This window comes from Lepidochelys kempii, chromosome 19 (assembly GCF_965140285.1).
Source record: "Lepidochelys kempii isolate rLepKem1 chromosome 19, rLepKem1.hap1, whole genome shotgun sequence".
NCBI lineage: Eukaryota > Metazoa > Chordata > Testudines > Cheloniidae > Lepidochelys > Lepidochelys kempii.
In genome coordinates this window covers 18647439-18704921 of record NC_136398.1, presented here as the reverse complement: position 1 = coordinate 18704921, position 57483 = coordinate 18647439, and the positions used below count along the sequence as shown (strand labels likewise).

At 45.9% G+C, this 57483-nt stretch overlaps 1 protein-coding gene across 2 annotated transcripts; it reads right to left on the bottom strand.

Annotated features, from left to right (window-relative positions):
* Positions 1-1535: 1535 nt before the first annotated feature.
* On the bottom strand, positions 1536-31720 carry STX12 (syntaxin 12). 2 transcript variants are annotated; one of them, XM_073317928.2, is made up of 9 exons: positions 31496-31720; positions 24024-24093; positions 14621-14720; positions 8393-8530; positions 7308-7351; positions 6054-6159; positions 5420-5492; positions 5096-5178; positions 1536-2768 (listed from the first exon to the last, which is right to left on the bottom strand). In XM_073317928.2, exons 1-9 carry the CDS (start codon positions 31614-31616, stop codon positions 2571-2573), a joined length of 933 nt encoding a protein of 310 aa, XP_073174029.1. In that variant the 5' UTR covers positions 31617-31720; the 3' UTR covers positions 1536-2570. The 2 variants fall into 2 exon arrangements, with proteins under 2 accessions (XP_073174029.1, XP_073174030.1); XM_073317929.2 differs by having other exon boundaries at positions 2675-3142; positions 31496-31719.
* Between the last annotated feature and the right edge of the window lie 25763 nt (positions 31721-57483).

The window sequence follows — 57483 nt, the reverse complement described above, 5'->3', positions numbered from 1 at the left end:
GGAGCCATCCCTGGGCCCAGCTCAGAATGGAAACCACGCCAGGGACAGGAAGAGGCACAGCACGGCCGCTGGGACTGCTACGCTCACCTGCAGCATGAGCAGGAGTTGCCTATTTGCTCTGGTGGGAGCTGAACTTCAGAACCTCCCCCCTACTAGTGGAAGGAAGAGGTCATACAGGAAAGTGAATAGGGTGGAATGGTACAGAGAAGGGTGAGAGCGCCTGTTCTAGGAAACAGTTATTGGGGGGGGGGGGCAGCTGAGCTCCTGCTTTGAGTGCTATCCCTTCACTTCAGAAAGAGAGGCCTGTATTCCAACTGCCCCCTTGGTTAAAAAGCCAGTCTGGAGTCAAAGGTGCATGGGAAGTAACCCTCTGCCACAGTCCCACGGGAGAGAGCTTAGCAAGCAGCAGTCTCTGGGAAGATGGGTTGATAATTGCTCTCCCAAAGAACAAAAACAGTGAGTTAGTACCAATAGGCAGAAGGCTGCCAAGCACCAGACTCTGGTTACATCATCTGCAACCAACCACAGAAAAAGGAAGCTTGGATACTAAACACTTAAGTAGTAGCAAAGGCTACAGCTTTCTAGACTGTTCTGAAACTGCAGCAACCATGGCATATCCCCCAGTGTGGAAACATACAGAGGCCACTTTGAAAAGCAGCAGTTTGTTTTCATACATGGGCCCACCACACTGAAGAGTCACTTCCCAATCATCAATACTGCATAGATAACACACTGTCCATGGAGGAGGCAAAGTCTTGGATTGTTTAGTAGCAATACCTGATGATGTAAGGAGCAGCATGCACTGATGTCTCTTGCCTCTTAAGTCAGAAAGGGTGGGATGAGCTCTCCCAAGAGTATTTAGAAGACAGTGATGCTCTGCGGATCTTTCAATGTACATGATACAATCACAGAACTGGAAGGGACCTCGAGAGGTCATCTAGTCCAGACCCCTGCACTCATGGCAGGACTATTATCTAAACTGTTCAGTGACAGGCCAAGTTCAGTTTACTTTTAACTGAAGTGTAACTAACAGTTTCAGCATGGAAATCTTGTACACCACATAAATGTGAGTTATTGCTCACTTTAGATTACCTTTAACTACATTAAAGATCTAGCACTACAGAAATGAACAGTGGAAGTGCCATGAGTAAGAGTGGTTGGAATAAGAAAAGGAGGACTTGTGGCACCTTAGAGACTAACCCATTTATTTGAGCATGAGCTTTTGTGAGCTACAGCTCACTTCATCGGATGCACATCGGATGCATCCGATGAAGTGAGCTGTAGCTCACAAAAGCTCATGCTCAAATAAATGGGTTAGTCTCTAAGGTGCCACAAGTCCTCCTTTTCTTTTTGCGAAGACAGACTAACACGGCTGTTACTCTGAAACCAGTGGTTGGAATGAAGACAACCTTCTACCCTACCTAGAAAGGTCAGCTTCAAGAAACATGTTTTGAAGCTTTAGTGAATAAGTATCATTTTCTCCAGCATAAGGAGTTTGTCTACTTCAAACTGTATGAGAAAGACGATTGATCAAAGACTTTTTAAAATGTTTATTGACAGTTATTGGATGGAAGGATGGTGCAATAGTGCAAAAAATTGTGCAATTATGACAACACATTCCCTCTGCAGTTTTCACATTTAGTTTAGTATTTTAACTAAGACAGACATGGAATAAAGATTAAATACAAAATGGGCCAGTATGTTGCAGTTAACCACACAATGATGAGCTTTAGCTACAATCTTATTTTTCCATCAGTGCATTTCAGTTCAGAGCCACGTTGAGGAATGGGGGTAGCAGGTAAGCGCTATCCAGCCCTGTTACAGAACACTAAGTAGAACCAGAGATCTCTTCCACAGAAAGACTTAGTCAAGCAATACCCTTTGCCAACCTAAAACTACTGCTGAGCTACTAAACCAAATTTTTTATCCCTTATGAACAGAAGGTCGAGTGTTAGATGTACAGGACTGGGAGTTGTTCACAAAACGCATACCACCTGCTCTAGTACCAGTTCCACACTGCTAACTAGCAACAGCTTTTCAAGGGTCATTTCTAAACAATTCAGTTCGGCCTAATGCAAACTAGAAAGAAAGTTCAATAAACCCTTGGGCTCAGTTTCCAACCTTGAACGGCTCTCTCCACCACCATTAAAAATGTGAAGTTGTCACACTGACTAGTTAAAAACTAAATGGGTAGTTACAGATTTTAGGGTTGCCTATGCCACAGGGCATTTCAATAGCAATTTTTTAATTCTACACGAGTGGTGGGGGTGCCGAGTGGGAAGATTTAAGTGTTTGAAAACAGTGAGCCACCAGCTATAGTCTCACTGGGGAAGAATATATTGTTAGAGAATGTTATGTTAAATGCTGCATTGTCACCACAAACACGGATGTGAAAAAACCCACCACCAAACATTAATAAAAACAGTTACAATTCTCTATAGACTAAACTGATCGGTCACTGAGCCCACTAGCGGTTCCAACTTCAGCACTCATGCATTTTAATCCTTACCATTCAAAGATGTAATGGTAAAGTTTCTTTAGAAGAATTAAGAGCTATGGCCACCTGGAGACTAATCAAACCATGGGGCAAATATTAGAGATTTTAGGAATTGGTGAGTCAAGGTAAAGTGAGAATCAGCATTGTGCACTCTTTGGAAGTAATTCCTATTTGCATCACTCCTATGAAGTCTAACTATACAGATAAACATGTTAGAAGAATTGTAGTGCCACTTGTCCAAAACAAGACATCTCCAATTACTGATCACATTCTTCGAGGTACAGTTGGGACGGAGTAATCACAATACAGAAAGCAAAAAAATACAAAATAGTTTAGTTACATAAAGCAATAGATTTGTACATAAACTGATAAATACTGTCTCCATTGTGCACTAATTCCAAGTACTAGTTATCTGCATGTTAGTTTCTAAATCTATTACTAGAGGACATTCTGGTTTGTGCTCTCTCAAGGTGGTCAATTCATTTCCAAGACTAGTCAGCCTGTTTTCCCAGGGGAAAACTCTGCAATGAAATTAGACTCCTTATGAGGACTTCATTTTGTTGCCTGCCAGGTAATGAGTCCTAAGATTACAGAAGCCACAGCAAGGCCAAGAATCAGGATGCAGATCTTCTTACGAGATTTCTTCTAATGAAAGAAATAGAACAAAAAATATTGACACTAAAACAGCAGATGACAGAAGACTCAATGAGTTTGGCTAATTACAGAGTTCTGGACAGGAGACAGCACGGAAAGTTGAAGCACAGCACGTGTAACCTGACTCAGGAGGAGAAGGGAAAAAAATTCCCAGAGAACAGATTACACTTTGTTTAAATCAGAGTAGGATAATGTGCTCAAACCAAAAATGCTCAGTACTAACAGCATAAAGAACTAGGAGGTAATGCAGTCAGAGCATGGTTGGACTCAACTCCTGCTGCTGGCAAACAAGAGTGAGCCGTACTTGAAGCTGGCTGAAACAATAGCGGAGAGTGAGCGAGCTTGTGTTTTAAAATGATAGAACACACCAGCACGATTTCTACAGAAGTCATACCCTTCCCAGCTGTTAGGATTCTTTGAGGGCATCAATAAGGCATGATCAAAGACTAACCAATTTACCTGTGTATTGCGCCTCCCCTTGTGTGCCTGAAATGGCTGTTACAAGAAGCTTCTTGGAACTATGCAAATGAATTGTGGGTGAATTCATCACCCACAATTTCTGCTCTTTGAAGTAATGGCCTCTGCTCTCTGCGTTATACTCTATCCCCATCCTGACCAGGAGGCTTGTAATATACCCAGTCATGACCACAGACATGCAGCTGTTTTACAGTTTACCCACAGCAGCGTTGTAGAGTCTCATTTGCCTTGGGAAACTCCCTACTGTGTCTAGGTAAGCATGACCAACGCCTACAACGCATGCAGACTCTAAACTCTTACGTTGGAGAGTCCAGCCCTGGTGTTGGTGAAATTGTGAAGAAGTCCCAAGGCACAATGATATCGCAAGCTGCTGGATGGCGAGAGCAGCTGCTGTTCTGTTGGAGTGGAAGCTCCAATGCCTTAGTTCAGGCCGAGAACGAACAGAGGAACAGCTACCACCACTAGTACTGGCCCTTTTCCTTCCTCACAGCTGAAGCCAGGACCAGACCATTGCTGCTCCACTGCACCGTAGCCTCCTCTTACCCATCTCCATACGTCTCCTCCCCTGGCCCAAGCATGCCCAGTTCCTTAGCCATAGTCTTCTCTACACAAGGGAGCAGCTGAAGCAAAACCGGAGTCCTGCCACAGGCTCTTGAACTGCAAGCGCGGCAGGCTGGAGGAGAGGTGCATGGCATCAAGCCAACCCTAGAGATCTAATCAAAGTGGCCAAAAAGCTGCTGAGAGAGATCTGGTGGGTCAGGAAAAAGAACTGATGACTATTCGGGTGCAAGAGGAAGAATGGACGAGTGGGTGGTGACCAAGTAGGCTGGGGGGGAACTGAGGAGAAAATGGCAAGATGATGCAAGTCAAGGCATGTGGCGGGACACTATGTCAAGGGGTAGGTGGGAGAGAGATCATCTGTTAAGTTTTTTGTGAATGGGGTTGTGTGTGTTCATATATATGTTAAGTATTGGGTAGTAAATTTTTGCCCAGGCTGGTAAACTCTCAGATTTACTGTATCAGTCTGAAGATCAGACTTGTGATGTTTCCACTGTAACACAATAACCTGCCTTTGCTAAGGAATGGTCTCCATTATCTTTTAATATGTGTTTTTGTTTAAAAATGCAGTATTGAAGACAAAACCCAGCAGCTACCTTCAGCTATTCTCCAGGTCTATGCACCCCACCTTACATCCCCTGCATGATGGAGCAGGCTGAGTAGAAGGGTCCCAAAGAGAACCCAACAGTTAATTTCTAGTATCTTATTAAACAAGCCAAATAGTACATGTGGCTGCATCTGTTCCTGGAGATGGAGTTCATTAGAAGAGTCAGTCCCACCTCAGCCCCTGCTAGCTGTGTGAGAACTTGCCTTACTGGTTGCAGGAGTGGGTATGTTTGCCTTGTTCCGTGCAATATGGTGATAGCACCGGTCAATATGTATGCTAGTGCCAAGCACACAAGAGTTTACCTGATAATAAGCAGCTCTCTGTAACTGTTCACTGGCTCTTTCCACGTGCACTTCTGAACTTTCCACATTTGCTTCTATGCTATCTACACAAGTGTAAAGGGAGAGAACTCAAGTTATATTAAAAAACAATTCAGAACTGCAGAATTAAAGATTAACAGATTATGCTACCATATGGCATTTATATAGAATAGCTGCAATGGTTTAAATCAGCCACTCTCAGTTTTTCCATATACATTGAATTTAAAATGTGGAATAAGTGTAGAATAAAGCCAGATAAAAGAGAGGAGTTCTATTTCAGGGCATCTGTTGGCCAAGTGTACTTACCAATCATGTCTCCTTGATCGTGAATCATCATAGCTAAATCCTTAAATATCTGATTGACATCCAAAATGTCTGCCTGAAGACAACAGTTCAGTCAATAACAGTTTGACAAGTTACAACAGGTATAGATTATATTTTTCCAAAGCTAGTTTCTTCTTTGCTTAAAGGTCCATCTCAGGAATACTGCCCAAGGCTTAACAGACTAAACACCCTCTATAAAAAAATTCTCATCTTTGGAGCATGATGGGTGCTGGAGGGACCTCCATACAGCCCTCTTCAGCTAGAAGGAGGGTCATAGAATATCAGGGTGGGAAGGGACCTCAGGAGGTCACCTAGTCCAACCCCCTGCTCAAAGCAGGACCAATCCCCAATTTTTGGTCCAGATCCCTAAATAGCCCCCTCAAGGATTGAACTCACAATCCTCGGTTTAGCAGGCCAATACTCAAACCACTGAGCTATCCCCCCGCCCAGGTCACTCACCTAAGCATCAGCATCTCTAGAAGGAGCTCTGAGCCCACTGAACTCCCAGCTCTCTTGATCCCTCCCCACAAACAGATGAGCCTAGAGCACATTACCTGGCCCTTTTATTTAGGTTCCTTTGCTAACAGGGCTGCAAATGATAGGCTCTAGAGCTCACCTCCAACTGCCTGATTGCCGTTTCCCTCTCTTTAATGAGTTCAAGGTCCTGTTCAGTTATTGCTACATCTTCTTCTTGAGACTGCATTTGATTCCAGTCTTCATTACTGCAGAAACAACACAGACTAAGAGCCTGTTCCTCCCGAGCAGCAGATACTTCCACTCCCCATTCAGGTCACAATGCCAATGAGTTATAGAAAGCTTCCTCCAGGGACAAAAACCAAATCAGGAGTGGATTTAAACCTTTAGTACAGGTAGATAGATTCTGGTATTATAGTTGTACTTAGAGACAAACTGGACTAGTGATGACAGGTTACGGAAAGGATGAAGATTGGGTTTTGCATGAGGATACTTCAAAATCTCAGTAAAGAAACTAAAAGTTGGTCTGTGTAGGAAGCTTTGTTCTAAAATGTAAGTATTCCTTACAGCTATATACTGGGAAACTTTGAATTTCCTATTGTGCTTGGGGCTGTGTATTGTTTATAAGGCACCCAAAGAACAAAAGGCACAGATGGAAGTCTTTATGGAAGGCAACCTGCAAGCATGTTGTTTTGAGTACTAGGCAGAGAATGCTGTGCCTGGGTCTGAGCTGAAGGATACCTACTGGATGCATGGCATTGGAGGTTAAAATAAAGCCCTTGGTATTTTAGTCCACTACCCTATCAAGAACAACTGCAAACAAAAAACAAACACCAACAGAGATATTAAAGCAAGTCAGTTGTCCCCACCCCCAAAATTACCTGCACCCTGGAGAGACAGCATTAGTAATATCATTGTGCAGGCTAGGCACTACTATGGACAAACCAGCAAGTGCAACAACACAACACCCTATTTTCACACATTTAGGATGAGAAGGTGTCCTCCTGCTTCTCCACTCAAGGGTAAATACTTTGGAAAGCTGTACCAAGATTCCATGTCCGAGTTAGTGCACAACCCTCCGGCAGTTTTCACTAGCTAATAAGTTTCAAGACTTCAGAGTGCCAAAATACATTAAGAGATGCTAATTATCTATGGGAGGGCCAACAGCCAACATGTGAAGTAGCCTAGTTTTGAAATAGTTAAATGTTTGGAAGCTGTGTACCACCACAATAAAACTACATACGGAAATGTTTTATATGGTGTAGGAATTGGGTTTCCTGGACTCTATGCACTGAGTTCAGTGATAATGCTGCATTAATGCAGTTTCTTGTATTGTTAATTACACATAGACAGAAGTGATAAAATGCACCCCAGGCGTGCAAAGGGTAGTTGTTACCTATCAAATGAGACCAGCTGCTCCTCTTTGAATCTCTCATCAGTCTGGAAGAGAGGAATGGCTCATTACTGTCACAAACTGCAGGCATCATGGACACAGGCAACCACAGCAAGGTAGGACTCTTACTATGTGGAGCTGAAGAGTTGTAACATACTAGTGTGAGTACCTTTAAGATACTTGCATTACTTTGGTTTTTAGACATAAGCTACAGGGGCACTGCAAGTCAGATGCAACTGAAAGAGCCCCCCTAAAAAGTCTGCTTAAGTCCTTTGTAATTGTTTGTCAATTCCTTTATCCACATACAAGAAGCGTATTGGTGCATTTACTTCTAGAGCCATCAGCCCATAAATAAGGGATTATGACAAACTTCAGCAAGGGGCCAGAATTACGAATCAATATTCCAAGAGGATTAGACAAAGCAGGGGAGGAAGTGGGCAAGAGGGATTGAAAAAAATGATTTGGTTGTCCATTTTATTAGGAATGCTTTTTAGTAATCACAGGGACTTACAAGAGACAGAGACAATATCACCAGAACAGGATTTAACCAACCATGGAGAGGAAGAAAATTGGAAACTGCACTGAGGAAGCAGTTGGACAAAGGGGGCTCAAGGGAAGGGGAAAAGAGATATGGAGAGTGTGTCTGCCAAGAGGCAGCTCAAGGACGGACAAAATTTAAGAGGTCTTTTTGGAGAGCTATAGGCCAGTGCTGACAGTCTTATTGCAGGCCTACCAGCTGTGCTTTGGTTCCCCTCTCCACATATCTGCACATACCTGACTTTCCTCCTCCTCCACTATTGTGAGCAGGCAAGGCACTGAGAGACTTTTGGCCTTCTGTGCTACAGAATACAAAGAGCTAGTACACAGACACTGCTCAGTGACAGTGCAGACTGACAGTTATGAAGTCTGCAGCCACGCATACATACAAGCTGATAGATCTCAGTAGTTTGGTGCCCACCTCCCTCAAAATACAAACATACACATTTTCGTTTGTCACAGAAGTCCAAAAATTTGAGTGAAAGGTGCCTTTGTAATAAAGACTTCAGAGCTCGCTGAGCTCACTATACAACTCCTCTTAAAATACTTACCGAGAGACGAGAGCCAGCCCGTGCCCTGGCTACAGTCTCCTTCTCCTTCTCAGACACTCTTCTCTGCACTGCCTGGAAGTTATTTAAGGCTGCAGAGAAGTCATTCATTAAACGCTCCTTCTGCAATTTCTGTTGGCGCTAAAGAATTGAAATAAGATAACTAGTTATTCAAATATCTACTGACGAGACAATCCACAAAGCACGGAACTTCAGGAGGCCCCTATCTCCAGTGTTCAGACAGATTACCCAGTCCAGCCCTTGCCAATGACAGATCATTCCCTACCGTGGAGTTCTCTAGTTTGCTCTAGTCTAGTTTTAAATTTAGAGAGCGAGGAGACTTTTCTGCAGACAATTCCAGAATCTAGTACATTGCAACCCATTATTCCTAGTCATACCACATATACTTCACTAAATCAGCCAGTCTCCTTAGGTTAACAAGCTTCAGACACCTGAAGGCTTAAGTCCCCTGCAGATCCCTCAGTAACTCATTTAGTCAAATTAGAAGAATTTAACCCCATCTTTTCCTGGTAAGGGAATCCTACAAAAGCTGGGGGATGATCAGCAACTTTCTTCACGTTCCCTCTACTTTGTCAATATTTCTTTTAATATGGAATAGTGTGTTCCCTATGTGGTTACAACAGAGCTGTACATGGGGACTGACCTTCCTGTTCCATAAACTGCCTCTATGCAGCCCTGGGCCTGGTTTACTTAAAATTTAGGTCAACATAGCTACTTCATACATCACTCAGAAGTGTGAAAATGTCACATCATTAAGAGCCATAGCTACACCGACTTAACCCTTGCTGTAGACGTGGCTAGGCTGATGGAAGAATGCTTCCGTTGATTTAGCTATCACTGTTCGGGGAGGTGGATTTAATACAGTGATGGAAAACCCCCTCCGTCGCTGTAGGAAGCGTCCACACTTCAGCACCGTAGCTGTGCTGCTGTTGCATCCATAATGTCGACAAGCCCCTAGCGTGCTGCATCATCCACAATACAAGATTGCATCTAGTTTGCAGCCTGTTATCCCTTCATCTCGTGGGATCACTGCTTTCCTTGTCTGTGTTTCAGCTTGTTTTTCTCCAGATTTATTAGCTACATTTCCCTCCAAGGCCAGTCTCATTTTACTTTTTCCATATTTCTCGTATTTGTTTAGTTTGGTTGATTTCTGTCCTCATTAGGGTTGAGCTCTTCCCTTTTTGGTATCATGCACTAGTTTCATTGAACGTGCCACGCATGCCCCTCTTCCAGCTCATTAAGGATGTTAACTAAGATCAGGGCAGATGTGTGTGGTACCCACTGAACAGGTTTCCTATAACTTGAAACAGTACTGTTTATCACCCAATTTATGATCCTTCAGTCAGCTCTTATCCACATTTCAACATTCCCATTAAGCAAATACGAATAATTTTTCAAACAGGTTCATGAGAAGGCATTTGATTCAGTAGCATAATCCAATAATGCCTGTTCAGACAGTTAAAAATTGCAGCCCTTTCTTCTGGGAAGAATCTTGCCATACTCATTCAGGCTTTCATGAACTCTTGGCTGGGTTGCTGCAAAGTAATTATTGGCACTTCCAGCAAGAGACATTCATACATTGCAACTATTACTCCATATGTAGGGCCCTACCAAATTCACAGTCCATTTTGGTCAATTTCATGGCCACAGGATTTTAAGAATCGTAAATTTCATGATTTCAGCTATTTAAATCTGAAATTTCACAGTGTTGTAATTTTAAGGATCCTGACCCATAAAAAAGTTGTGGGGAGGGGGTCACAAGGTTATGGGGGGCGGGGGTTGCAGTACTGCTACCCTTACTTCTGTGCCGTTGCTGGCAGGGTGCTGCCTTCAGAGCTGGGTGCCCGGCCAGCATCTGCCGCTCTCCAGCCACCCAGCTCCCAAGGCGCAGAAATAAGGGAGGCAATGCTGAATCCCTCTAAAATAACTCGCAATCCCCTCGCAAATCCCTTTTAGATTTGGACCCCCAATTTGAGAAACGCTGGTATCCTCCGTGAAGTCCGTATAGTATAGGGTAAAAGCACACAAGAGACCAGATTTCACAGGCAGTTACGCGTTTTTCATGGCCGTGAATTTGGTAGGGCCCTATTCATATGGCAGCATAACTTGTCAAGGACTTCTTGTCCACTAGACGGAAACTGAATTGCACATGTTGAATGACTATACAAAGCATGGATTTTCAGTCTTACTTACAATGGTATTTAAGCCTTTAAATAAAGGATCAGGTTGAGGCAACATCTGCTGCCCCATATCCACAGCAGATTATCCTGTAACGGCATTTTGAAGACAAGATTTTCCTTCACTGAGCACTCTTCCCATGGATATGCCTCAGCACATGAGCATCACCCCTGCAGTCAAGGCTCAAAACAGCATCCTTTATCACTGAATTTAGCAGGAGAGAGCTTGGGGCTTACCTATTTAAGGTTTATATTTTGTTTATTCCAGGCCTGTCTTCTTAGTTTCTAAGGAGATGTGTCACCTTTTGTTGTGTGTTAGAGACGCGAAACCTTTGGGCAGGGAATCTCATAAGATGACAGCTTCCCACTACCTTTCCCCGGAAAGGCAAGGGGATTCAAATGCACATTAGAATTATAAAGAGACTTGATGTTGGCCAACAAATGGTCTACTATGCAGCATTTTGGTACAATTTTGCATTGCCTATAATTTAGCTTCTTCACCACAGTCAGCTATCCCTTACAGCAAACAGTATCTGAAAAGCCATTTAGAAGCTAAGTAACAGTTCTGAATACACAGCCCAATTGTATTTTGATGCTATAGCACTGCCATAAGGCCAGGGGAGAGTGGGCGAAGGGCAGAGCCACCATATAGCAATACTGAGCCCCTTCTCCAAGCAGCTCTGCAACATGAGTGTAAGAATGGCTATATTGGGTCAGACCAAAGGTCCATCCAGCCCAGTATCCTGTCTACCGACAGTGGCCAATGCCAGGTGCCCCAAAGGAAGTGAACCTAACAGGTAATGATCAAGTGATCTCTCTCCTGCCATCCATCTCCACCCTCTGACAAACAGAGCCTAGGGACACCATTCCTTACGCATCCTGGCTAATGGCCATTAATGGACTTAACCTTCATGAATTTATCCAGTTCTTTTTTTAAACCCTGTTATAGTCCTAGCCTTCACAACCTCCTCAGGCAAGGAGTTCCACAGGTTGGCTGTGTGTTGTGTGAAGAAACACTTCCTTTTCTTTGTTTTAAACCTGCTGCCCATTAATTTCATTTGGTGGCCCCTAGTTCTTATATTATGGGAACAAGTAAATAACTTTCCCTTATTCACTTTCTCCACACCACTCATAATTTTATATACCTCTATCATATTCCCCCTTAGTCTCCTCTTTTCCAAGCTGAAAAGTCCTAGCCTCTTTAATCTCTCCTCATATGGGTCCTGTTCCAAACCCCTAACCATTTTAGTTGACCCTTTCTGAATGTTTTCTAATGCCAGTATATCTTTTTTAAGATGAGGGGACCACATCTGTACGCAGTATTCAAGATGTGGGTGTACTATGGATTTATATAAGGGCAATAAGATCTTCTCCATCTTATTCTCTATCCCTTTTTTAATGATTCCTAATATCCTATTTGCTTTTTAAACTGCCGCTGCACACTGCATGGACGTATTCAGAGAACTATCCAGGATGACTTCAAGATTTTTCTCCTGATCAATTGTAGCTAAATGAGCCCCCATCATATTGTATGTATAGTTGGGGTTATTTTTTCCAATGTGCATTACTTTACATTTATCCACATTAAATTTCATTTGCCATTTTGTTGCCCAATCACTTAGTTTTGTGTGATCTTTTTGAAGTTCTTCACAGTCTGCTTTGGTCTTAACTATCTTGAGCAGTTTAGTATCATCTGCAAACTTTGCCACCTCACTGTTTACCCCTTTCTCCAGATCATTTATGAATAAGTTGAATAGGATTGGTCCTAGGACTGATCCTTGGGGAACACCATTAGTTACCCCTCTCCATTCTGAAAATTTACCATTTATTCCTACCTTTGTTCCCTGTCTTAACTAGTTCTCAATCCATGAAAGGCTCTTCCCTCTTATCCCATGACAACTTAATTTACATAAGAGCCTTTGGTGAGGGACCTTGTCAAAGGCTTTCTGGAAATCTAAGTACACTATGTCCACTGGATCCCCCTTGTGCACATGTTTGTTGACCCCTATCAAAGAACTCTAATACATTAGTAAGACATGATCTCCCTTTACAGAAACCATGCTGACTTTTGGGCAACAATTTATGTTCTTCTATGTGTCTGACAATTTTATTCTTTACTATTGTTCCAAGTAATTTGCCTGGTACTGACGTTAGACTCACCGGTCTGTAATTGCCAGGATCACCTCTAAAGTCCTTCTTAAATATTGGCGTTACATTAGCTATCTTCCAGTCACTGGGTACATTAGCTGATTTAAAGGACAGGTTACAAACCATAGATAATAGTTCCACAATTTCACATTTGAGTTCTTTCAGAACTCTTGGGTGAATGCCATCTGGTCCCAGTGACTTGTTACTGTTAAGTTTCTTAATTAATTCCAAAACCTCCTCTAGTGACACTTCAATCTGTGACAATTCCTCAGATTTGTTACCTACAAAAGCCGGCTCAGGTTTGGGAATCTCCCTAACATCCTCAGCCCTGAAGACTGAAGCAAAGAATTCATTTAGTTTCTCTGTGATGACTTTATCGTCTTTAAGTGCTCCTTTTGTATCTTGATCGTACAGGGGCCTCCCTGGTTGTTTAGCAGGCTTCCTGCTTCTGATGTACTTAAACATTTTGTTATTACCTTTTGAGTTTTTCACTAGCTGTTCTTCAAACTCCTTTTTGGCTTTTCTTATTACATTTTTACATTTAATTTGGTGGTTTTTTCATTTAATTTTTAATTTAATTTACATTTAATTTGGCATTTAATTTGCAAGTTTCTGGTAAGAAGCTGGAGAAATCTGGAGCTGGAACAGGCCTTCTGTTTCCTCTGGGTATGTCAGCCTGCTACAAAACCAGCACCCATGGCTTTCTACGGCTTGCAGGATCCAGATAGCTAGGGAAAGTTTCCATGCAGGGTTTACCAAACCAGCAGTCTGCAGAGCACTTCCTGATGGCCTGCAGAGAGTTGGCTGGTCACACAGTACTGGTTTCTCTTCCATTTTTCCATCTACTAAACTACAGCGGGACAGCAAAAGATGCATTACATGGAAAGTGTGAGGAAAACCATGTACACAATTGCTGTATTTACCACTGGGATGTTAGCTTGCTCAATGGGAGGGAGAAGTGGTCTGTACTGTGGTATGCAAGGGAAGGGAGTCTCTTAAGATATGTTCCACATGACAGACTTTGAAAAATCCCAGTTCTAATAATACCTCCTGTATGGGAGAGGGAGAAATGTGGGGTCAGCAGACATTCCCTAGGGAGAGGCACAATCTGGAAATTCATTTTTGTATTTTAAACACATAGCCAAGGGCTGCCTGCTCATTTCTCTAACTGGGTCATTTACACTTCGGAATCATTACACACAGAGTGTTACAGCCCGCAGCTATGGATGCCCTCTGACATACTGCTCTTTCAAGTGGTGGTTCACTATGAGTTCTGCACTGTGGAACTCCTACTGCCCTGCAGCAGTGTCCACACAGGATATAAGTGTGCAGCAAGCTGGTGCACTGTAGAGTCACACCCTGGCTTGCTGTGCATTAACGTCCATTGTGGGCAAGGTCTAATTCAATGGCAGAGCCAGAATTAGAACTCAGAGGTTCCAGGATCATTCACCCATGGTAAACACATGAGACAGCTGCTGATCAGGATGCCAATGGATTAAAAACCCTCTTCTTTACACAAAGACTTCTTAGTTTACACTACACCAAGAAGCCTGTCACCATCACTGTGACAGAATGGTCACAGATCCAGGCTGTGTTCCAATCTCTTGGGATAAAGTCTCAGCACAGAAATCCATGCATGTTGAAAGTCAAACTTTGTGTTCTCGTTTGTGTCTGTAGATGGTGAGTGGAGACAGGGAGTGCTCAGTGCCCCGTTTTAAAGCATCCCTACAGTTCTGCTCTCTTTAGACAGAAGCCACCCTATCAGGTAACCTAGATTTGCTAGTTCATACTTATCCTGTAATGACACAAGTTAGTGTGTTTCTTTCTTAAGAAAGTATTAGGATTTTTTTTTCTTCCTTTCCACTAAAGCTTCACCCCCACAAACCTGTTCAGAAGCAGATAAGGGAAGTGGCAGAGATCCCAGCTCCTTTAGGTACTCATTTGTCTCCTTGGCGAGCCGGTTTGCAGAATGCTGTAACTGTTGTCTAAAATAAAAATACAAGCTTATGTAGTTTCCTCTGAATTAAGTTGCTAGTATAGTCACCAAACAATTAACAGTTGTCACCGTACCACATAAGGGTTCCAAAACCCTGCACATGTAAGCGGCACACTACGACAATTCAAATGATCGCAGCTCTATGTTTACAACTGTCGGGTTATCCCATGAAGTTCCACCTGCACTTATGACCCTAAATAATATTAGGAGTTCCATGCCAAGAGGGAAGAGAATTCTTAAGAGTCTGCAGAAGCTTATTAGTATCAGAATCAAATAACTAGAATAGTCTTTACCTGACAAGTCCCAAGGACCATTGCCTGGGTAAGGAGTTGCAGGCATTATAAACACTGCATAGCAGACAGCACCTTCCTGTGTTCAAGGGGACAGGAGGAATGGACTTCTAGCTTTTGTATTAGGGTGCATTTGTAGCTTCAGTTTGCACATATTTTGTTGACATGTTACTTAAAGGGGACACAGTCTAGCTATATTAAAAATAGTATTTAAGGTCATTTCAGGTCTCCATCTGCTCTAGACCCCTACCAAACCTTGTGGTTCAGCAGTCACTTTAAGATGTTTCTTTCCTCCTTATTGCTGTAAGGCAGTGGTTCTCAACCAGGGGTCTGAGACCCCCTGGGAGCTGCGAGCAGATTTCAGGGGGGCCGCCAAGCAGGGCCAGCATTAGCCTCACTGGGGCCCAGGACAGAAAGCCAAAGAGCCCTGCTGCATGGGGTTGAAGCCCGGGCCCTGTGCCCTTCCACCTGAGGCTGAAGCCGAAGCCTGAGCAATGTAGCTTTGTGGGGGCTCCTGTGACATGAGGACCCCCAGGCAAGTGGCCTGCTTGCTACCCCATAATGCTGGCCCTGGGTTTTATATGCAGAAACCCCATTATTGAGGCACAAGTGGGCCGTGGAGTTTTTATAGCATGTTGGGGGGAGGCCCTCAGAAAGAAAAAGCTTTTCGGGGGGAGGGATAGCTCAGTGGTTTGAGCATTGGCCTGCTCAACCCAGGGTTGAGAGTTCAATCCTTGAGGGGGCCATTTACGGATCTGGGGCAAAAATTGGGGATTGGTCCTGCTTTGAGCAGGGGGTTGGACTGGATGACCTCCTGAGGTCCCTTCCAATCCTGATATTCTATGATTCTATGAACCCTGCTGTAAGGGGCACAAAAAACCTGGGAAAATGGCATACATCATGAAACAGCAAGAATGAGAATATCAAGTGCATAGAACAGCTGCTTATTCAAATCTTTCCACTAACCAGCCAGGGAAAACATTTTTAGACAGAAGTGTAATTCTTTAAATGCTGACTGGGTCCCATTTGCTTTGGTTTCGCTTTCATTTTGGTGACCATGAACAATGATTACTCTGCCCATGGTAACGTGACACACAAGCCCTGGCAGTTGCAGGGTGGGGGAGAAAAGAAAATTGGCTCTTCAGTTAGTGGTTACATTGGGTGTACCATAGATTTACAAGACAGGTTTCTGGAACCTATGAATACTATTGTCCCAGTAAGTTAGGATGGTCCCAGAATGCTTTGCTATAAGAAGTCATGATCCTCTATAATAGACAGCCAACCATAACCTATGGAAAGTCCTCAGTTGCACAAACACTGTTCTGCTTTAGCATACACAGACAGTTCACCACTGGAAACGCTACACATCATTAGTATGCCTACCGTAAGATCTACATTAAACTCATGTTACAAAGTTTCCAGACACATTGCTGTAATTTGTTGTGTCTTCTGTCCTAGGAAGGAGGATCTGGAAGGAATTCATTCATTAACCACCAGCCACATATACATAGAACATAGTGGTGGGTCAGAGCATAAGATGGGAAAAGGAAGGAAAGGGATACAAAAAAAAGCACAAGGCAATAAGTTCATTGCATGCCTATAAGACACCAAGAGGAAAGCTATCAACCATATAGTCCAATTGATGTACATGACAAAGCAGTCAGGTTTAGCAGAGTTTGTGTTGCCTCATTGCATATTCTAGCCCACAGTAGGTAAACTATAGTGGTGCTTGAGAAGTTAACTTGATGGTTGCGTTGACTATGATTTCCCTGCATTTTTGTACCAATACACTTGAAGTGTCACCCTAGGAAGCACTATTTGTTAAGCACCAATAATCCCTTCAAGTGAAAGCTGAGGGTTTTTCTATAACAGAACAACATTAACTGGAAACTAGATTAATTAGACTGCCACCAATGATTAGTTCTTTAATCCAGCCATTAAATCCAGATCAAATCAACTATGATCTAGTTGAAGCACTCAAGCATTAGCAGCTGTGTCCTGTTTATATTCTGAAAAAGTTTAGAATGTTCTGCACTTCATATGGAATATTACAAACATGTTCCATATCTAACCAGGCCTCTCTTATACATGGCAGCCTTCAGATTTGTACTGCGCAGCTCGGAATGACAACGCAGAGAGGGCAGGAAGAGAGGGGACTCCCTTTTATAAATAGTAACCTTGTTACTAGCAGAGTTGGCTGGAAAATGGAAATCCCATCCTGTGACAGATTTCATCTGACAAATTTTTCATCCCCAAAAGAGAAAAGTCAAAACTATCAGATTTTTCATGGGAAGGGATTTCCAGAAAACTCTGTTTGGGAACAGCCAAACCAGAAGCTTTTGCCTTTCTGTCTGGCCACCTGGAAGGCTCTTTGCCTACAGGCAGAAACTGAAACTGACTAAAGCCTTCCAGGCAGGCAGGCAGTCAGCCAGCCAGGGAGCCTTCATTTAGATTTTCCTGATGCAGAGCTGAAATTACCCAAGAAAACTGAAGTTTCCCCCTGGGTAATTTGGGAGAAAAAGAGGGAACATATTCCATTGGAAAATCGTTCTAATGTAAGACTCCTGATCAACTCTAGTTACTAGGCAGTTTTGAAATTATTAGCCCAAGATAAACATGCCCGTGAGGGGATTACTTCTGACATTCCTTACCCAGGTCAGAATTGAAAACCTGCTACTTCTATGACTATAAGTGGTACAACCTGTACTGGTCAACGCTGAGTGCTGGGCACTGGTTAATTACCCCAGAAACCTCAGGAAGCGCCAACAGCTTCGGGCAGATGAGCGCCTGGGGAGGGTAGTGGAACCCTTGATGGAGAAAATGCCATCAAAAGGCAGATGAGCAAATTAACTCAATGTTTTTGCCAATGACATCCTCACAGGACAGATTGGGCCCTTCAGCTGTAGCGGATAACCTATAGAATCATAGAATATCAGGGTTGGAAGGGACCTCAGGAGGTCATTTAGTCCAACCCCCTGCTCAAAGTAGGACCAATCCCCAATTAAATCATCCCAGCCAGGGCTTTGTCAAGCCTGACCTTAAAAACTTCTAAGGAAGGAGATTCCACCACCTCCCTAGGTAAGATTCTACCACCTCCCTATCTAGGAGTGGCGCCCTGAAGGGCAGGCAGATGGAAGATCTCCTCTGCACTGGCAACTCCTGCAGCACAGCTGGTTCCAAACGTATCAACTCCCGTCCTTCCTTTGGTCCAAACCAGTGAAGTCAAGAGGGGGGATGCTGACACATGGGCAAAGCAGGGCCTCCACATCAACTGCCTAGACCATTGCAGCCACATCACATGGAAAGGACACTCCATCCTTGCTGGCAACATGGTCACAACATGGAAGGTGGGGTTATATGCTCTCACTTGATTGGCGTAGAGGAGGGTGCCACAGGTCACCTTCGATGGTGGGAGGAATCACTGTGTTCCATTGGTCAACCACCGCCCGCCACAAAGCCAGGCAGCCCCTGGACAGTCAGGTGCTGACCCGCCATGGTCTGTCTGCCTCATGGGGTGCATAGGGCTAGACCAAAAGTTGAAAGGCAGACTGAAACCTTGGTTTCTTATTTTTGCCAAATACAAGAATTTTCCAGCTTGGAAGCTGGAATGTTCGGACCATGTGTCCGGGATTTACAAATGATGACCTACAATACACAAGCAGCATACAGAAGTCAGCTTTGATAGACCATAATCTGTACAAACTCAGTGTTGACATTGCAGCACTTCAGGAAACCAGACTTGCAGATGCTGGTTCTGTCCAACAGACCAATTACACCTTCTTTTGGCAAGGTAAAACCAGTGAAGAAAATTGTTTGCACGGTGTCGGTTTCGCTGTGAGAAACAAGTGGGTAAAGCTCCTAGAAACACCCATTGGGAAGTCGGAGCGTATCATCTCACTTAAACTTCAGACGACCATCAGCTCTGTGAACATTATTAATGCCTATGCACCAACACTCAAATCTAACCTGAGGAGGATATATTATATGACTCTTTGCATCAAGTCATCAAAAGAATACCATCAAATGAGCAATTTTTCCTCCTTGGTGACTTTAATGTAAGAGTCGGTACAGACAACAACTCATGGCCAGATTGCCTAGACATTTTGGCATTGGCAAAATGAATGAGAATGGGCAAAGACGTCTTGAATGCTGCCCCCAAACCAAATGTGCATTACCAATTCGTATTTTACAGGAAAAGAGTGCACAAAGTGTCATGGCGACATCCACGATCAAGCCACTGGCACCAGTTAGCCCTCGTTATCATCAGGAGGAAAGATCTACCCTTCGTGCAGAACACTCATGCATTCCACAGTATTGACTGTGACATTGACCACTCCTTGAGTATTAGCAAGGTGAAGATTACAGCCAAGAAGCTAGACAGAGCAAAACCTAGGCCCAAGCCCCAAATCAATGCTGTTAACACTGCAAACCAGAGAAAATGTCAGAAGTCTGTGAAGACTTTTGAACTTAGCATGCATGCGAAATCATTACCCGAGGAGGTAGAGGAATCTGGGGAAGATTTAAGAACAATCCATGAAGTACATAAAGGGTGGTTACAAGGAGAAGGGAGAAAAATTGTTCTTCTTAACCCCTGAGGATAGGACAAGAAGCAATGGGCTTAAAGGCTGGTTTAGGTTGGACATTAGAAAAAACTTCCTAACTGTCAAGTGGTTAAACACTGGACTAACTTGCCTGGGGATGTTGTAAAATCTCCATCATTGGGAAATTTTTATGAACAGGTTGGACACACACCAGTCAGGGATGGTCTAGAGAATACTTAGTCCTGCCTTGAGTGCAGGGGATTGGACTAGATGACCTCTCGAGGTCCCTTCAAGTTCTATGAGTCTATGGAACAGCTTTAGCTACATTGGGAACACAGCCTATCTGGAACACAAGAAACCAACAAAGTACCAAAGTGAGACTTCAACATGCAAAAATTGAGGTACAGCAAGCAAGCAGATGTTTTGCAAATCATTACTGATCAAGGTCTGTGAAGAGATACAGACAGCCTCAGACACAGGAAACCTCAAAGTCATGTATGATGGCCTGGAGAAAGCTCTAGATCCCACACTGTCAACAAGGTTGCCACTCTCAAATTGCACAGCAGTGAAATCATTATAGATTAAAGCAAGCAGTTGTCCCGTTGGGTTGAACACTATTTAGAGCTATACGCACAAGAAAGGAACACCACCAGCAAATCACTAGACCAAATGCCAACTCTACAGGTCATGCCAGAGCTAGAAGTGGGCAAGTGGCAAGTCTCCTGGACAAGATGGCATCCCAGCAGAAATCCTCAAGTGCGGGAAAGACAGCCTATTACCATATCTTCTTCAGCTGCTACTTAAATGCTGGAAAAAAGGTGAGGTACCACAAGAGATGCATAACGCAAACATCATCACGTTGTATAAAAATAAAGGCGAAAAGGTGATTGCAACAACTACATGGGTATCTTGCTACTAAGCGCAGCAGGAAAAGCTGTTGCAAAAGTCATCTTAGTGCGCTTACAACAGCTGGCGAATCGTGTCTACCCTTAATCACAGTGCAGATTCAGGGTTGGAAGATCAACTATAGACATGATGATATTTTCTCTGCATCAACTCCAGGAAAAGTGCAGAGAGCAAAACCGACCATTGTACATTGCCTTTGTGGACCTAACCACACAGTAAGCAGAGCAGGTCTATTTGCAATACTAGAAAAGATAAGATGCCCACCAACCTTGTTAAGTCTTATACATTCATTCCACAACAACATGAGAGCACCCATCCAGTTTGACGGTCCACTTCAGACAGCTTTGAGATGAAAAGTGGAATAAAGCAAGAATGTGTTCTTGCCCCTACGCTCTTTTGAATCTTTTTGGTACTCTTCAACTGTGTGTGGACATGTTTAAGGACATGAAAGATGGAGCGTATAAAAGATCAGATTGGCTGGAATAGTTTGAAGAGTTTCCTAAGTCAAAAAGGTGCTAATCAGAGAACTTGTATTTGCTGATGATGCTGCCCTCATAGCCCACAATGAGGATCTACTACAAGAACTCATGGACCACCTTTCAAGTGCCTGTCAGGCATTTGCTCTCACCATCAGCATCAAGAAAATGGTTGTATTAGGAAAGGGGGTTCCACAAGATCCTTCGATTACCTTAAACGCAAACCAGCTAGTAGTCGTCCAAAAGTTCAGCTGTTTAGGTTCTACAGTGACCACCAACCTCTCACTTGAGGAAGAACTAAATGCTCGCATTGCAAAGGCTGCCAACACCTTTAGCAGACTAACTAAAATAGCATGGAACAACTCAGAGCTTGCCATCAAGACCAAAATTCTAGTGTACCAAGCTTGTGTCCTCAGCGCTCTCATGTATAATGGGGAAACATGGACAACTTATGCTCATCAGGAGAAAAGGTTAAACAGTTTCCATCTACGTTGTTTACACCGTATACTCAACACCAAATGGCAGGATAAAGTCACCAATGCAGAAATTCTTCAAAGGACAAATTGACCAAGTGTGACAGCCCTGCTCAAGCAAAGATGACTGCACTGGCTGGACCCTCTGAGTAGGTTGAAAGACGGATGCATACCCAAGGACATGCTATACAGGGAGCTATCAGAGGGAACAAGAACAATAGGATGTCCCAAGCTCTGCTATAAAGACACATGCAAGCAAGATATGAAGGAATTTGGAATTGATCCTGACCATTGTGAAATCTTGGCAAGTGATTGTAACAAGTGTCATTGTGTCCATCAGGGAATAGAAGCTGGCTCCTACAGCTTGAAGAATAAAGAACCCAGAGGAAGCAAGCAGCTCCCAACCAAGATACATACATTTGCAATAATTGCCAAAGATCATGCAAATCTTGGATTGGCCTATTCAGTCACATGAGACATTGTAAACCATCTACATCATAGCCTGCAATTCCGACAGTCTCTCATAGATGAAAGGATGCCAACAAGCCTTATCCAAGAGATTTCTTCGCACTGGAGTAAACCCAATGCAAATAAAATTGGTTATTTCTTTCATAGAATCTCTAATATGACATTCTATGGCCATTTAGTTCACCTCTGGGTGTCAATGCAGGATTCTTCACTGCACATTTTCTAGTATTTGATCAATTCTAACTTTAATGTCCAGAGCAACTGAGCTTCTTCCATTTCTTTTGGGAGATCATTCCATTATCAGGCGACCTCACAGTTGAGAAGGTTTTCCAGGTTTTCATTTGATTTTTCCTTTTAATAATTTCCTCTTATTACTCCTAAGTTATTTTTCTACCACTCTGCTGCTTACACCCTTCAATTATTTGTATGCTTCTGTACACCTGTAGTCATTGCTTAGGACATGTCTACACTACAGAGTTTTGTCAACTAAAGTTATGCTGCTTTAATTAAACCATTGTTGCATGTCCACACTGTGCTCCTTGTGTCGGCAGAGCACATGCACACTAGCAGCTCTTGCATCGACACAGAGCAGTGCACTGTGGGTAGCTATCCCACTGTGCAATTGGCTATCCCATCGTGCAATCCCACAGTGCAATTGGTGCTTTGGGAAGGTTTTGCAATGCCTCATGGGGCAGGCACAGAGTCACATGATGCAGGTTTCTTAATCCCATCATTCCATGGGCATCCTACTAGATTGCCAACTGCTTTTCATCTGAAGTGTGTGTGGGGGAGAGGTTGGGCGTGTGTGTGTGTAGAGACAGAGACAAACTGTATATTGGGAGAGTGTAAGAGAAAGTGGGGGAGGAGTGTGTATGTGAAAGAGACAGTGTGTGTTGGGGAAGTGTGCGTGCTGGGGGAAGAGTGAGTCTGTCAGCATGCTGTCTCTAAATTCAGACAGCAACCAGAAGCAGTCAGTCCTGAGGCAGGGAGAGGGAGATGCCACCAACATCAGCCCCCACCTCCATCCCCAGCTCAGCACAGCAGTCTCCCTCCCGCCTCCTACAGCAGCAGCCTGCTTGCTGCGGTGTTCCCAGTGCAGGGGAGAGCAGGATTCCACATTAACGATTTGCTCTTTGCTGCCAGAATGGAGCAGCACACTCAGCTGTCAGAACTTCCTGGAGCTCTGAAAGGGGAGGGGTGTATGCCTTTGTAGCTGGAATCCAGGGCAGCCAAGTTCATAACAATGAGCAGAGCGGTCACAGTGGGTATTGTGGGATACTGGGGGAAGCCAGTTATGGCAACAGAACGAACAGCTGCGTCTACACTGGTGCTTTGTCATTTTAAAATTGCTGAAAAAAGCTTTATGCCTCTCGTTGAGGTGGTTTTATTTTGTTGCAAAATAGGAGAGTTTTGCTGACAAAACTAGCTTTGCAATGCCTACACCTCCACTGTTTTGTGTGGTGTAGACAAGGCCTCAGACAATCTATGTGTAATTGCCTTAGGTCAGACCCTCCATCCCCTCTGAGAACGTTGGTTGTTCTATCTGAACTCCCTGTGGTTTGTCATCCAGTGGCGTATTCTTCTCTACAGTGTTTAAAGTTATATTAGGCATTTTGATTGCCATATCTTATTGCTGCTGATCATTCTCTTGCCTAGTCTTTTGATATTACAGGTGTCTCTCCCCCTTCAGAATATTATATTCTCATTACTTCTCCTAATTTAGGATCCAAGAATTTTGTTAGCGTGATATTTACTCTCTCTTCTAAATCATAAATGAAGCTTAAAATAGTTTCAGCTCCATCACAGATCCTGCTCTAATCTGCAGAAGCCTGAACACAGCTTGATACATGGCTGTTAATTCCCCTTGTTTATGACCCTTCAACCAGTTTTTGGTCCATAGCAAGCAGATATGAATGGCTTTTGACCCCAGTACAACTACCAAATTCCCTTCATCCACCAAGTTAGCCTTTTTGGGAGAACTAGAGTCAGTTTACGCCCTGCCACACCACACCCCGCCTCTACTGCCACCCTCCCACCATGCAGAGTTTTGCTCAGGATACTGCTCACTAACCAAAACAGACCCAGTCCATTTCCATCATCCACATGCACACTTACATGTTTGTTCAGCTAATACTTACAGGTTTTCCTGCAATTTGCTGGAGTCCTGTTTGGTTCCAAGCTGGCTCATCAAATTCTTTATCTGAGAAGCTGAGGAAAAGAGTTTACAATGGCTTGGTGATTTGTAAGGCAAGGCAAGACCATTTTAAAACAACACATTAGACTCCTTCTGGTTATTTTTCTTGAAGTTCCCCTTCTAGCTGCATTACCATCTCTCCCATAGAAATGTTGCTATCAAAGTTTTGTTGAAGTAAGGCTTGCCCACCTCTTTAAAATGGACCTGTACCTGTTGTCTCAATCTAGATGGAATAAATGGGCCAAAGATGTTAACATAACCCAGTCATTGTCCAACATTAAATAGTATTAAACAAGGTCTGCTTAGTACCATGGCAAATAGCATTAAAAACATTAAGGAGTCCGGTGGTTAAAAACATTGTAACCTTTTATTAAAGATAAAGAAAAGAAGGAAAAAGAGTGAACGCATTAGAAAAGTAAAATATTAAATAAGTCTTCCATTTTAACATCCCATGTTCCCTTTCCCTTTAACTGGAGAGGGTTGTAGAAGGAAACCCAGCCCCGCCCCCAGTTTGACAGTCTCTGTGAGGTGTCAGATGGCAATAACTGTCCTTTTGGGGAAGAGAGAAGGTAGTTGAGAGGGGCTGGAGTTGTTATTGCTGCTGTTAAAGTTCAATCCCATTTAATCTCAGGTGGTGCTGGGATTCAGCAGGAGCTGGTAGGGGTGGGGATGTCATCAGGGTCGCTCTCTCGGGCCTGGTCTGGGTATCTCTCTGGATCAGAACAACAAGGGCCACGTGTCCCACCAAATGCAGCCAGGAGGGGAAGCTTGCTTCGGTAACCCCCGTCTGTTGTTTTCCTCAAAATCTCTTTATTTAAGGACTCAAAAGGGAAGTGATGGGTAAAATAGCCAATCCCCTTATTTTGTACACCGATTAGGCCTACTAGTGACACACCAATTTTGGCTAATAAATTTCCGGTTCTACATCTCCTGTTTTTACCAAGCATGGTATCAACACACTCCTTGAATTATATCAATGTGGCCTTTTTTGTTTGGGTTGATTTAGTCTCTCTGGTTCTCTTGCACATTTATTACATTCTTTATTGAAAATAACTTGACCTACTTTCCATGCTAAATTTCTAAGCAGGCAAAAGTTATAGACCAATTGTCACAACAGACCTTACCCTAAATGCTTTTTGTTAGACCAAGTGGGGGTGTTTGAAGTAGTCTAGTCATTGATTTGTAGAATGCTTACAAGTGACTAGAGCTTTACCAAAGGGTTTAATAAAATAAATTTAGAAAGTCACATTTCTGAGTTTACCTGTTGATACAGACATCTAGTATTGCTATAAGAGAGAGGAAAGTTATTTCTCCATTTTGTTTACTTTAGACCAGTGGTTTTCAAAGGTATTTGACCGGCCCTCCTTCTTTGTGTTGCAGTTTATGTGCCCCTCCCCACCAAGGACACATACTGCCACCCGGCTCTAAAGGCAGAGCGGAGAGCAGCAGCTGCTGGCCAGGCACCCAGCTCGGAACACAGTACTGCACCAGCAGAAGCACAGAAGTTAGGCTGGCAAAGTGGTATTTGTCAATATCACTTTTCACACCAGACTTGGTGCCCATTGCTACCCTTACTTCTGCGCTTCTGCCGACAGCCCACCACGTCCAGGTGAGGGATTGTGGGGAGGGAAGGAGAGCCTGAGCCCAGGTGGCAGGGATCCCTGCCTCCCGGGTATGCACAACTCTTCTGCACAAGGCCCAGCCACCCAGGGCTGACAGCCAGAACTATAAAAAAAATAAAAACAAACAAAAAGCATACAGCCTGCGCCTCCCTTGACACATTCCCACGCATCCTTGGGAATTCTGCCCCACAGTTTGAGAACCACAGCTTTAGACAAAAAGTGCTTTCAATAGTCAGTTTCATTACAATTAATTTTTCCTGTGTGTGTTCGTGAAAGACAGCAAGAGGGGAGAGAAACAGTTACAAACACAAAAACATGGTTGTGAAGTTGCTGAAGTTATAAGGGACTCAGAGGCAGGTGCACAAGACTACTTTAGACCCTTTTTTTTTTAAATGGAGTAGTTTAAGTTCATGGTATACCTCTAAGCACTGTGGAAAACCTCAAGTAGCTACCCTTACCTATTACACCCAGCTCCAGCCCCCAGTATGACAGTTTTGGATATGAACAACAGGAGTCGTTCACGACTTCTTAGCAAGCAGTGTAAAAATCTGAATAAACTTACAGGACAGATATTGCCTTCATAGCACTGGCCTAATGAAGAGTTTGAATTGGACATTCAGCCAGTAAAATGATCTCTTCCATGCAGAGTTCCCCAGCACGGTTTTTCGCCTGTGATGTTACCAACAAAACATGCTTGTCATCAGTGGAAGCAGGAGACAGCAGCCACCGACTTTGGAGGAGTATGAGCATTTCTGGTACTCTAGAGGGCTGTTCTACTTGAGCTATTAGAATACTGTGTAGTTGCAGGTCATCTTTGAAAATGAGTGTCGCATTGGGAAGGAGGAAGAATTTTAGAAGATGTATGAAAACAACTTGCATTTAAGTGGGCTGAACACGATTCTTCCAGTCTACTTCTTCTTGTTGACTATTTCAGTTACAATCTTGTTACAATGGGATCAGAATGTATATGAACCCTGCCACTATTATCTTTTGAGAACAACTGAGAGTCAGAATGGAGAGTGACAAGTGAATCAATTCCATCATACCAGAAGAATGTTAGGCCTAGTCTACACAAAGAAGTTGCACTATTTAACTAAAACTGTTTGTAAATCAATTTAGTTTAATTGGTGTGACTTCTTCATTTGGATTGTGTCTTGGATCAAGTCACTTATGTTGGGTTTGGTCATGAGCCATACTGGAGTGTATTTAAACTACACTGATTTGCATTTAACAATGTCTTTTAATGTAATGCCTAGCGGCACATATAGTACAGTGTGGCTTTATGGAATAATTAAATACTGGAACTCAGAGCCTTGCCTGGGTAGCATGCTGATTTCCTGGAGTTCGATTAATTCTCACAGTACACAGTTGTGTAGTGAACTCCCCATGCACTAGGCTGAATACCTACCCGAAGGAGCCAAGCATCACAGATTTCATGCCAGAACAACTCTTGTGATCGGTCACAAGTCCAACATCTTCTAGAGAATCATAGAACTTAAAGGGACCTCAAGAGATCATCTAGTCCAGTCCCCTGCACTCAAGGCAGGACTAAGTATCATCTAGACCATCCCTGACAGGTGTTTGTTCAACCTGCTCTTAAAATTCCTCAATGATTGAGATTCCACAGTCTCCCTAGGTAGTTTATTCCAGTGCTTAACCTCTCAGAGTTAGGAAGTTTTTCCTAATGTCCAACCTAAACCGCACTTGCCGCAATTTCGTAGAATCATAGAATAATAGGGTTGGAAGAGACCTCAGGAGGTCATCTAGTCCAACCCCCTGCTCAAAGCAGGACCAACACCAATTAAACCATCCCAGCCAGGGCTTTGTCAAGCCGGGCCTTCCACCACCTCCCCAGATAATCCATTCCAGTGCTTCACCACCCTCCTAGTGAAATAGTGTTTCCTAATATCGAACCTAGACCTCCCCTACTGCAACTTGAGACCATTGCTTCTTGTTCTGACATCTGCCACCACTGAGAACAGCCGAGCTCCATCCCCTTTGGAACCCCCTTTCAGGTAACTGAAGGCTGCTATTAAATCCCCCCTCACTCTTCTCTTCTGCAGACTAAATAACCCCAGTTCCCTCAGCCTCTCCTCATAAGTCATGTGCCCCAGCCCCCTCATCGTTTTTGTTGCCCTCTGCTGGACTCTCTCCAATTTGTCGACATCCCTTCTGTAGTGGGGGGGACCAAAACTAAACGCAATACTCCAGGTGTGGCCTCACCAGTGCCGAATAGAGGGGAATAATCACTTCCCACAATCTGCTGGCAATGCTCCTACTAATACAGCCCAATACGCCATTGACCTTCTTGGCAACAAGGGCACCCTGCTGACTCATATCCAGCTTCTCGTCCACTGTAATCCCCAGGTCCTTTTTTGCAGAACTGCTGCTTAGCCAGTTGGTCCCTAGCCTGTAGCGGTGCATAGGATTCTTCCTTCCTAAGTGCGGGACTCTGCACTTGTCCTTGTTGAACCTCATCAGATTTCTTTTGGCCCAATCCTCTAATTTGTCTAGGGCCCTCTGTATCCTATCCCTACCCTGCAGCGTATCTACCTCTCCTCCCAGTTTAGTGTCATCTGCAAACTTGCTGAGGGTGCAACCCACACCATCCTCCAGATCATTTATGAAGATATTGAACAAAACCGGCCCCAGGACCGACCCTTGGGGCACTCCACTTGATACCGGCTGCCAACTAGACATGGAGCCATTGATCACTGCCCGTTGAGCCCAACGATCTAGCCAACTTTCTATTCACCTTATAGTCCATTCATCCAGCCCATACTTCTTTAACTTGCTGGCACATTAACACGTTGACTGTTCCTGATCCCCTTCCTCTCCTCCAAGTGCTTCAAAATGGATTCCTTGAGAACCTGATCCATGATTTTGCCGGGGACTGAAGTGAGGCTGACTGGTCTGTAGTTCCCCAGATTCTCTTTCTTCCCTTTTTTAAATATGGGCACTATATTTGCCTTTTTCCATCGTCCGGGACCTCCCCTGATCGCCACGAATTTTCAAAGATAATGGCCAATGGGGGAAATTGACTACAATGAAATTTACTACTGAAAGCACTTTTGGTCTAAAGTAAACAAAATGGAAAAGTAACTTCTCTGTCTGTTACAATAATATTAGGCATTTGTATCAACAGGTAAACTCAAGTGTGACTTCTAAGTTGATGGTGCCCCTTTATTTTATTTAAGGCCTTTGATAAAACATGTATGCCTTGACTATTTTGAGAAACTCTTGTGCTAGTCCCACACCCCATGTGCTGCTCTGTGTTGGCACTAGTCAGGAGTAATGATCTAATAAGGGGCATAGCAGGAGGAGGATTCTATTCTGTTTCATCCAGCTGGTCATGAAAAGAATTAAAGCAAGGCAACACAAGAGAAGAGACAGACAGGTGAATGGGTGGGCAAGAAAACAAGAAAAAACACACTATTTTTGTCTTATAGATATGAAGCGAAGTTAGGCAGCATGCCACCTGAATTGTGCCATCAGTACATATTGTTTATTGTACTGATTGTACAACAAAAATGTTTAAAGGTCTAGAGAAGGTGATCTATGAAGGAAGATTGAAAAGATTGGGTTTGTTTAATCTGGAGAAGAGAAGACTGAAAGGGGACATGATAACAGTTTTCAAGTACATAAAAGGTTGTTACAAGGAGGAGGGACAAAAATTATTCTTCTTAACCTCGGAGGATAGGACAAGAAGCAATGGGCTTAAATTGCAGCAAGGGCGGTTTAGGTTGGATATTAGGAAAAACTTCCTAACTCTCAGAGCGGTTAAGCACTGGAATAAATTGCCTAGGGAGGTGGTGGAATCTCCGTCATTGGGGATTTTTAAGAGCAGGTTGGACAAGCACCTGTCAGGGATGGTCTAGATAATACTTAGTCCTGCCTTGAATGCAGGGGACTGGACTAGATGACCTCTTAAGGTCCCTTCCAGTTCTATGATTGCTAAGGGCCCAGTCCTCCAAACCCTTACTCAAGATAAACTTGAGCTTAAGAGTGCTTCTGTGCAGAAATTGTGTTGTACAAACAAAAAATTTATAGCACTTCAGGGATGAATCCTGATCTGGGTATCTGGGCAAGAGGATAATAATCCTGCAATCCCTTAAGTGCAAGATCAGGCCACAAGTTGGCCACCTAGTTTGTCTGATGTTCTGCTCTCATGGAGTTAGCTAGCGGGATAAACAGCAAGTTGACAAGGGACCCTTGATTTTTCATAAGGAGTGAAAGGGCTACAGAAGGAGGGTAAGATTTGAGGCATCAGGTTCTCCCCTTGCTGGCCTGCAGTGGAAGCGGTTTTGTTTCACGTTTATAAATGAAACTGATTACTAAAATATTGAGCTGAGGGTTCTGCAATTTCTACTGGTACTTGATGAAAAGAGTTGTAAGCATGTTTGTTTCACTTTAGATAAGAAGTACATAAATTCTGTGCTAACTAGCAAGTGCTGCTGGTCAGGGGAAGCCTTCACTGTCTCATGGGAAGAAGAGAAGCAGACATCGTAATGGAGGGAAGTCAGGGGCTGATGAAGAGAACTTCCAGGAAAACAAGTCCCTTGGAAAGTCAGGAATGGCCTAGCTGGTGTTAAGCCAGAGGGTCACCATAGTGTCAAGGGATGACCAGCTGTTGCAGCAACATGGATGGGTTAGTCTGACAAAGCACACTGATGAACATGGCCAAATTACAAGGGAGCTGCTGTGGTTGATTGACCTCCTTCCTGGGCTGTGTTCAGTTACTTCAGGTCACTTAGATACCTGCTGCCATTTTTAGATTTTAGAAATTCCATATAACTGCTTCCAAGAGAGCAGTAGAAACTCTCCTGCAGACAACCAACTGCCTAGTAAGAAATACATGATTCCAATTAGTTATCTACATTTGAATTTTAATGCCAACATTCAGTATTTTCCTACACTGGGAAAGAGGTGAAGAGACACTGCAATGCAAAGAGAGACTAAAGACAAGGATGGAGAAGAAAATCAAGGGAAACAGCGAGGGCAACGTCTGGGTGCAGTATGAAGCAGCAGCAAGGGGGGAAGCTGCAGGAAGAGTTACTGACAAGGGGAGCAGGGCGGGAAGGGGATGCAGGGCCATGGGGGAGGCGGGGAAGGGGCGTCAGCAGCAGCACTTCCCACGGCTGGGATGGAGAGAACCAAGGCTGGCCAAAGCCCGGGGCCCTGGGGCGGCAGGAGAGGGGCCGGCGGGGGACCGGGCCCGAGGGGCTCAGTCGGGGGGGGGGCCGGCGGCGAGGGGGGGCCGGGCCCGAGGGGGGGCTCAGTCCGGGGGGGAGGGGGGGCCGGGCCCGAGGGGGGGCTCAGTCCGGGGGGGAGGGGGGGCCGGGCCCGAGGGGGGGCTCAGTCCGGGGGGGAGGGGGGGCCGGGCCCGAGGGGGGGCTCAGTCCGGGGGGGAGGGGGGGCCGGGCCCGAGGGGGGGCTCAGTCCGGGGGGGGGGGCCGGGCCCGAGGGGCTCAGTCCGGGGGGGGGGCCGGACCCGAGGGGCTCAGTCCGGGGGGGGGGGTGGCAGTGGGGGGAGGCCAGGCCCCAGGGGCTCAGTCCGGGGGGGGGGCCGGGCCCGAGGGGGGGGGGTGGCCGACGGCGAGGGGGGGCCGGGCCCGAGGGGCTCAGTCCGGGGGGGGGGGCGGCAGTGGGGGGGGGGGCCGGGCCCCAGGGGCTCAGGCCGGGGGGGGGGCGGCCGGGCCCCAGGGGCTCAGTCCGGGGGGGGGGCGGCCGGGCCCCAGGGGCTCAGTCCGGGGGGGAGGGCCGGCGGCGGGGGGGGGGGCCGGGCCGCACTCACTGCACTGAGCGATGCGCTGCACGTTGGCGCTGCAGGTCTGGATGATGCCGCTGAAGTCCCGGGGCGGAGGCTGCCCCTGGGGGCCGCCGGGCCGGCGCGCGTCCAACGGGCCGTAGGACATGGCGAAGCCGGGCTGGGGCCAAGCGGTCCGGGGCCGGGCAGCCGGGAGCGCAGCTGGGCAGAGCAGGGCCTCGCCCACCGCGCGTGCGCCCTAGCGCCCGGCACAGGGCACCGCCCTCCCCCACGTGGCGCATGCGCGCTCGCGGCCCCGTCTCCGCGGCCGGGTGCTTGGGCCCCATGGTTACGGGGACGCGGCGTGAGGGGGGGGCCGCCCCCCCGGAGCCCAAGGGCGGCGCCGCTGCCGGGCGGGCCAGCCAGAGCCTGCGCGGGGCGGGGCCGCGGGCGCGGACTCCTCTGGGGCGCCGGGCGAAGCGGGCCGGGGGGGGCGAAGCGGGCGCGGGCCGCCGGGGGGGGGGTCGCTCTGGCCGGGGGGGCCGCCGGGGGGGGTCGCTCTGGCCGGGGGGGTCGCCGGGGGGGGGCCGCCGGGGGGGGTCGCTCTGGCCGGGGGGGCCGCCGGGGGGGGTCGCTCTGGCCGGGGGGGCCGCTGGGCGCGGCCGCCGGCGTCTCACGGAGCAGGCGAGAGGCGCGCGCGGCTGGCGCGCGGGTGGCGGGTGACTTGGGGAGATCCCCAGAAGTGGGGCCCCCCCGCCCGGGGGGCGCGCGCTGCGGGCAGTGGGTGAGGGGCAAGCGGCGCGGGCGGGGCCGGGGGACCCCCCCACCCTTGTGCGGGCAGCGCTCCCCAGGCGTCTGGCCGGCCCCTGCCCAAAGGGGGGTGCTCCCCATCTGGCCTTGTTCGCCCAGTTTGGAGGGGCTCAGCCTCCCCCAGTCTCTTACACCTGCTGCCCCTGCCCCCTCCAGCTCTGGTGTCCGCAATTCAAAAAGCATATGGATAAATTGTAGAGGGTTCAGGGAAGAACCACAAGAATGATTAAAGGGCTGGAAACGCTGCTGTCTAGTGACAGATTCCAGGAGCTCATTCTGTGTAGCTTGAGGCGAAGGTTAAGGGGGGACTTGTTTACAGTGTGAGTACTAACACCGGGAACAAATATTTGATAAGAGGCTTTTCAATCTAGCACAGAAAGGTATAACACAGTCCAATGGCTGGAAGTTGAAGCTAGACAAATTCAGACGGGAAATAAAGCTTAATTTTTGACAGTGAGGGTAGTAAATCATTGGAACAACTTAACAAGGGTCATGGTGAGTTCTCCATCACTGACAATATTTAAGTTAAGACTGGCTGTTTTTCTGAAAGGTCTGATCTCAGAATTATTTTGGGGAAATTCTATGGTTTTTGGTATACAAGAAGTCAGACTAGGTTATCACAACAGTCACTTTTGGCCTTGGAATCTATGAAGTGGACCATACCAAATTCATGGTCCATTTTGGTCAATTTCAGGGTCATAGGATTTTAAAAATGGCAAATTTAATTATTTCAAAAAGAAAAGGAGTACTAGTGGCACCTTAGAGACTAACCAATTTATTTGAGCATAAGCTTTCGTGCGCTACAGCTCACTTCATCGGATGTATACTGTGGAAAGTGTAGAAGATCTTTTTATACACACAAAGCATGAAAAAATGGGTGTTTACCACTACAAAAGGTTTTCTCTCACCCCCCACCCCACTCTCCTGCTGGTAATAGCTTATCTAAAGTGATCACTCTCCTTACAATGTGTATGATAACCAAGTTGGGTATTTCCAGCCCAAATCCTACTCTACTTGCTGACTTAGAACAACGCTTCCTCAGCTCTCGTCCCCTAACGCCCCTACTCTACTTGCGCTATATTGATGACATCTTCATCATCTGGACCCATGGAAAAGAAGCCCTTGAGGAATTCCACCATGATTTCAACAATTTCCATCCCACCATCAACCTCAGCCTGGTCCAGTCCACACAAGAGATCCACTTCCTGGACACTACAGTGCTAATAAACGATGGTCATATAACCACCACCCTATACCGGAAACCTACTGACCGCTATTCCTACCTGCATGCCTCCAGCTTTCACCCTGACCACACCACACGATCCATCGTCTACAGCCAAGCTCTGCGATACAGCCGCATTTGCTCCAACCCCTCAGACAGAGACAAACACCTACAAGATCTCTATCAAGCATTCTTACAACTACAATACCCACCTGCAGAAGTGAAGAAACAGATTGATAGAGCCAGAAGAGTTCCCAGAAGTCACCTACTACAGGACAGGCCTAACAAAGAAAATAACAGAACGCCACTAGCCGTCACCTTCAGCCCCCAACTAAAACCCCTCCAACGCATTATTAAGGATCTACAACCTATCCTGAAGGATGACCCAACACTCTCACAAATCCTGGGAGACAGGCCAGTCCTTGCCTACAGACAGCCCCCCAACCTGAAGCAAATACTCACCAACAACCACATACCACACAACAGAACCACTAACCCAGGAACCTATCCTTGCAACAAAGCCAGTTGCCAACTGTGCCCACATATCTATTCAGGGGACACCATCACAGGGCCTAATAACATCAGCCACACTATCAGAGGCTCGTTCACCTGCACATCCACCAATGTGATATATGCCATCATGTGCCAGCAATGCCCCTCTGCCATGTACATTGGTCAAACTGGACAGTCTCTACGTAAAAGAATAAATGGACACAAATCAGATGTCAAGAATTATAACATTCATAAACCAGTCGGAGAACACTTCAATCTCTCTGGTCACGCAATTACAGACATGAAGGTAGCTATCTTAAAACAAAAAAACTTCAAATCCAGACTCCAGCGAGAAACTGTTGAATTGGAATTCATTTGCAAATTGGATACAATTAACTTAGGCTTGAATAGAGACTGGCAGTGGCTAAGTCATTATGCAAGGTAACCTATTTCCCCTTTTTTTTTCCTACCCCCCCCCCCAGATGTTCTTGTTAAACCCTGGATTTGCGCTGGAAATGGCCCACCTTGATTATCATACACATTGTAAGGAGAGTGGTCACTTTAGATAAGCTATTACCAGCAGGAGAGTGGGGTGGGAGGAGGTATTTTTTTCGTGCTTTGTGTGTATAAAAAGATCTTCTACACTTTCCACAGTATGCATCCGATGAAGTGAGCTGTAGCTCACGAAAGCTTATGCTCAAATAAATTGGTTAGTCTCTAAGGTGCCACAAGTACTCCTTTTCTTTTTGCGAATACAGACTAACACGGCTGTTACTCTGAAACCTTTCATTATTTCAGATATTTAAATCTGAAATTTCACAGTGTTGTAACTGTAAGAATCCTGACTCAAAAAGGGGCTCTGGAGAGGGTCACAAGTTTATTGTAGGGGGGTCGTGTTATTGCCACCCTTACTTCTGTGCTGCTGCCTTCAGAGCTGGGCCCTTGGCCAGCAGCCGTCACTCTCCAGGCGCCCAGCTTGAAGGCAGCAGTGCAGACATAAGGGTGGCAATATTGTGACCCCCCCTTACAACACCTTTTTGGGTCAGGACCCCCAGTTTGAGAAATGTTGGTCATAGAATCATAGAATCATAGAATATCAGGGTTGGAAGGGACCTCAGTAGGTCATCTAGTCCAACCCCCTGCTCAAAAGCAGGACCCATCCCCAATTAAATCATCCCAGCCAGGGCTTTGTCAAGCCTGACCTTAAAAACTTCTAAGGAAGGAGATTCCACCACCTCCCTAGGCAACGCATTCCAGTGTTTCACCACCCTCCTAGTGAAAAAGTTTTTCCTAATATCCAACCTAAACCTCCCCCACTGCAACTTTAGACCATTACTCCTTGTCCTGTCCTCTTCCACCACTGAGAATAGTCTAGAACCATCCTCTCTGGAACCACCTCTCAGGTAGTTGAAAGCAGCTATCAAATCCCCCCTCATTCTTCTCTTCCGCAGACTAAACAATCCCAGTTCCCTCAGCCTCTCCTCATAAGTCATGTGTTCCAGACCCCTAATCATTTTTGTTGCCCTTCGCTGGACTCTTTCCAATTTATCCACATCCTTCTTGTAGTGTGGGGCCCAAAACTGGACACAGTACTCCAGATGAGGCCTCACCAAAGTCGAATAGAGGGGGACGATCACGTCCCTCAATCTGCTCGCTATGCCCCTACTTATACATCCCAAAATGCCATTGGCCTTCTTGGCAACAAGGGCACACTGCTGACTCATATCCAGCTTCTCGTCCACTGTCACCCCTAGGTCCTTTTCCGCAGAACTGCTGCCTAGCCATTCGGTCCCTAGTCTGTAGCTGTGCATTGGGTTCTTCCGTCCTAAGTGCAGGACCCTGCACTTATCCTTATTGAACCTCATCAGATTTCTTTTGGCCCAATCCTCTAATTTGTCTAGGTCCCTCTGTATCCTATCCCTGCCCTCCAGCGTATCTACCACTCCTCCCAGTTTAGTATCACCCGCAAATTTGCTGAGAGTGCAATCCACACCATCCTCCAGATCATTTATGAAGATATTGAACAAAACCGGCCCCAGGACCGACCCCTGGGGCACTCCACTTGACACCAGCTGCCAACTAGACATGGAGCCATTGATCACTACCCGTTGAGCCCGACAATCTAGCCAACTTTCTACCCACCTTATAGTGCAATCATCCAGCCCATACTTCTTTAACTTGCTGGCAAGAATACAGTGGGAGACCGTGTCAAAAGCTTTGCTAAAGTCAAGATACAATACATTCACTGCTTTCCCTTCATCCACAGAACCAGTAATCTCATCACAGAAGGCGATTAGATTAGTCAGGCATGACCTTCCCTTGGTGAATCCATGCTGACTGTTCCTGATCACTTTCCTCTCATGTAAGTGCTTCAGGATTGATTCTTTGAGGACCTGCTCCATGATTTTTCCGGGGTCTCCCCCTATACTATACAGATTTCACGGGGGAGACAAGATTTCATGGTCTCTGATGCGTTTTTCACAGCTGTGAATTTGGTAGGGCCCTATCCATGAATTAATGAATGTTATTGTGAGTACCCTCTTGCTGTTTAATGCTGTTAAATAGCACCTGGAAACACATACATTGTATATTGGCCCATGAGGAAATTCAGTTTTGGATGGAGTTGAGCAATTTAAATCAAGGTGATTTAAATAATTAATTCTTTAAAAAAAAATAGATTCATAGAAGTGTAGAACTGGAAGGGACCTCGAGAAGTCATCAAGTCCAGCCCCCTTCACTGAGGCAGGACCCAGTAAACCTAGACCATCCCTGATAGGTGTTTGTCCAATCTGTTGTTAATAACCTCCAATGATGGGGATTCCACAGCCTCCCCTTGGAAGCCTATTCCAATGCTTAATTACCCTTGTAGTTGGAAAGTTTTTTCTGATATCTAACCTAAATCTCCCTTGCTGCAGATTAAGCCCATTACTTCTTTTCCTACCTCCACTGGACATGGAGAATAAGTGATCACTGTCCTTTTTATAACAGCCCTTAACATATTTGAAGATTATTATCAGGTCCACCCTCAGTTTTCTTTTCTCAAGACTAAAAACATGCCCAGTTTTTTTAAACTTTCCTCAGAGGTCAGGCTTCCTCAATCCTTTATCCTTTTTGTTGCTCTCCTCTGGACTCTCTCCAATTTATACAGATCTTTCCTAAAGCATGGCATGCAGAACTGGACATAGTACTCCAGCTGAGGCCACATCTGTGCTGAGTAGAGTGGGAGAATTGCCTCCCGTGTCTTACATAGAACCATAGAATCTCAGGGTTGGAAGGGACCTCAGGAGATCATCTAGTCCAACCCCCTGCTCAAAGCAGGACCAATCCCCAATTTTTGCCCCATACAACATACATACAACACTCTTGTTAATATACCCCAGAGTGATATTATACCCCAGAATTATATTAGCCTTTTTCACAACTGTATCACATTGTTGACTCATATTCAATTTGTGATCCATTTGAACCCCCAGATCCTTTTCAGCAGTGCGACTGCCTCTCCAGTTATTCCCCATTTGGTTGCTGTGCATTTGATTTTTTCCTTCCTAAGTGTAATACTTTGCACTAATCTTTATTGAATTTCATCTTGTTGATTTCAGACCAAATCTTTAATTTATGAAGGTCATTTTGAATTTTAATCCTGTCATCCAAAGTGCTCACAGCCCCTCCCAGCTTGGTGTCAGCCACAAATTTTGTAAGCACACCCTCCACTCCATTATTTTTAAAATCATGATTTTTATCTGCTCTGGTTTTCAATTTACCTCTCTTTGTCCAGTTAGAAATATATTGGTAACTTTCAATTGCATAAAAGTGTAAGTTATGTACCCAGTTTTCCCACTCATTAAAAAAACATTTTAACAATATTTTAAAGAAAGTGCATCCAATATTTGAAGGAAGTCATATTTGCAATTTATTCAGAAAGTTTGAATTAAGGTAATATGATTAATGATAAATTTGAATATGAGACATTATCAAACCATCATTACTAATATACACTATTGAGACAACTCAGTGTGTGTATTTATTTGAGAAAGGCTCGTGAGACTACAATAACACTTTACTGTTTACAGGTGTATGTCTCTAACGGTAGATATCAAATCCTGGTAAATGTGTAGTACAGGACTTCAGACAAGGCCACAGACCTGCAAACAAATATGAAAAGGAGGACTTGTGGCACCTTAGAGACTAACAAATTTATTTGAGCATAAGCTTTCGTGAGCTCCAGCTCACTTCATCGGATGCATACCGCGGAAAATACAGTGGGGAGATTTATATACACAGAGAACATGAAACAATGGGTGTTACCATACACACTGTAAGGAGAGTGATCACTTAAGATGAGCTATTACCAGCAGGAGAGCGGGGGTGGAGGGGGAACCTTTTGTAGTGACAGGTTTCAGAGTAACAGCCGTGTTAGTCTGTATTCGCAAAAAGAAAAGGAGTCCTTGTGGCACCTTAGAGACTAACCAATTTATTTGAGGATAAGCTTTCGTGAGCTACAGCTCACTTCATCGGATGCATACTGTGGAAACTGCAGAAGACATTATATACACACAGAGACCATGAAACAATACCTCCTCCCACCCCACTGTCCTGCTGGTAATAGCTTATCTAAAGTGATCACTCTCCTTACAGTGTGTATGGTAACACCCATTGTTTCATGTTCTCTGTGTATATAAATATAAATATATAGACAGCCCCGCAACCTGAAGCAAATACTCACCAACAACCACATACCACACAACAGAACCACTAACCCAGGAACTTATCCTTGCAACAAAGCCCGTTGCCAATTGTGCCCACATATCTATTCAGGGGACACCATCACAGGGCCTAATAACATCAGCCACACTATCAGAGGCTCGTTCACCTGCACATCCACCAATGTGATATATGCCATCATGTGCCAGCAATGCCCCTCTGCCATATACATTGGTCAAACTGGACAGTCTCTACGTAAAAGAATAAATGGACACAAATCAGATGTCAAGAATTATAACATTCATAAACCAGTCGGAGAACACTTCAATCTCTCTGGTCACGCAATCACAGACATGAAGGTCGCTATCTTAAAACAAAAAAACTTCAAATCCAGACTCCAGCGAGAAACTGCTGAATTGGAATTCATTTGCAAATTGGATACTATTAATTTAGGCTTAAATAGAGACTGGGAGTGGCTAAGTCATTATGCAAGGTAGCCTGTTTCCTCTTGTTTTTTCCTACCCCCCCCCCCAGATGTTCTGGTTTAACTTGGATTTAAACTTGAAGAGTGGTCAGTTTGGATGAGCTATTACCAGCAGGAGAGTGAGTTTGTGTGTGTATGGGGGTGGGGGGGATGTGAGAAAACCTGGATTTGTGCAGGAAATAGCCCAACTTGATTGTCATGCACATTGTGTAAAGAGTTGTCACTTTGGATGGGCTATCACCAGCAGGAGAGTGAATTTGTGTGGGGGGGTGGAGGGTGAGAAAACCTGGATTTGTGCTGGAAATGGCCCACCTGATGATCACTTTAGATAAGCTATTACCAGCAGGACAGTGGGGTGGGAGTAGGTATTGTTTCATATTCTCTGTGTATATATAAAGCCTGCTGCAGTTTCCACGATATGCATCTGATGAAGTGAGCTGTAGCTCACGAAAGCTTATGCTCTAATAAATTGGTTAGTCTCTAAGGTGCCACAAGTACTCCTTTTCTCCTTACAATGTGTATGATAATCAAGTTGGGCCTTCTCACCCTCCGCGCCCCCCCCCCACAAACTCACTCTCCTGCTGGTAATAGCCCATCCAAAGTGACCACTCTCCTTACAATGTGTATGATAATCAAGGTGGGCCATTTCCAGCACAAATCCAAGTTTAACCAGAACGTCTGGGGGTGGGGTAGGAAAAAACAAGGGGAAATAGGCTACCTTGCATAATGACTTAGCCACTCCCAGTCTCTATTTAAGCCTAAATTAATAGTATCCAATTTGCAAATGAATTCCAATTCAGCAGTTTCTTGCTGGAGTCTGGATTTGAAGTTATTTTGTTTTAAGATAGCGACCTTCATGTCTGTAATTGCGTGACCAGAGAGATTGAAGTGTTCTCCGACTGGTTTATGAATGTTATAATTCTTGACATCTGATTTGTGTCCATTTATTCTTTTACGTAGAGACTGTCCAGTTTGACCAATGTACATGGCAGAGGGGCATTGCTGGCACATGATGGCATATATCACATTGGTGGATGTGCAGGTGAACGAGCCTCTGATAGTGTGGCTGATGTGATTAGGCCCTGTGATGGTGTCCCCTGAATAGATATGTGGGCACAGTTGGCAACAGGCTTTGTTGCAAGGATAGGTTCCTGGATTAGTGGTTCTGTTGTGTGGTATGTGATAATCAAGGTGGGCCATTTCCAGCTGTTGACAAGAACGTCTGAGGAGGAGGGGGGGGGGGGAGAAATAGTTTTACTTTGTGTAATGACCCATGCACTCCCAGTCTCTATTCAAGCCTAAGTTAATTGTATCCAGTTTGCAAATTAATTCCAATTCAGCAGTCTATCGTTGGAGTCTGCTTTTGAAGTCTTTTTGTTGTAATATTGCAATATTTTGTTGTAATTTGTTGTAATATTTTAGATCTGTAATTGAGTGACCAGAGAGATTGAAGTGTTCTCCGACTGGTTTTTGAATGTTATAATTCTTGACATCTGATGTGTGTCCATTTATTCTTTTACGTAGAGACTGTCCAGTTTGACCAATGTACATGGCAGAGGGGCATTGCTGGCACATGATGGCATATATCACGTTGGTAGATGTGCAGGTGAACGAGCCTCTGATAGGGTGGCTGATGTGATTAAGCCCTGTGATGGTGTCTCCTGAATAGATATGTGGACACAGTTGGCAACGGTCTTTGTTGCAAGGATAGGTTCCTGGGTTAGTGGTTCTGTTGTGTGGTGTGTGGTTTCTGGTGAGTATTTGCTTCAGGTTGGGGGGCTGTCTGTAAGCAAGGACTGGCCTGTCTCCCAAGATCTGTGAGACTGATGGGTCATCCTTCAGGATAGGTTGTAGATCCTTGGTGATGCGTTGGAGAGGTTTTAGTTGGGGGCTGAAGGTGATGGCCAGTGGCGTTCTGTTATTTTCTTTGTTGGGCCTGTCCTGTAGTAGGTGACTTCTGGGTACTCTTCTGGCTCTGTCAATTTGTTTCTTCACTTCAGCAGGTGGGTACTGTAGTTGTAAGAATGCTTGATAGAGATCTTGTAGGTGTTTGTCTCTAAGGGGTTGGAGCAAATGCGGTTGTATCGTAGAGCTTGGCTGTAGACGATGGATCGTGTGGTGTGGTCAGGGTGAAAGCTGGAGGCATGTAGATAGGAATAGCGGTCAGTCGGTTTCCGGTATAGGGTGGTGTTTATGTGACCATCGCTTATTAGCACCGTAGTGTCCAGGAAGTGGATCTCTTGTGTGGACTGGTCCAGGCTGAGGTTGATGGTGGGATGGAAAGTGTTGTAATCATTGTGGAATTCCTCAAGGGCTTCTTTTCCATGGGTCCAGATGATGAAGATGTCATTAATATAGCAGAAGTAGAGGAGGGGCATTAGGGGACGAGAGCTGAGGAAGCGATGTTCTAAGTCAGCCATAAGAATGTTGGCATACTGTGGGGCCATACGGGTACCCATAGCAGTGCTGCTGATTTGAAGGTATATATTGTCCCCAAATGTGAAATAGTTATGGGTGAGGACAAAGTCACAAAGTTCAGCCATCAGGTTTGCCGTGACATTGTCGGGGATCCTGTTCCTGATGGCTTGTAGTCCATCTTTGTGTGGAATGTTGGTGTAGAGGGCTTCTACATCCATAGTAGCCAGGATGGTGTTATCAGGAAGATCACCGATGGATTGTAGTTTCCTCAGGAAGTCAGTGGTGTCTCGAAGGTAGCTGGGAGTGCTGGTAGCATAGGGCCTGAGGAGGGAGTCTACACAGCCAGACAGTCCTGCTGTCAGGGTGCCAATGCCTCAGATGATGGGGCATCCAGGATTTCCAGGTTTATGGATCTTGGGTAGCAGATAGAATATTCCAGGTCGGGGTTCCAGGGGTGTGTCTGTGCAGATTTGTTCTTGTGCTTTTTCAGGGAGTTTCTTGAGCAAATGCTGTAGTTTCTTTTGGTAACCCTCAGTGGGATCAGAGGGTAACAAATATGTGCGTGCTTAACTTTAAGTGCATGAATAGTCCCATTTCAGTCAGTGGGCTGTTCCTGTGCTTCAAGCTCAGTGTATATGTAGATATTTGCAGGATTATGCCCAAAGTTGTTAAAACACACATCTCTGAGAACAGAAGCCATATACAAGGTCTTTGTGAATAATGATATACTGGATGTTCTGACAAAGTGGGTGTTGGTGGGTGCATTGTAGCTGGACATTACAGAGAGATTTCCCAGACAGACCAACATTGTTTGTATAAAGAAAAGGAGTACTTGTGGCACCTTAGAGACTAACCAATTTATCGGATGCATCCGATGAAGTGAGCTGTAGCTCACGAAAGCTCATGCTCAAATAAATTGGTTAGTCTCTAAGGTGCCACAAGTACTCCTTTTCTTTTTGCGAATACAGACTAACACGGCTGTTACTTTGAAACCTGTCATTGTTTGTATAGGGAGCTAACTTATTCTTAGTAGTTAACAGTATTAATGAACTATATTATTATCTGTTTTACAGATCCCAGAAGTGTGGTGGATACTTTACAGAACATCTAGAAGGCATGATACTGGCCCCAAAAAGCTTCCAGTAAAGAAGGACATAACATGATAAATGGATGCAATACAAACAAATGATGTAAAGCTGTAGTGACACTGTGGCTGGTAAATCAGACTAAAAGGGAGAGAGGTCTTTTTTTACTATAAATTGGTAAACTATTTAAATGAGATTAAAAAAGTACAAGATACACTTTCCTTTGCCACTTGACAGTAAGGTGACATGACCAGTCAAGTCAGCTGTCTTGACATAAACAGATTCAAAATTTCAAAAGATCTAAAATGAGAGTGGAATTGTTTGCCTGGGATTGAGATGTATGGGATGTCCTGTGTTAGCTGCTCTTCTGAAAGGATTTCAGTTTCAGTATGGTACCTGCATTGTTGATAAATCCACACATTCCCTCCCTTCCCATGAAGGATAATGCCTTTCTTGTCTGGCAGAAAAAAGATCTTTTTGTTCTCTTTTGTGAAGTCCCAGCTCTGAAGAGGTGACAGACAGTCACTTGGAGACAGACTTGGCTTTGTTGTGTAAATTTCCAGCATCGATAATTCACACTTCACTTGGCTGAGAAGGAGCAGCTCTTCTCTGGATGCTTTTGTGCCCCCGAGATTTGTGCTTTTGAGGAAGATTGATAAAAGATGTTAGTTGCAAAGGCAGAGAAGTGTATGGATTATGAGCATCCCATGACACATTGTCTGTGTTCACCATAGGGGATAAGAGAGGCACATAGCTCAGATTTGGTGACACCTACATTTGTCCAGCCCAAATAAAATGATCTTCCAGCGTGAGCTGGAATAGCCAGTGGTTCCAAAAGATTTTCATTTTGTGGGCCATTTCTTGTGACAGGATCTTATATATCACCTCCCCTTCCAACCTCCCACTCCTGATCCTATACTTCCCTGGAGCAAAAATAGGGCTTGGTTATATTGGAAAAAATAATATTAAGACACTACTGAGTAGGGTCAGATTGGGCTGCTGTGCAACTGGGTCAGATATCTGTAAGGGGCCTCTGCATAGAGCTTATATGAGCTCTCTACCATTGGTTCCCTCCTGTGGGGAGCTCGAGGAACAATCCTCCCACAGGAAACTAGTGGGAGGGATGACCAAGAATAGAGGTGGGGAGGAGATAGATTGTGTGCAAAAGGAAGAATACACTGGAGCAGCTAGAGTTCATAACCAGTTCAGCTACCACCCATTAATAGCTCAAGGTTACCTGCTGGCATGCTGCAGTCATAAAATAATCTAGAAGATCTTCCTTCATAAGCCAAATCAATCAGCAGAATTGTTCCATGGAGTAAACTAGTGAATCAACCCAGAATGCCTGTGCTGCCCACCCACATCCAAGTCTCTCCTACTACAAAGAGCTCTGAGCCAACTTCAGAGACAAAAAAATCCAAACAAGAATGATCCTTGCTGATACAAAACTAACCCTAGCAGAACATGGTTCCTGTCCTGTCTGCTCAGATGGAATATGGACCAATCATCCAAAGAGGAGTCCTGGAAGCTCCGAGGAATGTCCTGCCTGTGCCCTGTGAAATTAGCCCTGTCCCTCCTGGCTGGTGAAGTCTAGTGAAGAGTTTCTGACCCCCAGGACAAATGAGATAAAACCTCTTTCAAAGAAAGCATACTTCTGGATATGCTAAGGAATGCACTGGTGCATTGATGTCTCTGAACTTGAAGTCTATACTTAATGCCAACAACCTTACCAACACTGTCCCATTTCCAGCTTCCCTTTTCTTGACAAAGTCACTGAAGAGGTTGTGGCATCCAGGCTTGAACAGCGCCTGTATCCCCTGTTTCAGGGCAGGGCTGAGAAATGATCTGATTTTTTCACATCTGTCTTCACCACTGAGGATGTTGGGGAGATTCCTACATTGTTCCTGCTCTTTACAAAAATGAGGTACTTTCAAGATTTGTTAGTTGTTAAATACATTTGTTAGTCTCTAAGGTGCCACAAGGACTCCTCATTGCACTTATTAAAAAAAACAAAACAAAACACAAAGTAATTCACACTGGAGGGAAAAATTTAAACTACTCCTACACCTTCCTGGGTCCTAAATTATTTCCCCATGCCTGGGTGTCAACCTATATCAACTTAGGAAAGGGATCTGGGAGTCACTGTGGACAGCTCAATGACAACCTCTGCTCAATGCACAGCATTGATCAAACAAGCAAGCCAAACTTTAGGATGCATAAGGAATCATAGAATCACAGAATATCAGGGTTGGAAGGGACCTCAGGAGGTCATCTAGGCCAACCCCCTGCTCAAAGCAGGACCAATCCCCAACTAAATCATCCCAGCCAGGGCTTTGTCAAGCCTGACCTTAAAAATATCTAAGGAAGGAGATTCCACCACCTCCCTAGGTAACGCATTCCAGTGTTTCACCACCCTCCTAGTGAAGAAGTTTTTCCTAATATCCAACCTAAACCTCCCCCACTGCAACTTGAGACCATTACTCCTTGTTCTGTCATCTGCTACCACTGAGAACAGTCTAGAGCCATCCTCTTTGGAACCCCCTTTCAGGTAGTTGAAAGCAGCAATCAAATCCCCCCTCATTCTTCTCTTCCGCAGACTAAACAATCCCAGTTCCCTCAGCCTCTCCTCATAAGTCATGTGTTCCAGTTCCCTAATAATTTTTGTTGCCCTCCGCTGGACGCTTTCCAATTTTTCCACATCCTTCTTGTAGTGTGGGGCCCAAAACTGGACACAGTACTCCAGATGAGGCCTCACCAATGTCAAATAGAGGCGAACGATCATGTCCCTCGATCTGCTGGCAATCCCCCTTCATATACATCCCAAAATGCCATTGGCCTTCTTGGCAACAAGGGCACACTGTTGACTCCTATCCAGCTTCTCGTCCACTGTCACCCCTAGGTCCTTTTCTGCAGAACTGCTGCCTAGCCATTCGGTCCCTAGTCTGTAGTGATGCATGGGATTCTTCCATCCTAAGTGCAGGACTCTGCACTTGTCCTTGTTGAACCTCATCAGATTTCTTTTGGCCCAATCCTCTAATTTGTCTAGGTCCCTCTGTATCCTATCCCTACCCTCCAGCGTATCTACCTCTCCTCCCAGTTTAGTGTCATCTGCAAACTTGCTGAGGGTGCAATCCACACCATCCTCCAGATCATTTATGAAGATATTGAACAAAACTGGCCCAAGGACCGACCCTTGGGGCACTCCACTTGATACCGGCTGCCAACTAGACATGGAGCCATTGATCACTACCCGTTGAGCCTGACAATCTAGCCAACTTTCTATCCACGTTATAGTCCATTCATCCAGCCCATACTTCTTTAACTTGCTGGCAAGAATACTGTGGGAGACAGTGTCAAAAGCTTTGCTAAAGTCAAGGAACAACACGTCCACCGCTTTCCCCTCATCCACAGAGCCAGTTATCTTGTCATAGAAGGCAATTAGATTAGTCAGGCACGACTTGCCCTTGGTGAATCCATGCTGACTGTTCCTGATCACTTTCCTCTCCTCTACGTGCTTCAGAATTGATTCCTTGAGGACCTGCTCCATGATTTTTCCAGGGACTGAGGTGAGGCTGACCGGCCTGTAGTTCCCAGGATCCTCCTTCTTCCCTTTTTTAAAGATGGGCACTACATTAGCCTTTTTCCAGTCATCCAGGACTTCCCCAGATCGCCATGAGTTTTCAAAGATAATGGCCAATGGGTCTGCAATCACATCCGCCAACTCCTTTAGCACTCTCGGATGCAGCGCATCCGGCCCCATGGACTTGTGGTTGTCCAGCTGTTCTAAATAGTCCCGAACCACTTCTTTCTCCACAGAGGGCTAGTCACCTCCTCCCCATGCTATGCTGCCCAGCGCAGCAGTCTGGGAGCTGACCTTGTTCGTGAAGACAGAGGCAAAAAAAGCATTGAGTACATTAGCTTTTTCCACATCCTCTGTCACTAGGTTGCCTCCCTCATTCAGTAAGGGGCCCACACTTTCCTTGACCTTCTTCTTGTTGCTAACATACCTGAAGAAACCCTTCTTGTTACTATTAACATCTCTTACTAGCTGTAACTCCAGGTGTGATTTGGCCTTCCTGATTTCACTCCTGCATGCCTGAGCAATATTTTTATACTCTTCCCTGGTCATTTGTCCTGTCTTCCACTTCTTGTAAGCTTCTTTTTTGTGTTTAAGATCAGCAAGGATTTCACTGTTAAGCCAAGCTGGTCGCCTGCCATATTTACTATTCTTTCTACACATCGGGATGGTTTGTTCCTGTAACCTCAATAAGGATTCTTTAAAATACAGCCAGCTCTCCTGGACTCCTTTCCCCCTCATGTTATTCTCCCAGGGGAGCCTGCCCATCAGTTACCTGAGGGAGTCAAAGTCTGCTTTTCTGAAGTCCAGGGTCCGTATTCTACTGCTCTCCTTTCTTCCCTGTGTCAGGATCCTGAACTCAACCATCTCATGGTCACTGCCTCCCAGGTTCCCTTCCACTTTTGCTTCCTACTAATTCTTCCCGGTTTGTGAGCAGTAGGTCAAGAAGAGCTCTGCCCCTAGTTGGTTCCTCCAGCACTTGCACCAGGAAATTGTCCCCTACACTTTCCAATAAAATGGAAACTATTCTAATGTCTGTATATAAATCAAAGATGCAGCTGCATCTGAGTACTGTGTGCAGGAGTGGTCAACCCACCTCGAAAGGGCATCGTCGAACTGGAGCAGGTTCAGAGAAGAGTTACAGGAATAATTAGGGTTCTGGAAAAACTCTTATGCGAAAAGAGATTGAAAAGACTGAGACTGTTTACTTTAGAAAGAGACAAATAAGAGAGGACTTGATAAAAGTAGATAACATACTGAGGACTCTAGAGAGTGCAGATCAGGATCTTCTGTTCTTCCTGTCTCATGAGAACAAATGTTCAATGAAATTAAAAGGTGGGAAATTCAAAAGGAAATACTTATTCCACACTCCATGTAATTAGACTGTGGAACTCATTGCTACAGGAAATAATTGAGGCCAAGAATTTAGTAACATTCACAAAAGGACTGGATATTTACATGCCTAACAAGAATATTCAGAGTTGCTAGAATTAATTAAAACAATTTTGGTAGGGATGTTAAACTTTGTGCTTCAGGGCTTTAGTTGATCTCATCCCACATCTGCTCCTGCCAGGTTCTTACCTCTTTCTCTGAATCACCTGGTACTGGCCATGGTCACAGATTGGATACTGAGCTAGATGGCTCTTGGTCTGCTCCAGTCTGGCAATTCCTATGCTTCTGCATTAGGACTTGTCTACATTTATTGGAGGATCGACGCTGCGGCGATTGATTTGGGGGGTCTAGTGAAGACTGGTTAAATCGACTGCCGATCACTCTCCTGTTGACTCCTGTACTCCACCAGATCAAGAAGAGTAAGGGGAGTTGACAGAAGAGCATCAGTTGACGCTGCGTATTGTGGACCATGTGGTAAGTAGATCTAAGCTATGTTGACTTGAGTTATGCTATTAACGTAAGTCAAATTGTGTAGCTTAGATCGACTTTCATGCATATTGTAGACATGGCCTTAGAAATGTGATGGGTAACAACACAGCCTCTTCCCTCTCTGGAGGTGATTGAGAACTTCAGGGCCCTGCATAGAACATTTCCTTCCCTGTAGGTCCTGTGTGCAAGGGGTAGAGAGGTCTGTACAGCCCACTCCCGCCCTTTGGAGGCAGAAAAGACTTTCACGGAGGAGCTTGCACAAGTGTGGCAGATGTGCTATCTTATTTGGCCCTCAACCCTGCAGCGTCTGAGCACCTTACAATCATTTATAGATTTCATCCTCACAACTCCCCAGTGAGGTAGGCAATTATCCTCATTTCACAGGCAGGGAACTAGGTAATAGGGGAGATTAAGGGCTAGATCCACAAAGACTCAGCACTGCAATGCGTAACTCAGGTGCTCTGCTACGTAGTGAAAACCACAGTCCTAAGTTAGGGACCCAGGCTTTCTGTACCATGCATGGGGAGAGTTAGGTGCCTAAGGATGGGATTCATGGAAGCCAGCATACTGAGTGGGGAGCCGCCTAACCTAGCCAATGGGAAATGCTGAGGAGGGGTTGGTGCATAACTCTGAGCCAGAGGGAGGAGCTAGTCTCCGCTCAGGATCCATAGCCATGAACCCTCTCCTGAAGTTAGGCATCAGAGCCAGATCAGCCCTTTCTCACAAAGAACAAAGTGCTGGTGTCTTTATGTTCTCTAGCCCAGTGGTTAGAGCAGTCACAGGGGATATGGGAGACCCAGGTTGAGCTCCCCAGTCCACCTGATGTCTTCCCCTCCTACGTGAGTGCCATAGCCACTGGGCTATGGGCTATTTTAGGGCGGGCCTTTCTCAGTTTCTCCTTTTGAAGTTATTCCACTTTGGAACTGACTGTGACCGTCGGACATCACAGCTGGGTGCAGGTTTGTGAGGGAGCAGTGGTGGCTGGGCAGGGAGCCCATGCAGAGTGACTCAGTGAGAGATGCTAACTGTGTCTGGCTTGGAATCCTACAAATGCTTATTTGCTTGAATAGGGATTGGGCCGCAGAGGGCAGTGCAGGTCTGAAGAGCCCTGACTCTTAATTAGATTGCCCAGGAGCCCAAACAGGTACCGCTGTCACTCACCTTGAACTGTAACTGTTTAAGACTCTTTACCTAGAGTATTTGCAACCTTTTCCCTTTCCCGCCAGCCCTAGTAAAAACCTTTCCCTTAGCCATGTGTCTGAAAGGGACCCACCAAGGCTAAAACCCACAAGGCCAAGCTGCTGAAGCGCCTACAGAGCTTGCCTCTGAGATGTGATACACTGGGCCTGCCATTACCTGTACAGGGTAATGACCCTGATAATTGGAGCATTGATCAGAACCTGAAATAGCTTGGGATGGTTCTCTGCCCATTCCACATTCTCAGCATCCATACAAGCAGCCCAGATGGAGGCAGAAGAATGATTTTCAGGTCAGTTGTCCCCAACTCCATTTCCAGCTGTTTTCTGTCTACCAGTGAAATGAAAAGACAGTAACTGGACGGTTCTCCACCTTTGAACCAGGCAAAGGGATTCCCCATTTTCTGAGTGCAGACCTTGGGAACAAGGATAGGGGAGCTATTCTCAGCAACCTCTCTTCAGCCTCAAACAAAACATCTTCAGTTACAGCACTGTTACTCTGGATCTGGATGGATCAAGATTGTGGAGTTTAACCAACAGCCACCAAGTGGCAGCAGCATCCTGTAACAAGTGAAATTGAGTGAATGAGCCTCCCAGAGAGCTTGCACTGAATATTTTGTGAGTGCACTTCCTTCCTTTGTTTATTTGCTTTTGCTAGCTAGTTACAGAACATCACAGGCTGGTTATGAATACATGTATCAGATAAGCATTCGCTGTCAAAATCCCCTGCCTCCTCCACAAATACACTGAACCTATCTTCAAAGCAGGGCTTGATCACCAAATAAAACACAGTGTACAAAACAATCAGAGCTCTGTACAGGTCAGTGCCCTTAATTTGGGGACTACCCACTGCAAAGCAGGCAAAAGACTCCTTTCAGATGTTATGATTGCAAAAAAGGCCATTTCCTGTCTATGCCTGGCCATGGTGATCCAGGGCATGGTGATCTAGGCACTCGTGACCTCCAAGCTTGGTTACTGCATTGCAACCTACCTAGGGGTGAAATCACCAACCTGTGTAAGACTCCGATTGTTCAAACGCTGCTCTGCAGCCACTTAGCAATGCAAGTCACCGAAAGCATGTAACCATGCTGCTCCACTCCTTACATTGTCTCCCCATTGAGCTCTTGAGTCAGATTCAAGGCCTGATGACTGGAAATGGCCCAAGAGAACTAGGGGGCCTTCGATCTTTCTGTGACTGTAATTAACCTCAACAAGATGCTTCTCTGGAACAACTGATTTATCTCTTGCAAGGATGAGACCACCATGCCCCAGAGATGGTTCTGGACTAGGTTGCACCCCTCCCTGCCATTGGAACAAAATGTGAAGCACATTCCCCTCTGGCTTCCCTGCAATAAACATGCCGTTAAAAGAATTTCCCTATGGCTGGGGTCTGGGGGACTAGAGAAACAACCAGCCAGTGTGTTTCCTTTAAAATGTTCCAGATGCTCAGAAACTATGGTGTTAGAGAGCTAGATTAATAAATGAGCTTGATTAATGAGGGTTAGAGTGGGTGGCAGAGCAGGTGCCCGTATGATGTTCCTGGTCTAGCTGCTGGACCTTGTGTCAGGATTGCTGACTTCTATTCCCAACTCTGGGTCTGCTGCTCTGCGTGACCTTGAGTAGTCACTTCCCCTCTCTGTGCCTCAGGTTCCCCACCTCGGACTTGGGGATAATCCTACTGCCCGGCCTTTCGGGAGTGTTGCTTACAATTTGTGCAGCACTCTGAGAGGCTTTAAGGACAGGCCAGCCAGGAGTCCTGAGGATCATTGCTCTGACATGGCCTCAGCTCAGCAAAGGCCCTAGCGAGATGACAAACTTGTTCAAACAACCTCTGTAACGCTTCTGAGATCGTGCATAACCTGAGAGGCCAGCAGAGCAGAAAGGAAGGAGCTGATGGAATGTTGTGTTTCAGTGAGTCCCCTTCCCTTGCGGACTCCCACTTAGTTCTCATGAGAAGACGGGCCAATACTTTCCTGCAGGCCCAAGGGTAGCAGCCTGCGCTTGAGAACGATTAACTGACATTTCCGGATCCTGGCCTATTCCTCCCTGCTCAGAGTGGGACCTATGCCTGCCCCTGGGCACACCCCGTGAAATGGGGGGAAGGACAGTCGTGTTTGCTTGAAGACACTGAAGCAGCTGCAGCGCTTTGCATACTGAAAAGATGAGCAGGGCTTTTTTTCAGCTCTGAAAACTGTTTATTCTTCACCAAGCACTGACACGAGACCGGAAAGTGCCTGTTCCTGAGTCTGGCTATTTATAAACAAGAGCTGCCTGCTGCTGCTGCACCTTCTCCTGCAGGGGCCAGAGGCACTTGCAGAGTTTTCCTCTCATTGCCTTGAATTCCGCCAAAGACGTTTTGTTTTGAGGGGAAGAAAATGGAGCCTGATTACGATCTGTTCCTGGCATTCAATGAACAGACACATCTGAGTAATTCTTTGGTGTCAGTAAACTCCACTGAATATCTAATTAAGTCTTAACTATTTCAGCCTTGCCTTCAGCACTATTCACAACACCAGGGTGCGTGCGGAGGGTTTGCTAGACAGATTGCTCATTTACTGCAATCATTTGCCTTTAATGCATGAAACAGCTGTTGAACGTGTCAGCAAGGCCCATTCCTAGGAGTCAGAAGATTCTGTGGACCAGGGTTAGAGGCTACTGCTGTTTATTCACTGTGGGCTTCTAAAGTGGAGTCTATTAAACAGCCTGCAGGGTCACCACCTGTATACACTCAGATTGCAATGAAACGTGTGACGGATCTGGGTACGTGCGTGGGATATGTGTTGGTATGTTTGTGCAGGCATCTATGTGCATACATATGTCTGTAAGTGAGTGTGTTTCTGCAGTTGTGTGTGTGTGTTTGTGTACATGTGCCGGGGCCAGTCGGAATCAGATACCTGGATGCTGTAGGTGCAGCTCACTGCAACGGGGGCTGAAAGTGGAAGCAAGGTAGAATGAGGCACCCTGCCTGTCCCGGTCCCTGTCTCACTGTGAGCACGTTGTCCCAGTGCTCTGATCCCTCCACTGACCCTCAAGCACCTTCCATTGCCAATCCAAAGGCCTGACTCTGAGAAAAAGGCTAAATGCTTGGGAATATATCCTAGAGTAACGACATTCTTCACCCCACAGAAGGCAGAAAGTGAGGAATATTTGACTTATGTCGCTCCATCACTGAGATGTCAGCTCTGAATTTTGAGGAAAAATCTGAAACTGGAGAAAATCTTCTGGCCAAATCTGAGGACGCTGTTCTGTGAACTGCCTGCACGGCTGTGTATCCTGGAGCGCTTCAGCCTCCCACACTGAACAGTGGGCACCTGCAATCTTACAGTCACCCCTGCTCTTGTGTGGGCGACGGATGCTCCACAGAACCTAGCGCAGAATCCGAGATGTTGGAGCTAGAAAAGCCCTCTTGGGTCCACTCTGGTTCGTGCGACGCCGAGGGGCCGAGCGGCTCTGGTTCGTGCGACGCCGAGGGGCCGAGCGGCTCTGGTTCGTGCGACGCCGAGGGGCCGAGCGGCACTGGTTCCTGCGACGCCGAGGGGCCGTGCGGCACTGGTTCCTGCGACGCCGAGGGGCCGTGCGGCACTGGTTCCTGCGACGCCGAGGGGCCGTGCGGCACTGGTTCCTGCGACGCCGAGGGGCCGTGCGGCACTGGTTCCTGCGACGCCGAGGGGCCGTGCGGCTCTGGTTCCTGCGACGCCGAGGGGCCGTGCGGCTCTGGTTCCTGCGACGCCGAGGGGCCGTGCGGCTCTGGTTCCTATGTTGTAGTCTCCTAAACTCTGTTCTCTTAAACTTTTCCAGGGCTGGCTCTTCTTCAACAGCTAATGAGACACAGAGAAGCTGGGGACTACAGGGGGTGTCCTTCTTTCGTTCCCTCTGCCTTTAGCTCACCTGGGTAGCACGTGATACTGGGAGCTGTAATTAGAACAAAAAATAGGCCTTCTACTGTAGCCTTCACAGGGCCTAATGGCCTGACACAGGGCTGGCTCTCTTGGGGATCACGAATGGGATAGCAGCTCTTTACCTCTCTCCCCAGGGGAGTGTAGCTGAAAGTTGTTTCCATTGATGGTGTAATGGGTCGATCATCTCAGGCCAGTGTTTGCTGGATAAGAACATAAGAACAGCCCTACTGGGTCAGTCCAAAGGTCCATTTAGCCCAGTGTCCTGTCGTCCGACAGCGGCCAATGCCAGGTGCCCCAGAGGGAAAGAACAGAACAGGTAATCATCAAGTGATCCATCCCCTGTCGCCCATTCCCAGCTTCTGGCAAACAGAGACTAGGGACACCATCCCTGCCCATCCTGGCTAATAGCCACTGATAGCTGTCCAGATTCCTGCTGGCATCGTCACTGACAATCCCAGCAGAAAGGCCAAGGGCTGGATGGGCCCTGGAGACTGAGTTCTTTCACTCTTAGTCATGGCCCTTCTAGACCAAGTTGGAGGCAGTCTGCAGGGAGGCTGCGGGGCTGCTGCCCATGCAGTGCCTATGTGGAGTCTGTGCACTTGAGGATGCCAGTCCGTCACTCCTCACCAGCGCTGAACATCAGGGAGATGGGAGCAACGGGCGTCAGCCTCACTGCAACGGCGAGCCCTTAGCACTGGGTTCCCCTCGCTCCCAAACCCTTAGATTTTGTCCAGCGAATCTGCCACATGGGCACTGGGGCGGGCTCTTACTGTTCTACTGTAGAACACAGCCCTAGGACAAAAGGCATTTGGCCCGTATAGAACATGGGCATTGTGGGTGGCCAGCTTCGTTCAGCCAAGACTGCTGCACCTCCCCAGTGGATGGATTTAACTCCATGCTTCTCATTTCCACTTTTTTTCTACTTTAGGCACCTACATTAACATGGAACTGCAGAGCAGAAGTGGCCTGATTTCATTGTACCATTGTATAAGGAAGAGCTGAAGGTTCTTGTCAAACAAGAAAAAATGCTTTTTCTCTGCTTCTTTTTCACCTTAGAAATCCTGAGGTTGTTGCATCTGCCCTGCCCTGTCGGCGCTGGAGGTCTCCTGGGAGTACGCAGAGCAGTGGATAAGAAATGTTCTCAGCTCTTCAGTGCTGAATCTTTAAAAAGGAACTTAGTTCCTTCAACTGCTCGTGAGAACTGTCAAGTTAAATGGGGGTGAAAAAGCAAATAAATCCAAGAGTGATGAACAGGGTCCTTGTCCCCATCGGGGAAGGGTGTTTTTAAAAGTGTTAGTGAACTCATTTTAACTAGCAAGTGTTAGAACCTAGTGTGGACAGAGCCCGTTGTATTTTCATGTGTTAGCTGGCCAAGGGGAACCCCGGGGCATTCAAACGTGGTACAGTATCTACAATGTGGTAGCTAATGTGTTTTCAAAAACCCACTGGTTTTCCTGGTCAAATATCTCATGAATGACAATCATGGGCCCTCTCAACTACCAGGTTTTACTCAGTGTCCTGTCCCCCAACTCCCCCATCTCTCAGAAAGTCTTCCTAACAAACCAGTGCAAACAGGACCTGCATTTCTACTGTGGCAAACAAGCAGACTAACTCACTCTGCAAGCAATAAATAAATAAATACACTCCCTTCAAGCCTTATCTATGCATCATACTAAAGGAAACCAGGGCACATGCCCAGCTCCTCCCTCTGCCACCCCTTGCAGAGGTCTCCCTTAAGGGACCTGAACCCCAGCGAGAGACTGCGGAAGACAGCTGGGTCTCAGCCATGGCTCAGTTATCACCTCATCACAGAGTGAACAGGGAGGGTGGGAAGGATGAAGGCCATTTGCTGTTTCCTGCGGCAGCAGGGAATTGATCATGTGGGGCTTGTCCCGCACATCCAAACCAGCCCAGAGGCTCACAGGGTTGTTCTCCAGCAATGCCAGCCTGGGCACTGCAGACTTTTCCTATTTGCCACTCCAGCAGGAGTCTATGGCCGCTCCACCAAGACTTCCTGGGCAGCATGGGAGCATTGTACACAGCCAACCCACTCCTCTTCCCCAGGAACAGCCATGCTGCTCTCTCTGCCTGCAACACCAGACAACGCCAAAATTATGGTTGAATCTTACAGCTGCCTAGCCACATATGCCCCTAAGTGCACAGAATTTGCAGTGTAATGCGTTCATGATACGCTGGTGCAGACTTTGCCCTTCTCTTTCATTGTTCCACATGGATCTCAAAGTACTTCGCAAAGTATCTTTGTTGGTATCACTCGGGAGTGCTGCTTGGCTCTGGAAATGCACCAGAATAACATGGAGGGATTCAGTGTCGCAGTAGCCGTGTCGGTCCCAGGATGTGAGACAAGGTCGGGGAGATCATATCTTTTACTGGACCAACTGCTGTCGGTGAGAGAGACATGCTTTCAAGCTACACAGAGATTCAGTCTTAAATAGAGAGTTGGAGTTAAACCCCTTTCTTCCCTTTCATTGCTTGGGCTGTGACATCTTTTGTATTGCTCTTGCATCTGTGTCAGACAGACAGAGTTTATACATTTCCCCTTCTACTCTGGGCAAGTTATCTGGATCCTATGGCAGGTGACTCATGAGTCAGCCTATCTGAACTCAGGCAGATATCTCTGCCATCCCATCTCCTGTGAAGTGACGGGGCTCCAGGAGTGAAAAGTGAAGGAAGCATAGAACCCATTCCAGCAAAGAGGAGAGACCCAGTCGGCTAAGTGGGATTGCTGTGATATGGCTGAGAAGCGCAGGTTGGGGAGAGCAGGACAGAAGCTTGTTGGTGAGAGCAGGATAGAAGCTTGTTACTGGGTCTGACAAAAAGAAGACTGAATAAAGTGGAGCAGATGGCTGTTGAGTTTGGGTAACTTTCACCACATCCCTGCACTTCTGCATGTTCCTGTTTTCAGCTGGTAGGGAAGATATCAGTCTGTGGGTGAAACTCTGCTGTTATAGCACGCTCAACCTGCCCAAACCTGGGGTCTCATTCTGTTCCCACTGAAGTGAATGGGAGTCTTGCCTTTGACTTCATCTGGCCTCTAGGAAATAATGGGAATGTCACACGAGTGCCTGATCTATGAGATTTCCAGCCCAAGTTCTGCAGGTGGTCAGAGATGTGATTGGACTCAGGCTATGCAGATCATTCACTGCTGAATTGTTGGAGGTTCCGTGTCTCTTGGTTTTACGCTCCTGGGGCTGTTTCCTACTTGACTATGTAGAAATTTTCTGCCACATTTATAAACATGATCTCTGGGAATTCATTACACCACACAGCTGGGCCAAATGCTTTTTGAGGCTATTATCTAAGCAAAAGGAGTTTCTGGAAACTCAAAAAAGGACTCATCATTGCACTTGGCCCCCTGAAGCTGCTGGTGATGGGCCGAGGACACGGCCTTCAGAGCAGTAGCCAGCTCTGTTCTCCAGTGCACTGGGGAAATCCCAGCTGAATTCTCTGGGCTGTGGTAACCTAGCACAGGATTTGGCCCAAGATGTTGAAACATTTCTCAACTTGATTTAACAACCTGCAACTAACTGTCCTTTGAATTTACCGTTGAAACAGGAAGAGCTGAACTTGGTCCATCCCTTGATATAGCCACTGTGAGGCAACCCAGCAGTGGGCTACAACCAACCAATGAATTTCACAAACCACATCTTCCTCTCTATTGTAACGCATCATAAACAAACACCAGCACTGAACTTGTGAGACCCTGAAGAAGGATCTGTCAGTGCAAGACGCATCCCAGAAACACTGCTGGAAGGGAAGCCCTGCAGTAATGAATATGGGGTTCTAATTACCAGTGTCTCATTGTGTAGTCTGTATGTGGAATCCCCCCAAAAGAGAGGTCTTGGCAAGAACACAAATTAATAATTAGCAATGAAACATGAGCTTCCATCTTAACACCTTGGGGATGCAGAGTAGGGCTTCGACAACACAACTGGGGCTTAGATGCATGTAACAGCAGGTCCTAGAAGGTAACATCTATTCATGGTTCATGCACTGTGCTCCAGGATTTCATTTGAGTCAGCCAGATTGCTTAAAAATAGAATTTACCTTTACAAGTACTTGGCCTCTCTCCTTCAGTCAAATAGCAGCCACATTCCCTGAGTCCCACTCAATTGAAGTTGGGGTAGGGCACATGGAAGCCGGTGGGAACAGTGATCAGTGGGACTGGGTATCATCAGAGTGGGCTTCTCCTGGGAATTACCCGCCCAGTGGCAGCTCCCACTGAGAGAGACCCCACCCCACTTCCCAGCTGT

Coding starts and splice junctions, on each gene's coding strand:
- STX12 (XM_073317928.2), bottom strand. CDS start 31,616: ATGTCCTACGGCCCGTTGGACGCGCGCCGGCCCGGCGGCCCCCAGGGG. Junction 5,493..6,053: donor CGGCAATCAGGCAGTTGGAG/GTGAGCTCTAGA, acceptor TGTTGTCTTCAG/GCAGACATTTTGGATGTCAA. Junction 2,769..5,095: donor AGAGAGCTGCTTATTATCAG/GTAAACTCTTGT, acceptor TGTACCTCGAAG/AATGTGATCAGTAATTGGAG.